Here is a 71,871-nt window from a genome sequence, read left to right as displayed (position 1 = left end):
TTCCTGAGGGGCACTGGGTGGGTTGGGGGAGCGGCAGACTCGTAGGCGACCATAGCTGATCCTTTTGGCTAGCTTAGAGCCCCGCGGAGCTCAGGGAATTTTAGCAGGCGCAAGTGCATTTTGAACGGTGCCTGGAAAGGCTCGCAGATTCTAGGGCCCGGAAGATGGGGTGACACCATATGGGTTGGAAGTAGTTGTAGATGCCCCCTCTTGGAATTTCTGTAGTCCTTCAGACAATTCTGCCTTGAGGTTCTCTTGGAATTTGAGTTCCACCCTACTCAATGGAACTGAAACTGGGCGGCATTGACAGTGACGACAAGCGGAACATCATGAACAAATTAGGCTTCTGATGGGGGAAGACCAGGATGAGGGATGGGAAAAATAGAAACCCGTGAGAACTTTTGAGATTCGGGATGGGGAGTACTGGCCCACTCCGTAGGTTATAGCCTTCCATTTTGAATGCAAGTGAAAAGCAATCCCAGAAAAAGTGGTTTAGGATTATTACTTTAAGAACTTCAAGATACCTGTATGGCAGGAGGATGGATGAATCCACATCCATGTAGACGTGTTGTCTGAGTGTGTATCAGATTTTCTAGAAAGGCTGAAGGAAAGAATGGGAGAAGGGAAGAGATAAACACAATGGGAATGCCCAGGGCATCTGCTATCCCCAACAACAAGATACTTTGATATTAATAACTTAAGATTCAGATAATTTAGAGGTGGGAACTTCAGGAAACCCTTCTATAGGTGTAGTGTTCTTAGAGATATTGTGTGTTTATGTGTGCATGTGTGTCTGTGCACACTGGGGTGGATTTTATTGTTGCTCAATGACACAGGTTATGTAAGAGTGACATTCCCTGCTGGGGGAGACCTAGGTGGTAGTACAAGTTATGCTTCTATCTTTTTGTATGACCCTGAGCAAGTTCTCTTACCTTCCTGCTCTCTGTATGGCACTTTCTATCTTTGGGCAAATGGTGTGCCCAAAGTGATGAAATGCCCAAAGAAATGCTGAATACTCATGCATTACTTGCATGGCAGTAAAATTCAAATGCTACCAAATTAAAAGCTACCAAGAAATGCAGGAGGCACTCCTGTCGACCGCTAAGAATGTGTTTACCTCCTTTGTCCCAATACACATCCACTCTAGCCATAGTGGTTCCTAGTGGGGATAAGCAAGGCTGCTTGTCTTAATGTTGTTGTTATATCAAGTTGTTTCTCTGAGGCATTTTCAGTAATTTTCTTACTTATTTCACATTAGGCATCACATTCTTTCATGGTCTAAAATAAAGCCAAGCTATAGACAGAATAGATTTCAAGAAAATCTTCATTTCTCATGAAATACTACTACAAGTGTATTTAGCCCACAGACACTGAAATCCTGTAGAGCACAATGCTTAACTGGCTCGTCATGGTGGTAATGATCTGCTTGCTGGTATAGCTCAGTTAGAGAGTTGGGGAGAAACCTGGAGACAGCACTTGCATTTGCTTTGACTGGCAAAGCAAGGGCTCTTCTAGGTCTTTGGTGAAGTGAGAGGGTGATTTCTGTTTAGAAAAAAAAAGAGGCCTTAGGAGGGTCTGACCTGGGTGAGTGAAGTGTGAGGCTGACATTTGCAGAGATTTGCTGAGATTTGCAGAGTTTTTGTGTCACACCTCTGTAGTGTCCCGATTCCCTGGGTTTCTTGAAAGACCTCCTTTGTCACCCACTAACAACAGTTTTTGGTACTTAGTTCTTGGCAAAACCTGAAAATGCTACTGAAGAGGAATATTAAAGGCACTGTATAAGAGAAAAGAACAAAGTAGGGGGATATGCACCTGACCACAATGCCTTCTGGCACCAGAGCAACTCAGTCAGTGTTCTATGCTGCTATCTCAGAAAAAGCCAGAAGGCTACCAGGCTTTTTTGAAGCTCAGTAGTGAGTGACAGAATCCTTTGGTAAGAACCTAATAATTATGACAGGATAAATCACTCTCTTTCCTTAATGACTGGTATTGGAGATCCAGATCCTAGATTCAGTCGAGGCTTTGCACAGAATGGCATGTTCTTTGCAAACTAGAAGAACATTGTTGCTGGTTATGGGTCTTCTCCAATGTCTAGGCTGAACAGTCTTCTATATGAATATTTCCTTTCTTGATTTATTTGATTCCCTGGGTTTCTACCTGTATAATCCAGCCACAATTTTTACTCCTGTTCCAGTTCACAATAAGACATTTCAGATCTCTGTTTGAGTGTGTTTTCTACTATCATTTTTCAAGGCAACAACTCCTACCGGAGATTCTGCCTCTTACCTTGTAGCCTCTTCTGCTATTTCAAGGCCTCCAACATTCTTCGGAAGAAGACTTGGCACATTCTTGATTTATATCTGGTTCATTGGTATTGGTCTGTCCTAGTTCCCAGTTTAGGACTGGATTTTCTTGGAACAAAGAGTGTAAGCAATTTGAGGGTAGGGCTGCGTTTTACTTGCTTGGTTTCTCCTTATGCAGCCAGTATTCATTAAAGGTGTTTTTGTTTTGTTCTGTTCTGGTGATTATGAATAACTACTTAATTGTTGGTGTACTCTGAGGTAAAGATTTCACAACTTTAACCTTTTTAAAAGAAGGTTTTTAAAATTTTTATTGATGATGTGTTTGTGTGTGTGTGCAGGTACCCATGGAAGCCAAAAGAGAGTATCAGAACCCCTGAAGCTGGAGTTACAGGTGGTTGTGAACTATCTGATGTGTGTGTTAGGAACCAAACTCATTTCCTCTGCAAGAGCACCAAGCACTCTGAACCATCTCTCCAGCCCCAAAACTAATCTTGTGCTAGAAAATCCTTATTAGTGTTTAAATGTGGATTTTTCTTTTTTAGTTTTAATCACATGTGGCAGCTAATAGTTTGGTAGAAGTTCTGATGGAGTATTTGTACTTACAGAAATCAGTTAGGATGTGTATGCAGCCTTTTAGTATATAAATGGTACCTCTAGACTATTAGGGAAAAGAAATGTATTTTAAACACCACCCCTTAAATCTTTTGTAATATAATTAATAACTAGAAAGGATTAATAGCTAACAATTATTGTTCATTTATAATACATACCAAGAATAACATCTGCATAATCTCATTTAGTATTTATACCAACCCAACAAAACTGATATTATTAGCACCGATTTTCACTTTTATAAGAAGGAAACTGATGCTTGGAAATTTTAAGTTGCCCTGTCTCACAGTGAAGAGCAATACCAAAACTCCAACTGATATCATGGATTCTGGAGTCTACTGAATGTCTAAAAAACCTAACTAACTAGCTAACTAACACTAAAGAGGTGCTTACAACACTTAAATTGTTTCTATGAAGCAAAGAAAAAATGTTATTCCAGAAATTTTCTAAGTGATCAAAATGTCCAACTATTCTACCCCTACATGGGACACAGGACTCTGATGATCAAACTTGGACAGCCTCAGGGAAAGTGTGATGGTTGGTCACTATTATTAGACTTCATTTTATCGTTTGTCTATGCTTCTGAATACTAGAAAGTTTAGGAGAAAAACAGTGTACACTGGACAACTAGCTGAATTTCAGTTTATATGCAATATTTAAAACAAACAGACAGACAGACATAAACCTTCTTAAATGAAAATTTTGAATGAATTTAATTACCAAGCTTGCAAGGTGTAGCTAATCACATGGTAACTGGGAATATTCTGCTCTATGGTTGCTGTTTTTATAACCACAGATTTATTTCTAAAATTTTTTTTTTTGGTTTTTTGAGACAGGGTTTCTCTGTAGCTTTGGTGCCTGTCCCGGAACTAGCTCTCATAGACCAGGCTGGCCTTGAACTCACAGAGATCCGCCTGCCTCTGCCTCCCGAGTGCTGGGATTAAAGGCGTGTGCCACTACCGCCCGGCTAAGATTTTTTTTTTTTTTGACATAGAGTCTCACACTACAGCCCAAGATGGCTTGGAACTCATAATGATCTTGGCTGTCCTGGAACTCAGCATAGCCCAGGTTTGTCTTGAACTCAATACAGTCCTTCTGACTATGCCTCTCAAGTGCTGGGATTATAGGTATGAGCCACCACACCCGTCCAAAATCAACCATATATTGCCTTTGGTCCCAGAGCATACCTGCTCAGTGTCATCCCAAATACCTAAATCTTAATTCCCTTCAGCTCCAAAATTTTTAGAATTCTATCTAAATAATATATATATTATATAGAATATCTTATATTCTATAAGCTGACCTGCTACCAACGGGTTCTAATACACAAATCTCAGGAAATAATATTAAATATTTCTGATTGCTTGATGTGTGCTAATTCATTTAATATTCTTTGTTGAGCTGTTTGTTAGGTACTAGCATGGAGGAAGAGTTAGATATAGACATCAGTTTTTTTTCAAGAAATATTTCATACTATTTAAGATTCAAGTCTGTCTTTGAATCTGAACCATCTGTAACTCCTCTCCTATAGCATCAGTGGTATTTAGACCACACCGTGAGAAACCCTGAACTAGAGATTGCAACCCTTTGTCAATTAATTTACCATTTGATTTCAAGGACGGGATTCTTTGTCACAGAGAGGTTTTGAGTTTCTATGTGGTTAAGCCTGTCATTCTTTGCTTTTGTGATTTTTGCTTTTGGTATCAGGCTTCAAAAGTCCTTCCTTGGCCTAAAGTAATTTAACATAACTATTTCCCAAGTGTCTAGTAGTCTGACACAAAATAGGCACTCTAGGATTAAGGGACATCCTCCATTAAAAACACAAATGCATTTGCAAACTTAACATTAAGGGTTTGGATACCTTATGAGAACCCTACCATATAAGAAATTGTCATTTTGCCAAGACACAGATGTGAATTGCATGTACTGGCAGGCTGGTACATGGAAGCCAGTCCATATGCTAATGAGAAAGCTCAGTGCCCTACTACCACCATTACATGAGTATCTCTGTGCCATATATATTGTGTTCATACACATATATTTTATGTGTTTAGTGCTCCAATATTTGCAATGTAAATTTTGCCATTTTCACCACTTTACTCACTAAGTAGTAACATACTCAGTCTCTCCTCTCCCCCATCCCTAATAACCTGCCACTTTCTGTTTCTATAGATTTGCTTGTTTTTGTTATTCCATATAAGTGGAAGTGTGCAGTTTATGATCCTTTGTGTATGGCTTCTTTCACTCTCATGATGTTTTCAAGATTTATCCACATTGTAACATGTAACAGTACTTCACTTCCTTTCATGACTGAATAATATTCCATTTTATTGCTATAACACATTTTGTTTATGCATTCATCTGTCAACAGACATGGATTGTTTCTACTTTGTGTGACCATTATGAGGAATTCTGCTATTAATACTATACAAGTACATGCTACAGTAGCTGGTATTTGGGGTATTTGCAGTTGTTTGGGATATATACCTGAGAATGTCATTGTTCACTGATTTTCATCAAAAATTTTGACCATGTATTCATAGTCATTACCTGTCATTTACTTCTTTGCATCATCTCTGAGAAAAGGGTGACAGCTCATAAGAAGTAGATTTTAATGTGAATGAGATGTAGAAAAGTCAAGTTTAGAAAATAGAAGTGAATAGGGGGTACAGGATTCATGGAAGGCCAGGCTGGGTGGGCTGTTAGTGTGGGGCACTGAGAAACAAGAGAGCACAAGAAGTCTGCCTACAAGGTTAAGCTCTTAAAGAGGGTCAGAATGAGGCATTAATTTTATCTTCTTGTCAGTTTAGCCCAGAGAGCACCTATGTGAGTCCATACCTTAGGAAATAACTCTTTCCAGGGTGACCTTATTTTCCCTCTCTAAGTGATGTTAACACCCTTGCTTATATTTGTACTTCCAGATAAACTGACAGGCTCTCAATTCCAGGTAGTGTTGGATTCTTTCCAGACTCACTCCTGAAGGCCAAGACATCTAGATAAATGGAGAGAGATTTGTCTGGCCAAGGTTTCCGGGGTCTCTGGGCCCCCTTAATGATGAAGCACCACAGAATACTAGCCCCCAACCATTTCTTGAGAGGAATGATGTTGGCTGTGTCTGTACATGATGGTAGCCACTGCACTGTGTTTGCTCATCATTAGCCTGCTCCTACCTGAACTTTCTCCTCTTATGTAAGGCATCCCTCAAGATAACTGCAAAGCTGTAATCTGCCATGGCTGACTGAGTTTACATAACAAATTGGTTGGTGTCATGCAATAGTCTTTTGAGCCCTTGAGAAACCAGTGTGCTGAAAGAGGCCAAAGCTTGGGCTCATTTGTAGGGGTACTTTGTGTGCTCAGTGTACTCAAGGGAGAGCATTCCATGACCACAAGGGTCAGAAAGATGAAATTTCCTTTTCAGATGAAGAGAGTAATGATGACTCAGGACATACTGTGCTGTCCCAATGCCTGCAATAATGGGGCAAGGGTAAGGGATTCATTTTATGCCAGAACTTTGGCAGACAAGGCCATCCATGGAATTGCCTAGGTTAGTGGGGGCCCTCTGTAGGACTAAAGGAGAAACCCCACTTTTAGCAAACTTCACCCAATGAGGGGTCAGCCAGGGAAAAATGGCTTCTGGAAGTTACTGTCTTCCATGCTGAAATCCAGCTTAATCGAGGAGTTGGGATAGAGATAAACTAGGAGCAGAAAGCAAGCTTTTTCAAATGCTGTGCTAGGAAGAAGATGATTTTATCAGCAAGCAAGGTAAGTTTATTTGTACCTTCTGGCTAGGAATCTTCCCCAAAGTAGCTACTGAACTTTTAGAAACATTGTAAGAGGTGTAAGGTCCCAATCAATGCAAGAGACGGAATGAGAAGGTTCCCAATGTGCAGACACTAGTCCAAGAGAAAACAAAGACTGCAGGCTGGTTCAGTCAGTGATGACCAAAGCATGTTATTGCCTTCCTTTCTTGAGAGTAACATTTCTTAGATAGACCAAGCCTGAAATCAGTCCCCTGCCTATGGACGTATCACAGTGACCTTCTCAAAGGAAGAATTTACTCACAAAATAGCCTTGAGTATTCAACCTACTTTCTTGTAAGCAGCTGCTTACAATGCAGGGGTCTGATAAGGATTCCTACTTCTCTGAGCTGTGTACTTCTCTGAGTTGTGTCCACCAAAAACTGGCTCCAACTATCCCCAAGGAAAACAGTGAGAAGTGAGAGGAGAGAAGTGGATCCAGTGGCTGCATTCTAGCTAGCCCCTTTACACCTCTCCTACACTACTGTTTAGCCTCACTTTCCAAACTAGGCTGGGCCTGTGCCAGCCTCAGGGCCCTGACTCATATCTCATGCAGTGCCTTATGTAATAGTGCCAGGTTACTGAGCCATCAAGCTTCTGCTTGCTCAGTGGTGGGCTTCCCTCAAGGCCAGGCACTCAGAAGCCTGCTTCAGGTTTAAATGAAGCTCATACTTTCCAAGGAAAAGCTTGCTATTCCCTATGTGAGGCAAACAGTTGTCTCAGAAGTAAATGCCAGACTTCAAGGTGTGAGTCGCTTTAGTCCTACACTTAGAAGTAGATGTAAGCAGACAGGCAAGCTGGAAGGATTTAGTGTGACTGAAGTCATTTGCAGGGGTACCGCTACTTTTTCCCAATAGTGCACTACTAAAGGAATGATGTGTGAAGGGGCTTCAGAACAGGTCTCAGAAATTCCCTTTCCTTTTTATCTGATTATCAGGTCAGGAACATTTCTGGATCCCTAATTTGATAGACATTTGGCAGAAATGTGTACCTGAAGCTAGAAGAACCATGTAAAGAAATGCACTTCACGTGCCAGTTCCCAGTCCATTTCCCATGAAGTCTCATAGTTCTCAGGTCTCCCTAAATTCACCATGATTTTTAACTTGGTTCATCTTGTTTTGTTTGGGGGGGGTTTCTTTTTTGCCTATTTAGAAAATTACATTACCAGCTTAGTACAACTGAGCTCTAGTAAAATTAGGGTTGCTAGATTCTGACATTCTTCTCTAATAAACAACTCAATATACAATACACATATCCCTATCAATCTAATATTCTGTTGACTCCAAGTTTGTGACTAAGTCAGTAGCTCTTCTCCTCCCTTGTGTTTGCCCCAGCCTGTTCCACTATGTTGCCACCAGGTAAGTGGCTTGCAGGCTGAGGTTAACTGAGGAGACTGACTGCTCTCTAGTCCAAGAAAAAGAGAGAAAAGCAGGGAAACAAGTTTTTAAAAAGTGACTTGAAAATTACTAACAGGCATAATCTGCATCCAGAGATCGTACTCATGAGTTCTTGAACAAGTGAACAAGTCCATGGCCATTATCTCAGGACTCAAGAGATCTGGGCATTCCAAGTTATGAAGACACATTACAGCTAGAATCAAGGAAAACTGTAAACCCTTACCACGATATTTGCACTTGTCACTCCTCCCTTTCCCCTGCTTCGTAGTAGTAGAGGAAAAAGGAAAGGGATGAAAAAGAAAAAGGGTAGCATAAGAACTACTCAGTTTTAAGAGTACTTAATCTGCCTACTCTGGTGCACAGAGAAATGAATGATGGCAGCATCTCATTCAACCTTATAGTGAGCCACCAAACACTTCAATTAATCAATCCATCATTTATTGACCAAAGGTCTGATACTTACTGAGCTCTGACTGTGGATTTATTGAATGCCTACCTTTCCTGCAAGGCCCTGTAAAGGACACAGGGCTATCAGACACCAAGGCCAGTGTCTGAAAAGTTGAAGGTGTGGCCCTGGGGAGTAGAGCAGTTGCCACCAAGGACTGGGGACAAAGAAGTGTTGCAGGCTGCGAGCTTTTTAAAAACTGAGTTGAGGTTATGCTCCTTGAGAGAAAGGTCTTACGCTTAGTGGAGCTTGGCTTGTGCCAAAGCAAACTAGGAAGGGAGAGTCTCTTTATGGCGGCAGCTTCCAGCAGAGCCTTAACGAATGGGTTGGCTTTGGCAGGTGTTTAGTAGCTGGCTGGCTGGCTGCAAGACTTTCTGGTTGGGAGAGGAGAGGAGAAGCTTGCCAGCCCCACAGGGATCCTGGTAGGAAGGGGATGGCCTGGAGTGAGAACACTTTTTATTCTTCCTGGGCTGGAACCCAGAGTTACCAAGCTTTAGGAGCAGGAGAGAAAGGCTTACTTTAGCACTGTCCCTCACTGTTCCTTTTTGACTCAGAACAAGCTGGACTCTGATATCCTTTACTCGGGACTTTGGACTATCCCTCCATAGAGGGAGGCATCTAGAGAATGGGAGCAGGAAGATAGCTCTGTCTTATGACTGACTACTGGAACCAAGAAGGTTGAACGTAGGTATACAGTACAGGGTAAGCCCCTGAAGAACCTGAGGTGTAGCTTCATATCTAGATCTTAGCTTCTATCTCTACAAGGACCCTTTAGAAGAAATAAAAGCAGAAGCAGAGTAGTATCAGGGTGCTACAGTGTGTGTGTGTGTGTGTGTGTGTGTGTGTGTGTGTGTGTGTGTAAAATTTGCTCATATCTTTCTTGGAAATGACGCCCTCTAGGGTGTCATTTTAGGCTTGTTTACACCACAGAAAACTCTTTCTTAGCCGGGTGGTGGTGGTGGCACACGCCTTTAATACCAGTACTCAGGAGGCAGAGGCAGGTGGATCTCTGTGAGTTCGAGGCCAGCCTGGTCTACAAGAGCTAGTTCCAGGACAGGCTCCAAAGCTACAGAGAAACCCTGTCTCGAAAAACCAAAAGAAAAAAAAAACAAAACCTCTTTCTTAGATGCTCTCTAAATGAAGGCCTTTAGGTAGGATTGAGAAAGGTGGGAAGCCTCAAGTTGGCAGGAAGGGAAAGGAAGCTAGAGTAGCAAAAGAACCAGCCTCAGGTCAACTGATCAAGGAAGGTTTTGCTCAAGGTCAGTATTCCATCTTTATTTTCTAGTGCTCTCTACCCCAGTCAATGTCCTGGACACCTGTGCCCACCATCCTTTCTTACAAGTGGTCTGAAGAATTCACACTTAAGTTCATGAACTGATTCACTCAACAAGAAGCGTTGAGTACACATTTTTCATATTCTAGGTTCAATGTCACTGAGGGTACAATGAGAAATGCACAAAAGGCATGCATAATCTTATCTCAGAGAGTCAGGCAGAAACCAGATGGTGATGGTAATGAATATATGAATTCTGAACTACCAAGAGAGAATATAGCAAAGAGACTTCCTAAGGAATGGCAAGTGTGCTAAAGAAATGAATATTCGGTATTGAAATTCTAATTATCAGCTGGGCGGTGGTGAGACACACCTTTAATCCCAACAGTCTGGAGGCAGAGGCAGGCAGATCTCTGTGAGTTCAAGGCCAGCCTGGTCTACAGAGCAAGTTCCCAGAACAGGCTTCAAAACTACACAGAGAAACCCTGTCTCAAAAAAGCAAAAACAAAAAACAAAAAAAAATTCTAATTATCAGACACAGGTCAAAGGAAGACATGTCCAGAAAAAAAAAAGGATTTCTGGGAACCCTTCAAGTAATACCATGAAGATAGTTTTCACACCCCTAGACATATGTCTAGGCCATGAGTAGAGAGCAGGTCCAAAGCAGAAGGAATAACAACATTCTGACAAGTGGAAGAGATAAGTTTGAAGCCTGTGAGGCAACTAGCATTTAATGTCATCCTTTGCTAGAAATAGTCCCTGACAGTATGGAAATGTGTAAAGGCTAGTCCTGGGGACCATGATAAAGTGGGAATAGCCTGTTGGGAGGAAAATTTGGTTTTGTAAATTATTTACTGAACGGCAGCAACAGAAACAAACCAAAAAAAAAGACAAAAACACAATTGAGGGGATGCTTTTTGTTTTTCTCCTTTGAGATCCTTCTTCTGAACTATGTATGAATGATTCTTATTTTAAGACACAACTGGGCACAGCACTGCAGGTCTAAACTCCTTTCTAGGGCCCATGGTAATGTCAGATATTTGTCTAGTCTGAAAAAGATAACCTGGATATAGAAGAGAAGAGTACTACACCACTGAGGTGGGCACGGAAATTGGTCAAAGGTCCCCTCGTAGCTTTCCTTTGAGAGACATGACTTCATCACAAGGAAAAAGCAGGTGACAGTTGAAAGCTAAATGGGATCAAAGTAAAATTGAATTGTGAAGGGTCAGGATTGGGCTATAAGACTTTCAGAGCCAACAAGAGGTAAACCTAGGACTGGAGGTACCTGATTATCAAAACTAAGGAACTAAGATTGCTGGTTTAAAGAGGAATTTAAGTGTGAGAAAGTGGTAATCAAGAGACAGAAGGTTTTCAAATAAAAGTGACAGCTTAGCTATATTGACTAGCTGTTTCCCAACCACATTAGGGACAGAATAAGAGAAAACATGCCTACATTATAGCATGAATAACTGAGATTAGATAGCAAAGATAACTTCCTGACTATAGGCATCCAAAGAAGCTAGACAGAATTACCAAAAAATATTATTTATAACTTTAAGGTATGGGACAGGTGTAATACTATCAATAGCTGGATAAAAGAGCGAGAATGTTGATTTAATAAAGGCCATGGCAGAAGGGGATAGACAGTTGGGGAAAGCAAATAGGTAAGGAACAAGAACATATAAAAAAATGAAAGCACGTGATGCAAGATAAAAATGTGTGACAATTTTATAATAAGAATGCTATTGTGGGGCTGGAGTGATGGTTTGGCCATTAAACACTTGTACTACTGCCTGGGGTGGTGCCGCACTCACTCAGCAGGCAGAGGCAGGTGATCTCTGTGAGTTCGAGGCCAGCCTGGTCTACAAGAGCTAGTTCCAGGACAGACTCCAAAGCTACAGAGAAACCCTGTCTCAAAACAACAACAACAAAACGTTTGTCCTGCTTTTGTTCTCACTCAATTCAGTTCCCAGAACCATGTCCCATGTTGGACAGCTTACAATGTCCTGTATCTCCAGTTTCAGGGGGATATGACACCTCAGCACTCACACACATAATTAAAAGTAGTAAAAATAAATCTTTGAAAGAGTATCAATTAAATTTCCATTAGAGGCGAATCATTACAGCTAGCATATGTTCTTGTATGACAGAGTGGTGTGTGGAAATGAACTGTATGAGGAACTGTTAAGACTCCTTCCAGAATCCTCCAACTTTCTTGTCTCTTAGCTAAATTAGTATCAGTGGGGTGCTCTCATCCCTTACACTTAATGGTTTGGGAGTTCACTCTATTCTGGAGACAGTGGAATAAGATTGCCTATCCCAGGTGCTTATGGAAAGAACGACTTTGTCCTCATGCACATGACAAAGATTAGATGCAGAAGACAGAGCAAACCATGACAGATTTCCTGCCCCAGGAAGCTTACAATTTAGTAGTATTGACAGATATGTAATAATAATTACACAAATGAAAATATTGATTCATTTATCACAGAAAAGGACCAGGAAAGCTGGTGAGCATAGCATAAGAGGGGCTTCACTTGGGATTAGAGAGTCTGCAAAAGAAAATCCCTTCTTAAGACCTTAGGAATTGCCAGTGACCCACAGTGAATATATCTTGCCCACAATCAGTACCAAGAAAATTTAAAAAATGAACCTAATCACCATTAATGCCCTCAAAAGTGGATGTTGAATCTCTTGCAACTCACTGAAGTCTTGTCAAACAAAAGCAAACCACCCCAAGTAAATTTTCTCACTCCCGAGATCACATAGCCTTGATTAAGAGAGAGTGATTCTCTATGTGTCACAGTGGCCTATCAATTAAAAAAATCTGTGTCTTGAAGACTTTGAAGAGTTCATTGCCTGCCAGATGAACAGGATGGAGGTCAATGAAGTGAATAAAGGACTAATATGAGAAAGTTTTACCAAAGAGCTGCTCATGGTGGCACATGCCTATAATCCCAACACTTGGGAGGTGGAGACCTGAAGATCAGGAGTTCAAGGTCATGCTCCTCTACCTGTGTAGCAAATTCAAGGCCTGCTTGGATTATGTGACTGTCTCAAAAAAAAAAAAAAGGAAAGGAAATTTATTTGAAACTACCCTCCAGTACACACACTAGAAATAGTCACATCTCCAAAAATGCCCTCATTTTACTCTTTAAATGTGAAAAGTTTTGCTAAGATTACCTTGTTTGGGCTACAGGTTAGGTTCAGTGCTGAAGAACAAGTAGCTTGGTTCTGGGAATCTAAGGTTACAGAGAGATAGTACCCCATTTCACTGTTCCTTTATCTCCTTTCTTGGGAAACTAATTGGTTCTGGCCCTTCTGAGAAATTGGTAGACTACTCAACCTTCAAAAGTGGACTACCAAGTGGCTCAGAGGTCATCAGGCATTGTGTATTCATAAGACAGGGGCTTCCCATTCAATGGACAATCATCTAACATACTGTGAGTTTGTCAGTTTTTCCAGCAAACCTTGGTGTCATCATTTAGATTAGTGACAATACGATTAGAAAAATTGAGAGGGCACTCCTAGAAGGCATCTGTATTCCAGTATTCTTTATTAGTATTAGAGACATTTTATGTGGTACAAAAACAAAACATCTGTCTATCCTTGCCTCCTGTTCTCCCTAAACCCCTCTCTGCCCGAATCCTCCCCATCTGCTGTCAGTCACAAACCTTCTCCTGCCCAAAACCACAACTGAAATCCAATCCAGTAAGCTTTCCCTGTAACAAGGCTAGCTCTCTGTGCCTTCATTCACCTTTAGGTATAAAGAACTAAGAATACTTCTGGTTTCCCTCCTGCTGGTGGTAGTGTGGGGTTGGGGGTGGGTGAGCCATGGCTTTGACATTTAAAGCAGAAATTTAAACATACATAAGCACAGGGCTGCCTTCCTACCATTACTTAGCCAATTCGTCAAGTTCAGAGCACTGTGGGGCTTGGAATGGCATCTTTGAGACCCATATTTCCTTCCCAAGATTGACTATTATCTGCTGTACCTTGAACAGAACATAGAGGCTTAGAATTGTAAATACTTTCTCAATAATCTGGTCTGAACCTTCCCAACACCAAGGAGAAAACTGAGGCCCCAAGTGGGGTGGGGTGGGTACCCGCCCTGGGTACCCGCCCCAAACTGAACAGCCAATTAGTGAACAGCTGGATAAAGAAATCATGTCTCCTGATTCTCTGATCCAATGATCTTCCAACTTTTCATCTCTAGATGGCTGTACACACACCATCCCAGTAGGTACACAACATCTCCATGCCAGGAGACCAGCTTTAGGACCGCCAAATGCCAAAAACATGTTTTTAAAATTTGATTTTATTTAATGGAATTGACCAGTGGTTTGGGTGTTAGGGAGCCCCAGCCCTAGAATCCTACTTCTCTTCAGACTGGGGCTGCATGCCACAGCCACAGTCATGCAAAGGAGACAGAAAAGCTTGCTGTTCGGGTTGGAAAAGAAATCAGTTGCTGAAACATTGGTCTTTTTGAAAGTTCCAACCACAGGGGCTGGCTGGCAGAACCTCTGTCTGGGTTTGCCGGGAGGATCCGGCCCTCCCCTTTAGTCTGGGAGTTAGTTTAGGAAGCTGGCCCGTCCTCCGCAGAAGATCCTGAGGGCAGCACTTGCCTCAGGAGCTCCAATCTTCCCTCAGAGCCCAAGAGCCCCCAGAGGCATTCAGGACTCAGGGCAGGGAGCATCTTTCAGCTGGTCTCCGCTGCAGAACCAGCCTAGGCTGGCCCTGAGGCTCCTTGGGCACTTTTACTTTGGAGTCTGTGAAAGAGTTTCCAATTGCTCCCGCCCTAGCCAGGAAACTACAGGGAAAGAGAGAGAGGGGAGAAAGAACAAGAGGAGACACAGAAAAAACAACTCTAACCAGGCAACCAAAGTTTCCCTGTGCAACTGGGAAATGAAGGTGGAAAGGCTGGAGGAACCCCAGCTCATGGAGGAGCCCCAGCTCGGGGAGGACCCAGAGCCTGGGGAGGAGGCACAGTTCCTGGATGAGTTACAGCTCGATGTGGTAGAGAGTGGGTCAGATTTGGATCCAGAAGATCTGGGTTCGAGTCCAGACTTTGCCACCAATCTGATGCTTGAGCTTGAGTAAGTAACTCCCTGCCCTTATATGGGCTGCTTTCCCTCATTATACAGTGGGGGAGGGAGAGATAAGATGGTCTCTAGGGTCTCTTCCAGTCCAGACATTTGGGAAGAATATGTGTGTAAATTTGTCTATGTGTAGGTTGGATTGCAAAAAAAGTTGAATCAGTTGTTGCATACCTTAATGTCAGAATGATGTTTAAGGGGCACAAGAGATTCACATGAGTAAGATGAATAAAAAAGGTGGTGAATGAGGGAGTTATGACCCCCAAAATAAGGCTTACCATAATGTCAGCTTTGATTTAAAAAAAAAAAACAATAAAGAGATTAGGCTTGGAGCAAACGTATAAGTAATGGGAAAAAGGGCATTTGGGGTCTTGTTGATGTATAGTTGCTAATACATCCCTCAACCAAATGTCTCCCCATGGCATCATCCATCCTATAATGCAGATATTGAACCCAAATTATGTTTATTATGTTTTTCATATGTAGCTTTGGAGGAATTCTCAATTGAACAGAAGGGAGGTAACATCAGTTATCTGTTCACATCCAGAATTCCTAGCAAACCATAACTCCCACTAGACTTACTGCTGCATGACTTAAAACAGACCCTTTAGCAAATCTGAAGATATAGATACATAGATAGATAAATAGATAGATAGATAGATAGATAGATAGATAGATAGATAGTTCCCCCATTCATAATATGTAGATGAGCTGCCAAACCCTTATCTACTTTATGTGTGCTAGTGTTTGGGACATGGTACTATGTTCAGATTCATTCAATACTGACCATCCTTTCATGGGTTATATGGTAAGTGTCTACAGACCATAGGAGGAGACATTCATCTAGCAACCAAAGAGCTCCTCATCATGACAGGCATGATACCTTGAAGTTTCTCATGTGGCAAATTATTTACATTGTCATCTGCTGTCCTATGCCTATCACCGTCTGTACTGCCGGGGGAAACTGCAGTGGAGACAATGAGTAGAAAGGGAGCCTCCCTCAACTTGCACAGATACTTGCCCACATCCCTAGAACCATTAATCACGCATTCTTTGCCCTCACCTTCACCTTTACACTTGCCCATAATTCTGTCTGTCTCAACTGAATTCATTTCTTCAATTATCTCTTGGCTGATTTCTGGCAACTTGAATTAATCTTAATAGATTTCTAAGATTGAAAAGATCTTCTTATTTTCACAGAACAAAGTTTTTTTAAAAAAATAATTGAAAAAAATAATTGAAAAATGTAAAATCCTTTCTGACAATTTAGGGACTGTAAGAAGGAGTGGAAAAGAAAGGGAAGAGATTTTTTTGTTTGTTTGTTTGTTGTTTTTCGAGACAGGGTTTCTCTGTGGCTTTGGAGCCTGTCCTGGAACTAGCTCTTATAGACCAGGCTGGTCTCGAACTCACAGAGATCTGCCTGCCTCTGCCTCCCGAGTACTGGGATTAAAGGCGTGCGCCACCATCGCCTGGCCAAGGGAAGAGATTTTACTGAGGAGAGGAGAAATGACTGTAAGGGAGAGAAAGGGGGTAAAGAAAATTGGAACCAAATAGAGGAGGTAAATTATATTATCACTTTCCCTAAGGAAAGATTATACTTATAAAGTCACAAATAAGAATCTACATGTGTCTTTAATGTTTGTAGGATTTTGGTCGTCAATTTGACTGTTTTTCTTTGCCAAAAGAATTTCACACGCCTTCCATGGTTGGAGAAACCACAAGGGTGGTACATTTAGGCAGCTCTGGGAGGTAGGGAACCAGGTGGCCAGAGCTCCCAGCCTCCCATGGAGCAGCTCTTCTTCTCTAAGGACCTTGCATCTAGAGACCTTGAAAGATTTGAGCTTAGAGTAGGGAGTAGGCAAGGGATGGAGGGTGATTATTGTTTAGCAACCACAAAGAGGTTTGTAAACCACTGAAGGACCTTAACTCTGCAACCAAACAAGAATTTCTTACAAATAAATTATCCATAAGAGGTGGAGACACTGCCTGGACTTAGGCAACTATCACAAGCACAAGCCATTTCTCTTGTTGATCAAACCTGCTTGTTAGACTGCCTATCTGTTTAATACAAATCAAATCAGCAGAAACAGAACAGTTTGACCTTCCAGTAGCATTCCTGCTGCAGGCCTCCTTTGTTTCTTTACCACCCGGGTAGCAGGCTAGTGGCCAGAGGTGTTTTTGGCTGCAGTGTTCAACTAGGGGCATCTTGTGCTTCATGGGATCTCTATAAGCCCAAGATATGGCTCATGGGTGGGCAGGCTAGCCACTGATGTGGGCTTGGGGCACTCCAGCCCACACAGCCCCTGGGGCCAAGGTGGAGGAAGTCCACTCCACAGAGTGTACTGGTTTAGTTAAGTGAAGTCTAGTGTGGCATTCTGTGCAGGGGAAATAGCTCGAGGGAAGGAACACTTGACCAGGAATAAGGGCCCTGTGTTCTGTAGCAAACTCCAGCTTTGGCCGAGGCTGTCACCTGAAAGGAGAAAAATAATAACTGGCTCTGAGAGGAAGGAGGGAGGGAGCCAGGCTCAGGATGGTATCCTGGCCATTTGGGGCAGTCGAAAGCCCCACCAGCTTTACATTTGGAGAAAGAAATAAAGCAGTGCTTGTTGGCTATGGGAACCATCTGTGAGCATGATACAGAAAGCACTGTTTCTCCACGTGTGGCAAACATACACTGGTGGTGTGCAAGATGATTTTAGGTGGTATAAGGACTAACTTTGTTTTTTTATATTTTTATAGCTATTTATTGATTTAACATGTATTAGGGGTAAATCGGCTAGCACATACACTCTGATTTCAGAACTATTTCTAAGGGTGAGACATTTTTAAAAGGCTAATCTGCTTAAAGTTAATTTTGAGAAAATTTCTTGACAGTAGACAATTAAGTCAAGGACATGGAACTACCACACTATGTCTTTAACAGACACATGGCAAGAAAATCCAGGGGAAAACAGGATTCATACAGTAAGGCCTGAGGTTTTCTTTTTCATGTGAACCTGGCTGGAAATCATCCTCTGAAAACCTTATTCCAAACACAAGATCAACCTGCTATTTTTATGTCTTTGGTGTCCTTCTCTGCCCCATGACACTCAGCACTCCTGATTAGCAGTAGGTCTTTCACTCCTAGTGAGCACTGTCTTGACCACACTTTGGTAAACATCGACTAATAAGTGTTAGAGAACTTGTGGGGCTGTCCCCATCTGCCTCCACTGGTTTCCTCTCAGCACTGTCCATTGCTTCATTGCTTCATTCAAATCTAAGGTAGGTATCTCCCAGGAAACAAGGCGAGAGATTAGTCTTTCTTTGAATGTTCAAAACGAGAGGAGGGCAGGAACTGTCACTGAGATAATTTTGCATGGATTTGTACTGATCTTTAGACAGATTAGAAAAAGATTTTGTGAGAAATGTGTATAAAATCAAACTGAACAAGAGACTTCTCACTTCTGCTGGGATGCTATAATGGACTGTGTACATAAGTTTAGTTCTCTTCCTCCTTCCATTAACCTGAGACAGATAGCATGATGCTTACAGAACCTGATGTTTAATCCTGCTTTCTCCCAGAGTCCTACCTGGCAGATTATGAGGGTGAGCCCTGAGCAGAAGCAATGAAAGTTGTGAGCTTGGTATATATTTCCTTATGGCTAGGTTGTATTCAGGAGAATTGTATGTCTTTCCCATGTGTCTGATCTCTTGAACTAGCTCAAGAATAGTTGACTGATCTTCAACTCAAAGAATTTTCTTTGGTCATACATTCTAGTGGTTAACTAGCCCTGCTCTGAAATTATTACCCCCGCCCCCATGCTCCCAAATTTTGTCAGGCGATCTTGTCTGCTTCCAATTTCCAGGTAGATATATATATATATATATATATATATATATATATATATATATATTTCCTTTGAGTTCACTTTACTACTTAGCTTCTCTAGGATCATGAACTATAGGCTCAATGTCCTTTGTTTATGGCTAGTATCCACTAATGAGTGAGTACATACTATATTCATCTTTTTGAGTCTGGGTTATCTCACTCAGGATAGTGTTTTATAACTCCATCCATTTGCATGCAAAATTCAAGATATCATTGTTTTTTACCGCTGATGTGTAGATGTGCCACACTTTCTTTATCCATTCTTCCATTGATGGGCATCTCTAGTCAGACTGATGATTATCTTTTTTTTTTTTTTCGAGACAGGGTTTCTCCGTAGCTTTTTTTTGGTTCCTGCCCTGGAACTAGCTCTTGTAGACCAGGCTGGCCTCGAACTCACAGAGATCCGCCTGCCTCTGCCTCCCGAGTGCTGGGATTAAAGGCATGCGCCGCCACCACCACCCGGCTGATGATTATCTTAAATATCACCATACAACCTTCATCTAACAACAGATGGAAACAGAGACAGAGACCCACATCAGAGCACTGGACTGAGTTCCCAAGATCCAGTTGAAGAGTGGAAGGAGGGAGAATATGAGCAAGGAAGTCAAGACCATGAGGGTTCACCCACTGAGACAATGTGCCTGAGCTAATGGGAGCTCACCAACTCCAACTGGACTGGGAGTGAACAAGCATGGGATCAAACTAGTCCCTCTGAATGTGGTTGACAGTTTGGGCAGACTGGGGAGCCAATGACAATGGCACTGGGATTTGTCTCTACTGCATGTACTAGCTTTTTGGGATCCTATTCTCTTTGAATGTATATCTTGCTCAGCATGAATGTAGTGGGGAGGGCCTTTGACTTCTCACAGGGCATGGTGCCTTGCCCTCTCTTATGATTGGAAGGGGATGGGGGGAGGGTATGTGGAGGGAGTGGGAGGGAAGTAGGAGGAGGGGAGGAAGTGGGAATTTGGATTGGTATTTTTTAAGTAATAAAATAATAATTAATAATAATAATAATAATCCAAACTTATCCACTCTAGTTTGTGCTGCTACCCATATATACTCCCGGGTTGGGGTCACCTAATGGAGTGTGGTCCACCTACCAGGAGCCACTAACTTAAAAAAGACTAACCCTTCTAATCCCAGAAAACATCAACTGTTGGTGGATACTCAATTAGGAGTAGGAAGTAATGAACCCCTCCCACTCTATGCTAAAATGTTGACTGACTTGATCTTGTGCAGGCAACCACAGCTGCTGTGTGTGGTGATATTTTGTTTGTGCCATAACAAATAAAGCTTCCCTGAGGATCAGAGAAGCAGAGCAGCCAACCACTAGTTCTTACCTCTGCAAAATCCTCAGACCGAATGGGGTATCCTGTCTCTATAAGTCCTCAGACTGAATGCTTTTTGAGCTCTTGTCTCCTCCCACCTTATATTCCTTCCTCCATCCAACCATATATATCTTCCTGTCTCTACCTCCCTAGTGTTGGGATTAGAGGTGTTCGGATCCCTAGGGCTGGAATTAAAAGTGTGAGCCACCACTGCCTGGCTCTGTTTTTCTTTGAGACTAGATCAATCTAGTGTAGCCCAGGCTGGCCTTAAACTCAGAGTCCGCCTCTGCCTCCTAAGTGCTGGGATTAAAGGTGTGTGCCATCACTGCCTGGCCTCTATAGCTAACTACTGGCTTTCTCTACACTCTGATCTTCAGGCAAGCTTTCTTTCTTAAAGGACAAACAAAATATCACCACAGCTGTGAATTCTTCAATGCAGTAGTCTTGTCATGTTCAGATGACACAGTTTGAGTCTAGTCATCTCTGACCTCTGGCTCTTGCTCCCCTCTTCCAACTATGATCCCTAAACCTTATAGAGGGAGTGTCATATGCATGTCCTATTTGTGGCTGAACACTCCACTGAATCTTATTTTCTGCACTTTGACCAGTTATGAGTTTCTGTGTTTGCCACCATCCATTGCACAAAGAAACACTGATGAAGTCTGAGAGCTGCACTAATCTACAGGTAGAGAAAGATTAATTTAGATGGCAATTTGATATGTCCACTTAGCCATATAATAGTAATGGGTTCTCCCCTGGAGCCTATGAGCTCCCAAACATGAGTTCTTGGCCAGATTTATGGTATGAAATCTATTTTTAATAAAAAATTTATCTGGGTGATGGTGGCACATGCCTTTAATCTTGGCACTCTGGAGGCAGAGACAGGTATAGAGTTCAAGGCCTGCCTAGTCTACAAAGTGGATTCCAGGACAGCCAGGGTTGTTGTATAGATAAACCCTGTCTTGAAAATCCTAAGAGAGAGAGAGAGAGAGAGAGAGAGAGAGAGAGAGAGATTTGAACGAGCTCATTTTTCTCCACCTTTCATATGGTTTCCAAATTATCCAATAGAATATCATTCTATCTTTTAAAAGGGCTTAAGGTTATAGCATGAATAACTTTACTTTTAGCTAGTCACCCCAATCCAACTTTGATCAATGACTTACATTTATAGGATGCAGATTTGGAAAGAATCAAAAGTAACTGGACTGTGGAAGGCCAAGTTACCTTCCCTAAGCCCTTTAGCTCGCTGTCCTTCTGGAAACTGGGGTTTTGTCGGATTTTATTGGTTGCTTAATAGTCACAGAATAGAGAAGGAAAATGACCTCAAAAAGTCTACATATTGCTTTCACGTTCAGATCATCCACAATCATGTTATTTCCTTTAATAATGCTAAATTATGTAATAGCAAACTGCCTTTAGCTACTCACTGGTATGGTCCCATTTTGTATATGGGTAGAGCCACATCTGTAATATTCCTGTTTTTTCATTTTGTGAATTATTCATAGCAATTCCAAAATCTCAGGTGGCCCACTTGCATACTGTCTTGCTAGTTTCTGGGAACTTAGGAGTGCTTTGACACCAGTCCATACAGAGTATAAATTAAGGAGAATTTTGGAAAAACATATTACCTACTCACATTTGGATTCCATACTGAAGCATGGTTGAATTTCCCATGGCAGGATCACTAAGGTAGGATGTGTGGCAAAGGATTAATATGGAAGAAAAGCATGTATAGCAAACTTTAAAGGTGCACTATAAGTCACATATATTTTAGTAGCTGTGCCATTCTACTTATTTGAACTGATGTGAAAATGAGTTTGCATCCTTGGAGTGCATAAAAACCAGAAGAACCTGGATGTAAGGAAAAACTAAGCTGAGACCACTATTTGCCACAAAGTAGATAGACCACCCAGAAACACTTGAGAGTTGATTTTCTGGCACACAGAAATAATATCTGTTTGTCTTTGGAATGTGTTATATGTCCGTTTACCCCATAGATTTTTCCAGAAAGATCTAAGGGAGCTACCCATTGGGACTTAATTTGCCTTGGGGAGATAGGACCAAGCAGTTCTCAGGAAATTGATAGCCCTCTTTACCATCCTCTTCATAGCCCAGTGGCTATATCTCAGTGCCTGACCTGTTCATTTGACCTGTGTGAGTTTGCAAAAGGTAGTGTAATCCATCTGAGGAAAATCACTTCAGAGACAGGAAGGGGCATGGCAGCCTCTTTGGCCAGGGATTTATGTATCTGTCATGGGAGGGAAGTGTAAGCTGAGAAATGACTCCCAGAAGTGCAAAAATTGGCGAGGGAAGTACTGTTACCTTTAGCAGTCAGTGGTGCATTCATTGGGAATTAGTGGTATTTCAGATAGCCAGCATTATTGACTCTTTCTCTCTTTCTCTCTTCCTTCCTGGAGTCCATTCTCCCTGCTCTCCCCTTTACTTCCTGCTTTCTTCCCCTCTTGCTCAGCACACACTGAAGAAAGCAACTGAACTGGCTGAGTGAACCCTGCCAGTGGCCAGGCAGTGGGTGAAGAAAGGGTAGTAAGGTCTTGGACTGCTTTTTGTGAGGCAATTAGAGGATGTGAGGACAGACATAAGATGCTTGGGTCAGTCACAGCAGGCTTGCAGCTGGTGCCATGTCACCATGGCTGGCACTAATGGCAACTAATGGGGTCCTGACAATCCCCACAGCCTACAGAAACAAGCCAGTCGCTCAGTTGGACTCTATCTAGTCTTAATTCTTGCTGTCTTTGTGAATTGGTTTCTGCATTTTCACCAGCCATGCATATCATTGCTTTGGGGTCTCTGCTGAGCCTGGGACTAAGTCTTTGCTTTACATATCTTCCCCTGCTGTGAGCCTGCCAGACTGGCTCCCTTGGCAACCTCATTAGGCATTAGTGGTGTCCATGGGAATCTAAGCTGGGCAGCAGAACTCATCTTTAGTGCTCTTATCCTCCCTGATGGCTTGTAACATCCCCAATGCAAAGGAGTCCCAGCTGAAAAGTTGTATTCAGCTATCTTGGGAAACATCTACTCTGCCCACAGCTCAGCCCAGCACTTGCTAAGACAGACCCAGACCTCTAGGTGCAGCTATTTGTTTAACTCTGCCTTATTCTTTCTTTCCTAATGACTGTTGGCATTTCCTGCTCTCAAGAAGCATGAGGTGAGCCTTGACAAGCCTTGAATCTCAGTAAGGAAAATAGGTACCACTCAGACTCCGGACCTACTTCCTTCTCTGCAGCACATGTTCCCTATACTATGTGGGAAGAGATGAAGGAACATGATATGGGAGAAAATTCCTCAGCGTTAAAGGAGATTTCGCCTCTTTGATGCTATATAGAAAACATTTTCACTCTCTTGTAGACCAGACTGGCCTAGAACTTACAGAGATCTGCCTGCCTCTGCCTCCTGAGTGCTGGGATTAAAAGTGTGAGCCACCACTGCCTGGCAGAAAACATTTTCACTCTCAAAAATCAACAAATGATGTGGGATCACCCCCCCCCCATTTTTCCTTCTAGCAAATTATTCATCACACAATCAGCAGCTGCTCAGAGTTGTCAACAATAGGATTATGTCTTATGTTATAGAACTTCTCTGATCTCCTGGCCTCTTAACCATCCATGGCTTTCAACCTCTTGCTGTCTGCCAAAATTCATGTGATATATTGATGCCAGGTAAACTGTAAAGAGCAAACATGCTGTCCTATGCAGGTCCCAGTTCTATTAAGCCTAGCTCTTCAAAGGGAATAAGTCAAGTAAGCAATGCAGGCTCAGTGGGGGGCAGGTAAACTGAGCTTTTGGTGACATTGTCCAATCTATATCCTCTCAAACTATGTAGGAAGTCACCCTCCCCATTTGTGTGTGAGGTCATCCCTGACCATGGTCTTACATAGCCATAGTGGTTTGCTATAGCAGAAGAAGCTGGAAAATCTTGACTAGATAAACTCACTTAAGCCTGCAAAATTCTGCTTCAGTCTCTAGTCCATCTTCCCACCAGTCAGGCAGGCACTTATAAGAGATGCAGACAAGAAACTGCAACTCTTCTTCCCAGCATACCTGTCTTAGTTGACTTTTTAAATATCTGAGAATTCAAGTGTGAGGCAGTTACTTAAAATGACAAACCCATCTTTGTTTGAGGGAGGAGCTCTTACCACTTACTTATAATAAGGGTTATAGTCCTTCAGAAGGGTCTGCTACAAAGCTATTTTTGGCTCATTTGCTCTTCTTTTCTCTTTGAGTTCTATTCCCTTTTAGGCCCCTCAGGAGAGCCTCTCTCTCTCCACCTCCTTCTCAATGTCTGTGCTCACAGAGCTTACGCAGGGGAAGTAACCCCTAGCCAAGTGAGTCTCTCATCCAACTCATTTTCCGAGATAGTCCCACTGGTTCTTCTAGAAGATCAGGGACAAAGACTGTCTGGGTCAACATAATGACCTCTTCCCCTCCGCCCAAGCACACCGGAATTCCAAATGTTCTTATTTCCTTCAAGCTCAAATGGTTTTTGCTGCTGATCCTTTGCTCTGGGTTACCCATTTCCTGCTCAACCCTGGCACAGCAAATGTGTCTCTGTAGCAGCTACCTCAGGGTAATTTGAGAAGCAGCTCTAGGCCACCACATGTGGAAAAGGAATCAGGGGAAGTCACATGTGGAATAAGAATCTCCTAGAGAAAGATGTTGGGCCTTTGCAAACAGCTTTAATAATGTAGAAATGCCAGCACCGGATGTTTCTAGAATGCCAGCATAATTTACTCTAAGGTGATTTTTAAATGATTATTATATCCTTCCCTAGGTTTAGTGATTTCACCAAAATCTCTGACACTCTTCCATCTATCTGCCTTGGGGAATCAGCCACTACCAGTCTTCTAACTGTGTGAACATCTTGGGCACACACACATACCCCTATCCTTCTTAGAGCCTCTAACTTGTTCCTGCAGTATCTGATCAGTTTCTGCCTAGTCAGTCAGATATGCCCTGTTGCTGAGCCTGTTTGGGTGGGGAGGGTGGGAAAATGGAGCAAGCATTCTAGGAGGAAGCTGTTCTCGGTTTCCCCACCCCCACTTTCCAGGTCTCTAAATTTGTTCTGTGTCTCCTGTTTCTGGGCCCCCATCCTGTTTTGACCCAATTTCCTTGCCTATAACACTGGGTTTGTAGTTTTGTTCAATATATTACTTTGGTGCTTCTACCACTCTTCTTTGGCTCAGTTCCTAGGGCTGGTTGCACATATCTGCCTGCCTGACCACTGAGCCCACCTAAAGATATTCTCTTGGTCTTTTCGTCCTCACCAAGGCAGGCTTGTTCATTTGTGGTTCCACAAGTTGGAAGCTGCTTCTTCAATAAATTTATCCTAGAAAACAGATATGCAACTCTTACTCACCTGGGCTCTCGCTTTTTTAAAAAAAATCCATTTGGAGGTCTACATTGTTAATAGACTTTTTGCATGGATTTCCAAAGCAGTAGTTCTGTTCTCTAGAATGATTGAAAATTTATGATTGGGATGTAGAAAAAGCTGCTGACTAAACTCAGCTCTACCTTTCTGTAGGATTCTCTCACCCATCTTCCCCATGTCCTGTCCTCCAACTCCTACAATACTCAGCCTGAAGGCCTGGAAGAACCACGTGTTAATCAACGGTTCCTGCTCTACACTGTCAATTGGCAGGAATACTCTTGGAACCTGAGGCATAGGGATCCACTGGAGGGATTTCAGGGACAAGTTGGTCTAACCATTGAGGCCACTTACCCCTCCCCCTAGCTCCAATCCAAGTAGTCCTGCTTTTGTCTATTTTATAAATAGGGCTTTGCATATGAGTCTATGTTTGAAAAAAGAGGTTTACTTTTTTAAATTGCTGCTCTAGGCCTTTCTTCATGTCAAACTTAACCTATGCCTTGCCTTCCCTCTGAGTCTGAACTCTGCTAGCAGACGGTGAAAGGGATATAGTACTAATCAAATAATGGTCCCTAAGATGTGATCAGTGGCTCAGGCTTGCTAGAAATGCCAGTTCCTTCACCCAGTTAAAGTGCTTCTCACTTCATGTAACTGCCTCCCCACCCATGATTAATAATAATCTCTCATATTTGCATAGTACTTGACAATTTCCAAAGTACTTTCACAGGCTTTATCTTATTTGCTCCTCTAGAAGGCCTGTGAGTGCTGCCAGGGTAGGAGCTATTATTTATATTTTACATACTGGGAGGCTTGAGATATTTAATCGACTGACCTTATTGAAGAGCTTGCTGAAGAACTAGTCAGGATGAGATGAAGGGCTAGATAAAGGGAACAAGAGTTGGAACAAGGGTTATGAAAGGAATGGCAAAGAAGAGAGATGAGGCAGAAGGGATGAAAAATCAACAGTACTCCAGATCCACCATCCCTGCTTGGGAATCAAAAGCAGTGTAGAACTTTGGGATTGGCCCACGTTAAGAGGCAGAGACATCCCTTCTTCGTGATGGGAGCTAGTGAGCCATTGTCTCACCTTGTCTCAATTCTGCTCCAAAAAAAAGCTGATTTTTGTCACATGACTTTCTTGAAACTCCTGGAGCCATAGTCAAGTACTGGAAAGGTCCATCCACTCATTTTTCCAAGAGAGGAAACAGAAATCCCAGAGACAAACAAATTTACTCAAAGTCACACAAAGAAGGTGAGCAAAATATGTTGAAGTGTGTGTTTGTGTGTGTAGGAGTATGAAGAAAGACTGTGAACTGTGTTGGGAATACTTGTCTGGGGAATTGTTGTAGCCTGGACCTTGTACACATATGCACTAACTGGGGTTAAAGCCATTTATAGGGCCTGGGGTATGGCAGGGTGTGAGAAAGACAGGGTTCAGGGTTTCTCTCCCAAGGGGATTCACCCATATAAACTGCTCCAGGTAATTAAGATCCCAGAAGAATTGGCAGCTGCTTGCTGAACAAATTAGGCTCTGCCTTTATGGACATGTTCTGTGCTGGAGATCAGAGGGCCCTCCCTGATGTTTGGTTCATTAGTCATTGTTCCCTGTCAGAGCAAGCACTCAGAAAATTGGATGTCTGGCAACAGTCTGTATTCAGAAATTCAATAGCAGGAGCGGCAACAGCAACAGCCGAGTGTCTGGGACAGTGATCCATGCACAGTAGGTGCTTGAAAACTGCTTGTTAGCTAACTAATGAACTAAGTAAGGAAAGCCTTTAGTCTTCTGTGCTATTCAGAATGAAACAGTGTCAATAACAGATCTGATTGCTTTTCAGCAGAAGCACAGTTGAACTTTTTAACAGACAGACTGATGGAACTTGGGGAGGGGGGACTCACTGGAGTCTTGATTTCCTATGCTGACTACACTTTATGGATCACAGTGCCTACCACTTAGATGTTGTACTACATTATCTGGGTTGCATAAACTCACTGATCCCTCTAGACTAGCTTGTAATTTTCTTGTATTTGAATCCAAACGCATTTTTCCTAGTTCTAGGCTTCTTTGGCCAGATCAGACTATGCTTGGCAGAGAACAAAATAAGGCCTGAGTGCATGTATGAGGAGAGAGAAGTGAGCAATCTCCAAATGACATATAGGGCCAGAGAGATTTAAAATCAGTTCTTCCTTCATCACTGGCTTGCCATAGGCCAGGCCTGCCAGGCTAGTTTTGTCAGGCAGTTTGATATTGTTCTTAAATGTCAGGGAAAGATTTCTGTTTTTGTTTTGTTTTGTTTTATACTAAATGTTCCTAGTTCAAAATACCCAGGATTCCTTGCAAAGGTCAGCTAGCATAGCAGGACCAAGAGAATCTTAGAAGCTTTTGGCAGTCTCTAAAGGTTACCACTGATGTCTTGTCTATAGGCCAAGGGAGTGAACTCTATGAGGGATTTCAAATGTCCTTGATGGACTTTTCCACCATGCTAACAAACTATCAGGAAAAATACTTCTTCATTTCACCTAGCATCGAGTCATTGTTTTAAATATTATTCATCAAAGATGAAAGCACTAAGAATTTAACACAGACTCTTTTAGGCTTCGTCGGAAGAGGATTTTGTGTGTGTGCATGCGTGTGTGTGCTTGTGTGTGTATGTGTGATTGTGAGAATTTGAGTTTGTGGGAGTGGCTTTGGTAGTAATTTAGATGTATATAAAGAGTCTGTTTATACTATATGCATAAAAGGTGCAGAATAACAGGTGGTAAGTTTATTTAAGTGTTCAGAGTACTTATGTTTGATAAAAGACAGCTGGAAGGTTAGCACCTAGTAAGATTGATGTTCCTATGTGTGTGACTTCTGTAACTCTACCTGAGTCTCTTTTTTTAATATGGAACTCAAGAGTCATGGTGACAAGGGCATATGTGAAGAAGGTATGTGTGTCTTCCTATGTGGGTATATGCATAAGCCGTGTGTGTGTGTGTGTGTGTGTGTGTGTGTGTGTGTGTGCGCGCGCGCGCGCACTCAGTGAGGTTGTGTATGTCTGCTGAACAATCATCAAGTCTTCTACTTTGAGGAGAACTACCTTGGCTCCTCTTCCTTTTTCTATAACACAGCCCTAGGCCTCCTTTCTCTACTTCTTTTTTCTTATGGAAATGTTTCCTGTCATGAAGTTTCACCCTTCCACATTTCTGTTTTTACCCCTAGTCTTCTAACTAAGTGGGGGTGAGTCAACCAGTAAGAAAGACAGCATTCAATGATTGAGAAACAAGCTCCAAGCCAATGAAATGTCTGCCTAAAGATTGTTCTTGGATCAATTGAAATCCTGTGGGTCACCCTTGGACCGACTAACATTGTCAAGAAATGTAATATAGATATTCAATCCTTGAGTTTTGGTGAATTAGTTAAAACCTTGTTTTTAGTTCTATTGAGAAGGAAAATCATTTATTATCTTTAGTCTGACCCGTACTTTCAAGAGAACTCTCCATTCCATGAAAATAAAAGCTGAGGTAGGCAATTCACACATACTTGTGAAATCTAAGCACATTATCTCACCAGTGGCTATAACTGTAATAAACTAGAGTGACCTGGGTTTAGATAAATAAATGTTTGGACGTGGCAATTGAAGTGCAAACATGACCCTAATTAACGGTTTGGTTAATAGAGAGTAGTTCTGTCTTTAGAGATAGTAAAATAAACCTGTCTTTAGTTATAACATGGGTCTTTAGACTACTCTTAGATTTTTCCTGTTTGAAACTAAAAATGTCTATCCATTTAATCTGTTTTACTCTCCTGCTTTTGAAGCAGGCTATAAGTAAAACTCAGCTCTCCTTTGAAGACTGTTTTAGGAAAAGCATTCCTAAATACTCAGCTTTTATATGTAGGGTCATCAAAACCAATCTCATATGTTAATTCAAAAAAGAGTATATCTGTAACTCACTCTACAGCCAATACAGTTACATGGGTAGATTCAAAGGAACTACAACTTCTAGAAAGTAAACCTAAAACTCTGTTGTCCAAGAGATAGATGCAATAGAGTAGAATATGGTAGGGAGTGGAATGGATCCACCAGCTCCTGCGCTTAAAGGCTGCCTGGTGTGAGGTGCTTTACCCTTGTCCCAATTGCTTGTTATTTCATGAAGATGACATGGGGAGGGGCTGGTTAAGTCAACTGAAATGCTGGCTTGCCATGTCAAGAATAGCTCATTCTTTGCTACAAGGGATACATCCAGCTTCAGATTTCTGTCATCACTGGACACACTTACAGATGAATTCAGAAATTATACTGGCCTCCCCAGTTGTTGACGAGCTGAACAATCACTATTGAGACCATCCTCGAATCCACGTCACTGTACTGGGTGCCACAAGAGGTGGGGGAGGGGAGAAAACTACAGAAGGTTTGCCTCCCACCTTTCAGGAGCTTTAGATTAGGTTGGGAAGATAAGATCCACAGAGAAACCTCTCAGGAACAATAACAAGAATATATTTGTCCGTGGATACAAAATAGTGCAAACCAAAATGATGTCTCTGGCACCAGGTGAAATTAGGTGACAGTTACTGTCTACAGTCTTGATGAAGATCATCATGTGTGTAAGACTGTCTGGTGCATGTGTACCACTGAACCTCCTATAGGGTATGTTCTATGTATGTGTTTAAGTGTTCAGAGTTGTAGGCATGATTATCTTCCATGCTGAGTTCTTTATTTTTACAGAACTTCTAGGAGATATCTAGATTGCCTTACCTCAGAATGCAATGTGTACTATTTTCCACTGGTCACAATGAAGGAATGGCTACTTAAAAGAGTAGAAAGTTGGTCATAACATAGAGGACAGGGCAGGGAATGAGCTCTGCTTCAGTCCCTGCTCATAGCTTGTGCACAGACCTGTTTGATTATAATGTTGGTCTAGGCACACTGGAGTCAACATTATGAACCTTTCTGTCTGCCTATAATCTGACCACAGAACTTGCTCAAAGTTTAGAAAATTCCCAACAGCTCATCACCCTGGAGCTAGGAGGTAGTTCCACCTACCTTTTTCCTCTTCTAGGCTCCATTTCAGATAGACACACAGGCTTCAACTAGAGTATATGGAAGGTAGGAATGCACAAATTGGGTCTGAATACCCAAAAAAACACTTAAATGTTACATAACTTTATTTGTTCCACATTGCCCCTACCCAACCAATGAAAAAAAAAAAAAAACAGGTCTGGCCACCTACCTCCTTCCAGAGCATGAGCCCTGGATAGAACGAATAGTCTAAAAAGGATGAAAAAAAAAAGGAAGTTTGTTACCATTCAGGTTTGATTTTTGAGTCCCAAATATGCTTCTCATCTGACCCAACAGTGTTACCAAGCATGGAATTGACAAACAAAGGGGTCTAGAATACTCCAGCCTCACAATACCATTCTGGCTAGCTTCAGTTCACACTAAGTTGCACTGTCCACTTAAAATTTATAGATGGGTCTAGTGCTTCTGGGTCCTAGATTCCTACATATTCTTGACTTGGTATATCTTCTTGTGGCTTTTCTGATAACTAGCAGAAATCTCGTTGCCACTGTGGGCCTCAGTCTCCCCATATGGAAGATGCAAATGCTGAATCACATTATCCCTAAGGTGGCCTTCTGGCTCTGACGTCTGTCCAGTTTGTTTACATGTCCTTTTGGTTTTCATGAGGTAAACATTTCGGGGAGGAGCAAGGGATATTTGAGAACTTCCAGTTTGGAAGCTGGAACTAAGTTCCCAGGCTGGGTTTATTTTATGTCATGTTTGCTTCTTCCTAACAGGTTTTCCCCATTTCTAAGGACCAAGGGCCACTCTGGATGCAAGTGGGTGAGGTAGGGCAGCAGGTCCACCAGGTCAGTGGTTCAGGGCTACTCTGGGAGCATGGGCTGGTAAAAAAAAAATACTATTACCTGTGCTATGAGCAGCTGCCAGAGCAGAGCCTCTTATCTCAGAATCATTGCCACTGACCTGTGAGGTGACCTGAAATCCCTGATGGCCAGGCAGACAGCATTGTGGAGTCAGCTACATTTGGGAACAGGAGCAGTTTTCAGGGTTCCTGAGAAGTGAGGATTTCTCTAGAAGATATGAAGATCCCAGAATGATCCCAGGATGGGATCAGATTCATGACAAGAATCTGGGAAAGTTGCATGGAGGCCCTGAGGGAACCAAACTATGGGCCTGGGGAAGAGTGCTGCCAGTAGGCTATAAATGAGAGTGGGCAGGGGCTGTGCAACATTATACACTTTGTTTTCTCCAAGGGACCTTGAATTCAGGCCTTCCAGCCTGGGTTTTCATTTTGGGGAGCTGAGGAGAAGAAAAAGAAAGGCCTTCATAAAGCTGGACTGGGAGTTGAAGGAAGGGAAGATCATGTAGTGATACTAGGATTGCCCCCTATTTCATAGTCCTTTTGAGGGAAGCATTAGTAAACTGGGAAGAAACTAGGCAGGGAGAACCGTGATAATGTGCCACACAGAAAGCAGTGTCCTCTACAACAAATAAGCACAACCTCCCAGACAAATACAGTCTTATTTACAAACACTTTCCTACTATATGTACACATGCACACACTTAAATACATATGCCAATAAATATATACAGAGGCCTCACTGCATACTCATCCCAGACCCTGAACCATCACACCATTTTTCTGTGAAGATGCCAATGACCCAGGCAACATCAACTGCAGGTAGAGTTTCACTTTGGACAGGTGTGAGGGAAGGACAAGTTCCTTGGGAGGGAAGGAACATTTTCTAATACTTGGGGGCAAAGTAAGGAAGAAAGAAAAGAAAACAAAGAAAGGCTGAAGTCCTCCCACAGGCAGGCTCGTGCTCCGGGTGTGCTTTCGCAGGCCAGAAACTACAGAACTAGGAGTACTGCCAAGTGCTTTATCAAAGGAAACAGCCTGCCCAACAGCTGGAGATGGGCTTCTGCCAGCTGTGTATGCCTCTTGGTCTCCTTCTTTCCAGTCTTTTCCTATCTCCATCTATCCATCTTTTACAGCCTTGCACTTTGCATTGGGAAAGGCCATATACAAACATCCTTGGACCATAGAGAAATCTTCATGCTAAGTAACTAAGCAGATCACAACCACAGCTGTCTGGAAGAGGCTGTCTTGAGAGGGAACGCGTTACTCAAAAGCTGGTCTCCAGTAATTGAGCAATAGGTGTGCACCATAGGAGCTCTTTACTACACCTAGAGTCTTGGGGAGATACAATCCAGTGCCTCCCTGTCAACTCACAGTGGGAGGTAGGTGCCTAGCCAGATGGTGTGCTGGCAGCAACAGGGTGTTTTCCAGCAACCTCAGCAACTTTATCGTCTATATTAATTAATTAGTTAATTACTGGGATTCACTTCTCTGAACTTTAGGCTTCCAATTGAGAAAAGAAACAACAATGTTGGGCAGAGGGAGAGCTCAGAAGAAAGGTGTTCTTTTTCTGGAAGTGGCAGAACACCTGTGGCTTTGCTTCTTTTCCCAACCTGCATCCTCTTCAGATTTCTGATTTTTCAGCTGAAGTGGTTAGCACCAAAAGTTATACATTACATGCATATGTGGAAACAACTTCATGAAAATGAAATCTACTGGGGCTGCTAAGTTCAAAGTTAGTACTGATCTCTGCACTCAAGGCAACAGCCACATCTTCAGGGAGGCCTTGAGTATTCATTCGATTCTCTGATCACACAACAGGCACCTCTTGCCTCAATTGACCCTGGAAATGGCTCAAGAAAAACCTGATACCCACCCTAGAAACTTGGAAACACCTCAAGAGCAAGATCCCTGTTATGTATCTCTAGTGTCCCCAGTGGTTGCCTACTTAAGCAACTGATGACCTAAATGCTGAAGAAATTCACTTTAAACTTGGATCTAATTCAGTGGGAATCGATAACTTGTTCTATGTGTATTGCCTGAAGTTACCATGTTGGGCTTCTTTGTTCTTTAGATGAATTTTACTGAGTACTAATGAACAAAAAATGTAGATGATCTTACCTCTGGCATCTCATAGGTGTTCTGCTGCCCATCATCCCTGTCTTTCACTTAACATTGTGGTTCTTCTACCTGGGCCAAGATCTTGACTCTTGCTTCTCAGTCTTCCCTTCCTCCTTCCATGAAGCTTCTTCTACAAATGAGAGCACTCTTATGCTCAATCACAAATGGCTCTAAAGCATGAGCATGCACTTTAGGGCTAGACCTGAATCCTTAGTCTCTTCTTTGAGTTAGTTCTTCACTAGCTCGCTTCTCTGAGCCTCAGCTTTTCTCTGTGTGAAAATGGTACTGATAATACTAACCCCATGACTTTGGGGAAGTCTGATTGTGCTTACATGTATATTGTGTGTGAAGTGCTTTGCACATTATTCAGCAGAAAGTAAGCACTCAATGATAATTAGCTGATGATTTTTTAATACTGCTCCTCAATATTTCTGTGATGGTAAAGGGTGTTTGTCCCACACAGATGGGCTGATAGAACTGACTTTATGAAAATCCAGAGACCCTGGCAAGAGACACTCTGAAGAACTTTCAGCAATTCTGTTTGTTCGGCCTTACAATCTTGAATGGAGCAAGGAGTAAACAAGGGTCTAAAGCACAGTTCAACACCTGCCTGATTATGTATATCCCAAGTAATTTCCCCTTGGGTCACATAGACTAGTTCCTGAGTTAGGGGCAAGATATCTTCTGGGAAGTTATGCCTTCCATGCAACATCTCTAATCTGACTTCCTTTCTTCCCTCATTTGGGGTCACATCTGTTTCATCTTTCCATCCTGCCCTGTGTGCTAATAATACACGCCCCTTGCCACATATTTCCCAGCATATTCTCAAGCTTAAATACATCTAAAAGTACCAGACTAGGACTCTAAAGGACTACTACCGCTATCACAGCCTGGTTATTACTATCTACTTGAGGGTGTGTAGTGAATGTGTGTACACAACCTTGGAGTGCCAATTCCTCTGCATGGTAAACTTTATGACAGCAAGATTTCTTGTCCAAACCCAACTATAAATTGTTCAACATGCTATTAGCAGTGGTTTCTATAGTGCTGGACAGTCAGAAGGAGGCCGACAGCACGGACATGATTTGTCATCCAGTTCTTCACAAATGGATGTTTGAGGGGCTTGACTCCTTCAATTACCTCTAAGAGTACTTCCAATGGTTGGCACCAGAAGTGTCTCAGCTGTGGGGAGCAAGTGGCAAGAGGCGAGAGAGTTTAGGTCTGCCTTGGCTACCACTGATTTCTTGTTTCCTTTTCTTTCCTAGTTTGAGAGCATTTGTTGCTGTCTGAAGGGCTGGACAGTGCCAACACCACAATAAGCAGCTTGTCCAGTACACACAAGCTCTTTGGACCCTGAAATGTCAGCTGGCCAACTGGCTCACAGCTAGACCCTGCTGCGTGCTGTTTGCATCCGGCCCCAACAATGCCACTCAGCACTTGTAGAGCCATGTGTCATAGCAACAAGGCTGGGAGTAGGGTACCCACAGGGACCTGGCCCTGGCTCTGGGAAGCTAAGCTCAGGGACCACACTTAGGGCCCCAGATACAAATAACTTCCTTAAATATCCAGATCTGCCTGTCTTAGACTAGCAATGTGGCTGGTCCTTCTGCATCCTATCCCAGGCATGACTCCATGGCATGGTAGCAGCCAGACAAACTCCCTATGCCCCATAGGGCTGGACTGCTGACTGGTGTTGGGGCAGAAATATCTCACCCAGTGAAAGCTTATGGGATGTGGGATATGTGCCTCCAGGGGGTGCAGACTGGGCATAAAGGGCAAGAGAGAAAAGAGAGCAACAGTGGGGTCTGGTGGCAACAGTGCTAGGCCAGGATCCAGAAAGCCTGGGCTGTGCTCCCAGCCTTTGCCATCAACTCCCTTGGTGTCCTTGAGCAAGATCACCCAGGGCAGGGTTAGGGGAATAGGCACAGGGCCAAGGCCTTGCCTAAGAGAAAATGAGCTACAAAATCTTGTTCATACATCTGAGAGGTAGAGATTGGGTATTTAATCAGGAAGTTTTATCCAGCTACCTAATTACCTTTAAGTATCTTGGATGAATTTTGACCACTAACACAGCCAGGCTCAAGTGCCAGAGGCTATATCAGAAAAGATAGAGTAATTTCTTTCCAATTGCTTGTTCTTAGGTTTTCTTTGGAAGTCAGCAGAGATCCATGCTGTCAGAACTTAGGGCAGAGGGGACAGTTGTTCTTTAGCTTTGCAAATCTTTGATATTGTACTAACTTCTGTACCTCACAACCACACACAACAGCTTCTCTGGGACAAGAGTTTATATAAAAGGAGTATCTCCGGCCTCACCACTTCAGCTGCCTCTGTCCCAAAACTCAGGGATCCATCCATAGCAAGGCACATACTTAGTCTCAGGGACCATTTTGCATCTCATCTCGAGTTTCCTCTTATGTAACATACGCTATTTGTCAAGTCCTGTGGGTGTTCGGCAGTGATGAACTCATTGGGTGCTCTAGTATTCAATTGCACAAAACATAGTTGACAGAAGCTACCAGTGTCTGACACTCAGACAGTGCTCAACACATATTTGTCAAGTGAATACAGTCTAAAATAAATGCATAATACTCTCATATAGAAAGGTTTCATCTAGTCAGGCGGTGGTGGCGCATGCCTTTAATCCCAGCACTTGGGAGGCAGAGGCAGGCGGATCTCTGTGAGTTCGAGGCCAGCCTGGTCTACAAGAGCTAGTTCCAGGACAGGAACCAAAAGCTACAGAGAAACCCTGTCTCGAAAAATCCAAAAAAAAAAAAAAGAAAAAGAAAAAGAAAAGGAAAGAAAGAAAAGAAAAAAAAGAAAGGTTTCATCTATTGCTACACATACCAGGCAGACAGGCTTCTTTCCATGGCAGGAGCAGTTCAGGGGGAAAGTCAGGAAGAAGAATCCTGCCAGAAAATAATATGTAGGTACCCACCCTCTGTATATATAGAGAAAAAAAGTAGAATATGCCTATGGTATGGTGGGGAGAATGTCTGGGCAAAGGACTCACTGCAGTTTGAGAGACTGTAACAATTTGCATCACAGGAAGGCTACCATGGTGGTGTCTAACTGGGTTTGGGACTCTGTTAGTGATTCGAAGTCCCAGTGTGACAAAGCTACATCAAAGCTGAGATTTTAGCATCTCTTCTAGTGCTTTTGGGAAACTCATTATTACTATTTCCAACCAGATGCAGTGGCCAGGAAGTGCCTTAGAGTTAGGAACCACTTCTTGGGGGGGGGAGGGAATAAGGAACATTTAGATTAAGATCTTAACAGTTCCTAATAACTCATTGTAGCCCTGGTCTTCATGCTGAAAGAACTCTGAGAGCTGTATTTTGGAATTTTCAGCTTCTTATGCCAGATTTCTGTGCTGTCCATACATCCACACATGATCAGTGAGAAAGATTGACCCAAAAGGAAGAAAAAAAGAAAAAACAAAACAGAAGAAAGGTCTCCAGGTCCTTTGATGTTAAGTGCTATTGATTTTGCAAGATTTTTCCATTGGGAGGACAGTGAACTGATCTCATTTTGCAGTCAGGTTAGGCCTTGACACCACTGTCTAGGCCATAAACTGAGAATCACAGAGGCTGTGCCTTTATTTCAACACAGTTGATAGTCACCACTCTCTGCAAGGCCAAGCTGGGCCTCCCTTGGTGGGATATAGTATGTGTGTGATTCTGGGCATTCCCTACTCCTTCCTGTTTCCCCAGAGATGTCATATGAACCTAGACCCACATGCTCTAAGCTCTTATCAGTGAAAGGAGGCTTTTCTAGGGTGAAGGAACAGGAAAAATGATGTTGAGGCAGCAGAAGGATGTCTGAAAGAGCACAGGGCTTGTTGAATTGGTGACTGGGATTTGTGTCCCAACTGTGCCACACAATTAACCATCTGAATTTAGGCAGATAGCTTCTCCTCTTTTTGTCTGTTTTTTGTTCATTTGTTTGTTTTGTTTGGTTGGTTTTGCTTTTTTGTTTTTTTAATCTGTTAATGAATAGGTAAAGAGATTATTCTTATCTCTAAAATCCTGTAGGCTTGTGAAAAGAAAATACAGCATCAGGAAAGGAAAAAAGAATGAAAAAGAAAGAAAGGGATTCAGATTGAACAATTCTAGGACAATACAAAAAGGGGAAACTGGGGAAGAAAGAGAGGTGTTGTGATGGAGTGGGAGTGGTCCTGAATGGAAATTCCATGGATTCTGTTCTCAATTATATCACTAATGAGCTATATGACAATAGGCAAGTCATGTCACAGTTTTGTATTTTGTATCTCATGCCTGTGGTCCTCTACTACCAAGCCATTTTGTTATTAAGGCAAAAAAATAGATATATTCATACAAACATTTAAGATATAAAATCAGTGCTCAGTGGTGTGCATTTAGAGATGGGAGGCACTGTTGATGATGGATGGCAGGCTAACATCTGACACATAGGGCAAGGGAAACAGAAAAGAACTGTGGCTCTAGAATCAGGGAGGCCTGGATAGAGGCTTTTTTTGTATCTAGCTGTGAGACCCTGAGCAAGTCATTTTCTCTACCTAATTTAAATTACTTTACCATTAATGGAGAAAATTGATCTAGTTGATCTTGAAGGCTCCTTTAATCTCTCTGAATATGTAAAAAAAAAAGCATAATAAAGAGAAGCCAGAATATGCCAAGTAAGTCAAAGGCAAGCATTGTGCATTTAAGAAAGCAGCCAGCCACTGTGGATCATCATTTATGTCAGGAGTTTTTTTTTTTAAATGGCATTTTCAATGCTAAAGTTGGAGGAGGGGGACGACAAGGCAAGGTTATGTCAAAAGAATTGTTGGAAAAGATATTATTACTACATGTTTAGTGAGAGAAGACCTGGTTGAAAGACATTCTGGTAAGGAGCCACCACCTGGCATAGAGATCTGAAATGAGTTCCAGAATAAAATGTTGAAGAGGGTGGTGAGTGCTACAGCAGACTCACCAAAAAAAATGAACCTCAAATGGAAAGCAAGAGAGGTGGAACACTTTCAAATTGTCAGGCTTTCTTCCATGGCAGGGTGAGGGAGTGCAGAACTTAATTAAGGACTCTTCATCAAGTATTTTACACTCTTGGATTTTATTCTCCTTATTCATTTATTTATTTATTTGGTTGGTTGTTTGGTTTTGGTTTTGGTTTTTTGAGACAGGATCTCATGTAGCCCATGTTGGCCTTGAAATTAACTATGTAGCTAAAGATGATCCTAAATTTCTTTCTGATTCTTCCACTTCCTCATCTCATTTATGTAGTGCTAGTGGTTGAAGCCAGGGCTTCATGCTTGGTAGGCAAGCACTCCACAAGTGAGCTATATCATCAGTCCACTCTTAGATTTTATCCCAATAGAGACAAAGTCTATGTGGATATTGATTCAACCTACCAAGAACCCTGTAACAATTTCATGGCAGAACCAGGAGTAAAAGTTGTTAAGTATTCTTGTTATTCCTATTCCATTACCTGGGTTTTCTTAAACAAACCCCAAGCTGAAATGTTAGCCTATTAGAGGAAAAAAAAAACAGTAAAGAAAAACCAATTCCAGGTAACTGTTCTCTTAAGGCCTTAAAAGGCCAACCTACAAAGGCTGGAACTTGATGGAGTTTTTTGTTTGTTAGTTTGCAAAACCTGAGCCTAGCACAGGAAATAAGGGCTAGATGAGGGGGAAGAATATGAGTCTACAGTTAACTGGATCTTCAAACCTAAGCTGTCTGTGTAATCTTCTGCTTCCTTATCTATCATCTATAATGTTTTTTCATTGGGTTATTATAAATAAATGAAATAATGCATGAAAATCACTTAGCATAATGGTACATTATAAGCTTTCAATAGTAGTAGCTATAATCATCATCATCATCATCCTTTTATGACTACCACTACTACCATTACTGGCAGTAAATATGACAGTCTAGTACCTACCTCACCAATATCCCACTTACCTCATCCCTTGCTTTCTTTAGAGTTCTGTTCTGTCATACAGGTCCAACAGTCAAGCCCTGTTTTCTCAGGACCACCTTCTTAATTACCTTATGACACCAGCATTCCCAGGCAGCTTCTCCAGAGTGCTCTACCTCCTCCCAACCTGCCTGTCATGTAAGCACCAGAAGAAGTTTGAAGTTGGGAGACAGGTGTTAGGGGACAATCAAATGAGGCCATGCATTGCCATTCTGTCATCAGTTTTCTGGCAAGGCCTAGCAAGGTGACCTTTTGCTTCAAATTTCCTCCTTTTGGGGAGAGGAAAGTTGAAATGCAGCCCAAAGAGAGCACAGATAAAAGCAAGGGCTTTGTCCTCACAGGGAGGAAAAGAGTGGGGGCAACCCTCTCCATTATTTTCCAATCCAATTATTTTCCATTGCAAACCCATCACCTTGAATAGGTGCAGAACTGTCATATCTCTGTTCTGCTGTGATGAGACTCATTCCCCTACCAACCCCTAGGCCAAAATCCAGGATCTCTTAATGCTAGGTGAGAGGTCCAGGTTGCTTCAGATGAGAAAGATTTGTGAGTATGATCATACAGAGGTAGCTGATTGCTTGTGCTGAGGAAACTGGAGTGTGCTCATACTTTATCAGCCTCTCAGATCCCTGGAGGAAAGGTAAGGTCACCAGAGAAACTCAGCTACACTAGACTAGAGAACTGAAATCACATTGTATCATGCAGGTCCTGGAAATTAAGTAAACTGTTGCATTCTCTGGGCTGAGAAGTGAAGGGGGAGATAGATGGGAAGAACAGACAGGCAGGAATGTAATGGTGAAGAAGGTCCATGGCTGGCAAGATTTCAGGGGAACCAAAGCACACTCCCAAAATGTCTCCCCCAGCCTATGTAACCAAACAATGATGTGTTTCTTGAGCACATGCTGGGTGTTCCCCATTGTGCTAAGCCTTTGTAGCTAATTTTCCAGACTAGTCTAGTCATTACCCCCTAGAGTCCCTTCCTCTTTAATGCTTTGAAGGAGAGAGCCTTAGATCAGTGCTAGAAAAGCAGGGCCACAGACAAAGTGGAGAGGTAGAGAGCATGGGAAGAAGCTCTTGCTTGGTGGAGAAAGGCTTGAAGGAATATAGGTGGTAAAGTGGATGAGGGTTGGGCAGATGATCTTAAATAGGGTCCAGGCCCTGGAAGAGAGAGAAAAGTTAGGAGAGAGGGAAGGAAACAGGCCTAGGATGTGTGGGTATGTTTTTGGTGTTTTGTTTATTTGGTTGTTTGTTTGAGATACTATCTTTTTTTAATTTATTTATTTATTAAAGATTTCTGCCTCCTCCCCGCCACCGCCTCCCATTTCCCTCCCTCTCCCCCGATCAAGTCCCCCTCCCTCATCAGCTCGAAGAGCAGTCAGGGTTCCCTGACCTGTGGGAAGTCCAAGGACCACCCACCTCCATCCAGGTCTAGTAAGGTGAGCATCCAAACTGCCTAGGCTCCCACAAAGCCAGTACGTGCAGTAGGATCAAAAACCCATTGCCATGTTCTTGAGATACCAGTAGTCCTCATTGTCCGCTATGTTCAGCGAGTCCGGTTTTATCCCATGCTTTTTCAGACCCAGGCCAGCTGGCCTTGGTGAGTTCCTGATAGAACATCCCCATTGTCTCAGTGTGTGGGTGCACCCCTCACGGTCCTGAGTTCCTTGTTCGTGCTCTCTCTCCATCTGCTCCTGATTTGGACCTTGAGATTTCAGTCCGGTGTTCCAATGTGGGTCTCTGTCTCTGTCTCTGTCTCCTTTCACCTCCTGATGAAGGTTAATATTCAGGAGGATACCTATATGTTTTTCTTTGACTTCACCTTCTTATTTAGCTTCTCTAGGATCACGAATTATAGGCTCAATGTCCTTTATTTATGGCTAGAAACCAAATATGAGTGAGTACATCCCATGTTCCTCTTTTTGGGTCTGGCTTACCTCACTCAGCATAGTGTTTTCTATTTCTGTCCATTTGTATGCAAAATTCAAGAAGTCATTGTTTTTTACTGCTGAGTAGCACTCTAATATATATATATATTCCACACTTTCTTCATCCATTCTTCCATTGAAGGGCATCTCGGTTGTTTCCAGGTTCTGGCTATTACAAACAGTGCTGCTATGAACATAGTTGAGCATATACTTTTGTTGTATGATAGGGCATCTCTTGGATATATTCCCAAGAGTAGTATTGCTGCGTCCAGGGGTAGATTGATCCCGAATTTCCTGAGAAACCGCCACACTGCTTTCCAAAGTGGTTGCACAAGTTTGCATTCCCACCAGCAATGGATGAGTGTACCCCTTTCTCCACATCCTCTCTAGCAAAGGCTGTCATTGGTGTTTTTTATTTTAGCCATTCTGACAGGTGTAACATGGTATCTTAAAGTTGTCTTGATTTGCATTTCCCTGATCGCTAAGGAAGTTGAGCATGATCTTAAGTGTCTTTTGGCCATTTGAACTTCTTCTGTTGAGAATTCTCTGTTCAGCTCAGTGCCCCATTTTATAATTGGGTTGATTAGCCTTTTACGGTCCAGTTTCTTGAGTTCTTTATATATTTTGGAGATCAGAACTTTGTCAGTTGCGGGGTTGGTGAAGATCTTCTCCCAGTCAGTGGGTTGCCTTTTTGTCTTAGTGAGACAGTGTCCTTTGCTTTACAGAAGCTTCTCAGTCTCAGGAGGTCCCATTTATTCAATGAGGCCCTTAATGTTTGTGCTGCTGGGGTTATACGTAGGAAGTGGTCTCCTGTGCCCATGTGTTGTAGAGTGCTTCCCACTTTCTCTTCTATCAGGTTCAGTGTGTTTGGACTGATATTGAGGTCTTTAATCCATTTGGACTTTAGTTTTGTGCATGGTGATAGATATGGGTCTATTTTCATTCTTCTACAGATTGACATCCAGTTTTGCCAGCACAATTTGTTGAAGATGCTCTCTTTTTTCCATTGTATACTTTTAGCTCCTTTATCGAAAATCAGGTGTTCATAGGTTTGTGGGTTAAAGTCAGGGTCTTCTATTCAATTCCATAGGTCGACTTCTCTGTTTTTATGCCAATACCAAGCTGTTTTCAATACTGTAGCTCTGTAATAGAGTTTGAAGTCAGGGATGGTAATGCCTTCCGAAGTTCCTTTATTGTATAAGATTGTTTTGGTTATCCTGGGTTTTTTGTTTTTCCATATAAAGTTAATTATTGTCTTCTCCAGATCTGTAAAGAATTTTGATGGGATTTTGATGGGGATTGCATTGAATCTATAGATTGCTTTTGGTAGAATTGTCATTTTTACTATGTTGATCCTCCCAATCCAAGAGCAAGGGAGATCCTTCCATTTTCTGGTGTCCTCTTCAATTTCTTTCTTCAAAGACTTAAAGTTTTTGTCAAATAGATCTTTCACTTCCTTGGTCAGAGTTACCCCAAGATATTTTATGCTATTTGTGGCTATCGTGAAAGATGATGCTTCTCTGATTTCCCTCTCTGCTTCCTTATAGGAAGACAATTGATTTTTTGGAGTTGATCTTGTATCCTGCCACATTACTAAAGGTGTTTATCAGCTGTAGGAGTTCTTTGGTAGAGTTTTTGGGGTCGCTTATGTATACTATCATATCATCTGCAAATAACGAAAGCTTAACTTCTTCCTTTCCAATACGAATCCCTTGATCCCCTTATGGTGTCTTATTGCTGTTGCTAGAACTTCAAGCACTATATTGAAGAGGTATGGAGAGAGTGGACATCCTTGTCGTGTTCCTGATTTTAGTGAGATGGCTTTGAGTTTTTCTCCGTTTAATTTAATGTTAGCTGTTGGCTTGCTGTAAATAGCTTTTATTATATTTATGTATGACCCTTGTATCCTGTTTAAGATACTATCTATCATGGCTCATGAGCAAGAGGAAGCAGCAGCAGAATATCTGATACTCATCCAAAGCCTTGCCCTTTACAGAAAGTCTCTGTGTCACTTGTTTGTTGGCTGATTGGCTGGTATTCTCTTTGTGTGTCTCTGTCTCTGTCTCTCTCTTGCTTGAAGATACTTTACTTTCAATCCTCTAGATGCTACTTCTTCTTGGATTTAAACTGTAGCCCATTAGAAATGAAAGAGGCTACTGAAGGCTAGAGTAGGGAAGCCCAGGAGAATGTCTCAGCACCTCAGGATCTGGGAAAGTTCCTAAGAATGGGCTTGAGCCATGGTTCCTGTGGAGTAGGGCAGGGGGTGTATTGGGAGGGAAGAAACCCAGTGGTGGCTGGCAAGCCTCCACTCATTTGCATAAGCAGTAGAGGAGGGATTGTGTCTGAGTAAATGCAGGCAATAAGGGAGGGAGCAAACCTGTCCAAAAGTAAGGCTGGTCTCAAATAGCTCTAAAGGGGGACTGCACCAACCAGCTATGTCCTTGGAAAGAGGTTTGGGGAAGATGTTCATGTAGCCTTTGTGTGGGGAAGGTAAAAAAAAAAAAAACCTTGGCAGTCGCTAGAGAAGGAAGCAGATTGGCCTAAGAAGCTGGAATTATGGAGGGGCCAGTAGGGGAGCTATTCAGGGAGCTGGCCTGGAGCCACAGGCCAGTCCCAAGGGGGTGAGCAGAGGCTTGAGAGCTCTGGGACCCAGTCCAACTCCTGACCTTGAGTCACCATGCTACTCTGCACTTTTCCTACCTCTGCCCAGACACCCAACAGGTCTCTGTTATTTTGGCTTCCCGTTTTACAGAAAACTATAAAGAAGTTACTTCCCTGGCTTCTCCTCCTGACTGACCCCAACCTTCCTATAACCCTCACACCACCCCTTCCACCTAGTCCAGCATCCTGTGAACTTCTTGGTCTTCTAGAAGTGCATTCTTGCTCCTTTGATTTCCAGAAACTTTCCCGGCACAGTACAGACTATTCGTGAACCAAACGGTACAGACATAACCTAGTTCTGTAAGCAAGGGCCTGACCATCTCACCTGGTTTGGGGCCTCTTGATTCAAAAGTTTATGCAGAAAAATCACTGCATCTAAGAACATGGCAGAAAGTGTTGAGCTGGTGTCAAATGTAAAAGTCACTTTTGTTGTTTATTCAATCACTCTGTTTGTTGAGCATATACTGTGTGCCAGGTGCTGTTATGGGTACTGAGATATATGAATCTCAGTCTACATAGGCGTGTCATTTATGAAAGAAGCACGAAAACTTTATAAAACTGCAGCCCTGGCCCGCTCATCATATAGTTTAAGGAAATTTGGACCTGAAATTGTTATAGGACTTTTTTCAGAGTTGTTTTGGTAGCAAGAGACAACCAGGCCCAAATTCAGCTTTTCCTCACTACTATTCTAGCACTACTTGTACTATGTTCTGGAAAGAATATAATGCAACTGTAGGGGAATAGTTGTATTTATCCCTTTACATATACTCATATTTACCTGCTGTGATAGTATAGCATGGCCCTCTTGGCAATATTGAAAAATAGTTGATTTGCGATCTCCTTCACCATTGCCACCCTCACCTAAAATTATACTATGGACTTACCTCTCTTGATTAAAGCGCCTGTGATCTGACCAGGGAAAACACAAACAAATTTCTTTAATTTGTTCTTTAGGGCTAAATGCTAGGTATACTTGGTTTATGGAAGGTAGATCTGGAGTTTTCCTGAAAGCAGCAGTGCTGTGGAGAGGCCGTGCCCAGCCACCTCTGAAACTCCCAGGCAGTAGGAGGACAAGGACACAGGTTGTCTGAGGATAAAAGGAAGAGGAAGGTACCCAAAAAGGAAACAGGAAGGTTCTAAAACACAGGCTCCTACTTGAGTTTAGCCCAGGGCGGGGGACACCAGTCCTGCAAAGACACTGTGATGGGTGACAGTTTGTTTCAAAGTACATGTTTACCTTTGCTCTTTCCTTATACTGCCTTATACTCAGTCTTTTGTTCCTTCTACCTGGCCTCCTGGGTGGTTTGCACCTGTTTGTCACTGAAATGCAATTATTCCATCCTAGCATCCTAGAGGGCCCACTTGTCCTGGGATTCCCTCCTGATCTTGATAAGGACCCCTTCCCAATTCCCAGGCTGCTGTGATGAGAGGAATTACCCAAGAAGAGACATTGGATGTAAGTTACAGTCACTGTCAAGTATACAACTGTACCTGGAACACTCCTCAAAGGAAAAAATAAAGAAGATACAAAGGTCTGGAGACATAATAACTCAGTGATATAGTGCTTTACTGCAAACAAGCAATGCACAGTTAGAGACAAGCCAGTACTTTGGAATAGAATACCAAAGATTCTTATCTGGCCTATGCCACTAGTGTGCTGCAGTTCCGGCAATGATTCTCATCCATACAATAGGCCTCATATCATATAGTAATCGAGCTACTAAGATTATTGACAAGATTCAAAATGCTGAGGGGATAAACCAAAACCAAAAGTAGATACTGCTCTTAGGATAGGTAATCAGGACTTGAAAGCTGTTACTTTTATAGTTTAGACCAGATGATGCTTTGGAGGTCTCTCATTAGGTCAAGGCCTCACAGATCTTTCTCCCACAGTTTCCTTATATCCATTTTGCTTTAAACAAGGCCCACCTACAGAGCATCCCTTTGCTGGTGATTCAGGAGGAGAAATATTCCACTCACCTATTTTAAGCTGTTCTACATTTTCTACCACTGAGGTAGATGTGTTTATACAGGGAAGGACAGTCCTAGTCAAAACAAGATGAAAATACACTGCTGGCTGGGAGCCCCAGGCTAACTGGTTTCAGGTCCTCTCCCAGCTGTCAGCACCTCACAGCAGGGCCCTAGGGGCGGGAGGACACCCAAACTACCTCCTTGCCTCCTTCATGAGTGCCATCTGAGTCTGGTGTCTTCTGAGTTATCTCCAAGTTGGCCTCAAAGACCATAAAGTTTATTGCCTTCACAGGTGCCCATCACACATATTTGATTTCTTGACAGCTAGTCTTGAATATCTTGGCTCACTTTGCATGTCCTAGGCTACCAAGTAAGCAGTATTCTTTCCAATTCAGACCAAGCTAAGATCATCACGTTCCTTGAAAAAATAAAAAACCTAAAGGGTATTCTCTGAAAGGCTTTTCATTTTTAAGAGAATGCATGGAGATTTCAAAAGCAAGGGTGACATTGACAGAGAATTGCCTTTATCTTAGTGGATGTTAGGATATTTTTATCTAGATGGGTTTTGTCTCTTCCTCCCATGCCATCATTCAAGTTATACCACTGTCACTCAGGCCTGCTAGCCCTAAATCCCTCTTTGATATTAGTGCCAGTTGAGATTTGGCTGCCCTGCTCCTGGACTTTTATCACCCTCTACTGCTCCCTGTGGATGACCTGTTCCCAAACGACTCAGCCCCTTTAGCTAAAGATGGAAACTGACCAGAGAACCAAGAGTACATACTCAGGCAAACTGTCCCTTTTTATTTAAGTGGTTGGACTTTGCTTACAAGTTATCAGTGGCCACTTGCTCAGTTAAACTGTATTTCGGTTTGTAAGGAATGTTTGATCTTCAAGGGCCTTTCATGTATTAACTGTAAAGTTACTCTCAGACAATGAGTATTCCAAAGCTTAAGTGTTAACAAAAGGCCAATACATTAATTTGCCTATAGTTCTTTCTTGCTGAAACTATTAGCAAAATTCTAATTTTGAATTTCTATGCAATTAGAATAGGCATTTGGAACTGAAGCTGTGGGCTTTGCATTACATTTTATACTTTCATTACTAAATATATTTTATGCACTTATACATCAACAGAAACAAACAAATCCATGACAGAATTAGAACTTGGAAAACAGCTTTATATCCTCTTTCATGACTTGGATATTGTTAGGTTGGGAGCATAGCTCCTAGTTCCTCGAATCTATCCCAGCCCCCAGGCCTGGTCTGGACTTCAAATTCCAGCAGGCCAGGTTCTGACCCCTCCCTGGGGGTGGGCTCAGGACCACTCCCCAGGGGACTTAAGTGACTCCCCAAAAGAGAAACACATGGTCTCCCTTTCTTCCTCCTGGGGTCGCGTTCCTGCGGCTTCCCGGTTTCCCCCTCGGGGCTACCCGAGAACACAGATCTCCCATTAAACCTGGATATTTCTTAATTTGGCTTGTTTTGATTTGGCTTGATTGGGAATTTTTGCGTCGTCAGGGAGCTCACATTAGGAAATTTTCCTAACAGATATCTTTCATAATAAACATTGCCTACATTCAGTCATTCCTCACCTCCTTCTTTTTAGTTTTTCTTGTTCTCTTTTCTTCATGTTACATTGTTCTCACTTATACATTTGTTTACATATATACATATATTATTGTCTAGGTTCTGCATGTGAGAGAGAACGTGATTTTTTTCTTTCTGAGATTGTATGACTTGGTTAATATTGTGCATTCTAATTTATGTATTGATGCCATTTTCATATCAATTCCTCAACTACCCTCCTCCACATAATTGGTGTAAATAACTTCTGAAGCCATTAGAACAAAATTATAAACTGGACAGAAATTTTGAAACAGTACTGGAAGGTTTTCATAATTAGAAAGCCATTTTTTCTAACCATTCTTTAGGATCATGTAGTATATCACATTCACATGTTCCCTTTTCATTCTCCAACAAATTAAGGAATGTGAGCGCCTAAAGCTTGTCAATAAACTCTAGAAATACAATACATACACACATATTATATATGCTTAGCATTTTTGTTCTGCTAAAAATAAAGTGAAATTATTCATTTCCAGACCTTAAGGTATCCATAATATATACACTTTGTGAGGCATTATATGAGAGGAAGAACATAGTTCCATTTTTATGGATGAGGATCTAACAACATAGGGTGTTTAAAAGTCATCTATGGCGTCTTCCAGCTGACCAGTAGGCAACGTGGGAAAAATACTCTGGTCTCCTGACATAATTTTCTTCTTGCTTGACAAGGTTTATTTAGGATGGATGTTAGAGTATCTCTCAAGAAAAGTACATTAGGAAATACCTCTTCACTCTTCTGTCATTACCATCTGTCTGAGGGACCTGTATCTGCATGTGGGCCAAATCCTTATTATAACTGCCTAGAGAGGACTCACTGGTCACATAACAGAAGTCAAAGGAGTATCTTTAAAAATCCCTTCTTGGCAGGACAGGCTCCAAAGCTACAGAGAAACCCTGTCTCGAAAAAACAAAAAAACAAAAAACAAAAAAAAATCCCTTCTTGGGGGCTGGAGAGATGGCTCAGTGGTTAAGAGCAGTGACTGCTCTTCCAGAGGACCTGGGTTCGATTCCCAACACCCACATGGCAGCTCACAACTATCTGAAAATGCAGTTCCACAAGATCTGACACCTTCACACCAATGAACATAAAGTTAAATAAATCATTAAAAAATAATAAATAAAAATTTAAAAAAATAAAAATAAAAATCCCTTCTTAGCCATAGAGGTAATAACTGCCTATACTTAGCTATTCCTCAGGTTTTTTTCCCATATTTACTTTAGTTCTCTTGCAACTCTGTCAACAAACCTCACAGTATTATTAGTTTCAACAAATATCAGGATTACAGAGCTATTGACCAGGATTCATTAGGTTGCTGTTAGAGCTCTATCCCAGGATAGTGGAGCTAGTGTTCATCTTATTTTCAAGGTGTATGAACTTTGGCAGGAAGCTTTTCCTGGTCAGGCCCACAAACTCTCTTGTCTCTAGGTCTTAAAGGCTTCTTATGCTCATAAAACCTTCACCTATCATGATCCAGGCACTTCTGTCTTTGATTATTGACACAAAGGTAGCTATAAGTTGTTGTTTTTTTTTTTAAATCTATACTGGCACTTTGAACTTTTCATTTCTGTGCTTTATCTTTACAGTATTCTTGTGGCCTTTAAAAGAAGTCTGTACTTGTTAAGGTGACTTCACTATTTCACATGCCTGCTTTCAGGAAGGACTGAGAGCTGTGTACCTCAGAGAACAGCTACAAGTTCATTGTCTTTGGTTTAATTGATTCTGTACCTATGGTTAGTCAGAACAGCATGGTGGCAGGAGCATGTGGCAAAGGCTACTCCCCTAATGGTGGACAGAGAACAGTGAAAGAAAGGGATGGGGAATGGGTATAATCTTCCAAGAATAGTCTAACATTAAACTTCTTTCCAAGTAGACTCCAACTCCTGAAATAGTGCCACCAGTTTGGGACCAAACATTCAACACATGACTCTGTTGGGGGTAATTTCATATTCAAACCATAATAACTGGTGTTTTAGGCTGGCACTAAAATTTTCCAGGTTTTTGACCCAAAGTATCTCTCTTTTAAAGTCTCACCTATAACACTGTATCAAGGAACAACAGAAACGAAAAAGATTAAAAAGATCATTCTGTTCCTGACGGAAATCAGGAAATCCAGGTCTTGGGGAAAAGCATAGCCTTTGCTTATTTCTAAGCCCCAGAATATAGCAGTATAAAATAAAGATGAAAATGAAATACAATGCCCAACTACAGTTCACAGATCAGATGCTTATCACAGAGAGCAGTGAATTCCCCTCCTGTTATCCCTTGAGAGAGGGGAATTGGTAAGCAGTAGAGGCAGCCTCTTGACCAAGGACATAATCATAGCATAGAGTGATAGAGATGGTAGAAGTAGTTAAGTTTCAGCCGTGGATCAGGGTAGGCATGTGTGCAGCAAATAGTCCCCAATTAGGCATTTGTAGTCAGCCCTAGCAAGTTACTGATGGGGAATGAGTTACATCCCTCTGGCAAACCTAGGAAACAACCCAACCCACATTTGACTAGTTAGATGACAAGTGTGGACCTTCAGTAAAGCTAACTTCTGTAAATGGAGGTAAAGTCTGTTCATTGACTACGATGTTCAGAAAAGTCAGACCCTTCCTATTCTCTGGCCTGAGTTCTCTCTTCCCTGTTGTGATATCCCATTTCCAAACCTCCTGAGCTTCACAGACAGAATTCTCAAAACAGCTGTGAAGTGCCTTAGAAATAATCTATTTCTCATAGCAGGGGCAAAGTTTTCCAATGTTTATATATAAATCAAAGTATTTCAGAAAGGCTGACCGTGGAGGCACACGCCTGTAATCCCAACACTGAGGAGGCTGAAGCAGGACTATTTCTGCAAGTTCAAGGTTAACATGGACTACAAAACAGGATCCAGGCCAGTCAAGACTGTATAGCAAGAAGCTGACTCCACACCTCTCCTCCCCTCCCCCCAAAAAGACATAAAACAAAAACAGAGTAGGTTTGACATTATCCCCCTAATAATAGCTCTCTTGTGGTCTTATCAAGTTTCTAAGAGTGAGAAACATGGAAAATTAAGTAATTGGCCTAGAATATGTTGAACTACATCATACAAAGTAGAACTCAGTATCTATCTATGGTACCACAGGAGCTATTTAGATAGGCCTTTTCTTGGCTCACACCTTTAAGCCATGATTCAAGCTCTGACTTGATTTAAAGTGCCCTGTCTTTCTATATTGCCATATACTATGGCCCTATTACCTTACTGAGAGTGATAGGGAAGCTGGCAACCAAGGAGAAAGGGAGATGAGGAAATCCTTGGCATCTTCCCAGCGTGCAGTTAAATGTTTAAAGCTGGTTTCTCTAGTGACCATTTGAATGTCACTCCAAGTTTCTTCTAAGATCCTGTCACCTGTGACTTCTATACAACACATAGCCAGCTCAGAATGACAGAATAGAGGCCCTGCCTTTTGACACTAACATAAACTCTAGAGTTTGCATTGTCTTGTCATATCTTATTATCTTACTATCCCTTTGAGGACGTAAGGAAGCTGGAAAAAGCAAAGGAAGAGCAGAGGGATGGAGGGAGAAGGAATGAACTTCTTTCCCTGACTATCTCCAGGAATTGGACTGTATTAATGGTTGAGGAAGGTGTTTGCATTGGGAGGGATTATGTGTGTGTGTGTGTTTTCTCTTTCTTCCTGAGAAGGTGTGTGTATCCCTTGTCAGCATTTCTTAAACCTGTTGAAAGGCCTTCCTTAACCACTCCCATCACTCCTTTAAGTGTTCTCTGGCACTATTCCCATGGTTGGGGGGCCCTGCCCAAGGAATAATTCCACCTATTTTTCTGCTTTCTGTTTTGAGAGAAGTATTTCTCAGCCAATTTCTGTATCCCCACTGTGGCCTCCCACTCTATCTAAACTGCCTTCTCACCATCCAGGAAACCCCAGGGTAGGGTGTGGACAGACCAGACCCTTTGAAATCTGTAGCGCCTCTCTCTACAAGTTATAGAGTTCCACAAAAGAGACCCAAGGATCCACCTCAAGTGACTGTTTGGTGAATAGCTCTGCTGTGATGTAAAGCTGGCATTATTAGTATTATCCATTCCTTTTTTTTTTTTTTGGTTTTTCGAGACAGGGTTTCTCTGTGGTTTTGGAGCCTGTCCTGGGACTAGCTCTTGTAGACCAGGCTGGTCTCGAACTCACAGAAATCCGCCTGCCTCTGCCTCCCAAGTGCTGGGATTAAATATTAGCCATTCTTATATTCCTTAGAGAACTTATATCACTTCAAAGGTCACCTATTTTATTGTGGGTCACCCAGTGAAGCCAGGTGTTCCACCTTAGAGCCTGTGCCTTCTTCACAAACCCCTTGACTGCTAACTCTGCCTCCCTGACAAGTTCCTCTGCCTTATTAGCAAGCCCCTTGTCTGTTGTCTCTGCCACCCTAACAGAGTTCTCTTGGTTTTTGTCTCCTAAGCATTTCTAGTAGCCTTAAGTCCTTGATGTAACAATCAAAGTAACCTTGGCAACTGCCAGAAAAAAAAAAGATTTGGAATTTTGGCTCTCAAGATGGCTTCACAGAGCAAAGTGGGTAAGAAGACCCTGCCAGTGTGTCCTTGGTCATATTATACTCTTATTTTCCCAGCCTCTGTAAGGCTATAGTGCACCAAGATTTTCAGAGAGAAGTTATTTGCCTTTATTAATATGTCTCTTGGCTTGGGGATGGGTGTGCAAACAACCCCAGTATCTGCTTCATAAAGGATATGGAATGAGATTAAGATTGAGTTGGCCAAGGGAGAAAGGTCAAGAACATGACAGGGAGAAGTGAACCCCCCATGGTGGCCTTGCATTACAAACCCTTCTTGGCACTGTCAGTCACTGTGTTAGAGAAAACAGATCCTACAAAAACACCATATTCTGTGGCGGCTATATTATCAGCTTCAGGTAGGCAGTAGCCAAAGAGAGGAGAGGATGGGAATAAGAAAACTTTACTCTTCACTTTGAAATTATGCCCAGAGGTAGAAATGGTATGGTCCCCATGAACTCCAAGCTACACTCCTGTGCCAAACCCTAGTTTTTTGTTTTGTTTTGTTTTGTTTTTGTTTTTTTCGAGACAGGGTTTCTCTGTGGCTTTGGAGCCTATCCTGGAACTAGCTCTGTAGACCAGGCTGGCCTCGAACTCACAGAGATCCACCTGCCTCTGCCTCCCGAGTGCTGGGATTAAAGGCGTGCGCCACCACCGCCCGGCTTGTTTTGTTTTCTTTTTTTTTTTTTTTTTTTTAAATATTTATTTATTTATTATGTATACAATATTCTGTCTGTGTGTATGTCTGCAGGCCAGAAGAGGGCACCAGACCTCATTACAGATGGTTGTGAGCCACCATGTGGTTGCCGGGAATTGAACTCAGGACCTTTGGAAGAGCAGGCTATGCTCTTAACCACTGAGCCATCTCTCCAGCCCCCTTGTTTTGTTTTCTTTACATAAACTTTTCACCAAGGTCTAACAGTAGGGAGAAATTCTAAACTTGCCAAAAACTTAAGATATTCTAGAAGGAATCATATGCCCAAAACTTAAGATATTCTAGAAGGAATCATAATTGATATCTTATATTACCAGTTTGCTTTTTAATTATGTTAATTTTACAAACCTCTTTTTCATGAAATTTATAGTTATTGGTAAGGGTGAAAATGTGAAGAAGGCTTGGAAAAATTAAGGAGATTGATTGTGACAGCCACAAGGTATAAAGGGAAAGGAGACAGGCATAAATACTGACACAAGGTTCATGAAATTCGAGATCCACTGAGGTTAAACTACATTCCTGAAAAGTCATCAATAGTTCCATTCCTGTTGAGACTCCAATATAAGACCTCCCCACAGCTAGCCACCAAAGTCGGGGTAATGAAGGTGGTTTGAGGAGAGCAATGTTTACTCATGTTAATGAGGGCGGGGGTAGGGGAGGTGAGGGCAGAATGCCTATTGAAATTCTGCCTCCTATCCCTAGTGTCACTCAGATATTGTTTGTGAAGCTCACACGGGACCCTGTCCAGGAGGGAGCTGAAAGGCACAATTCATTGTTCTTGCCATCATCCAGTGCCAGGGTGTGCCCCAAATCATTTGCTAGAGCTGCTTCTCCAAGAGAGTACCCATCTTTCTACCAGGATTCTACTTGTCCCCCACACCCGCAATACCATTGCCTTCTGCATTTGCATCTACATCCTCCCCACTTTCCTGCCCAACACAATTAAGGCTCTGGGTCCTGGCTATGCAAGGCAATTCACATGATCTACAGAGAACAAGACACTTTCACTGTCACCGTCTTTTCTTCTTGCTTCTCTCCTTCTGAACATTGGGGATTTTCCATGAAGTCAAAATAACTATGTAAGTGGCAGTGGCCTTCGTGTCTATAGTCTCCCACATTGGAGTGGAACCAGAGGGGAAGAGAGAAGATAAGAAAGAAACAAGGACAGATTATACCATGGCATTTCAGCCTCCGTATTCCCCCAGCCTCTTCAGAAAATGGGACAAGTAAGTAACCAGAACTAGACAGACCCTAGATAGAAGGGGGCTATATCTGGAGGAGTAACTGGGGAGGGATTTTTTTGACCTATCCCATTAGCACTGTACTAATGCTCAGGCGTTCAATATCCTTTTTGTATTTCCCTTTCTAGCTCCTAACCCAATATTTGTTTTGTGGCTGGTCCCACACCTCTCGCATCATGTCCTTTTCCGCTTCTCCTGACATAGGACCCTGTGTTTTGCTGGCAATATTGCTGAATCCTTGGGTGGAACATTCCCTGTAGAAAATACGGAAGACTTGCCTATAAATAGTTTCCTTCTGGCTGTGTGGTACACAATGCTTCAAGTGTGACAAAAAGGGAAGTAAGATGTTCCCCCTTGCTGCCTCCTCCAACCTACCACACCCACCCAAGCCTGATCTCCACCCTTTCACACCATGCTGAGATCCCATGTGAGGTTTATGCTGCTAGGATTTTTCCCAGTAACCTATCTACTGGTAGTAGGAGCTCTTGTCCGGATGACTTTGACATTTAAAGTAGAACAGACCAATGGGAATGTGAACATATTCTTCCAGCTCAAACAATAAACTACCTCCCATGGCCTCCTGAAATGAGGAAAATTGATCCATCCTCATTACCTTTAGGAGGTCACCCCTGAGGGAGGTAGGGCCAGCTATGTCTGCTTCCTTGCAAAAAGTACTGTGGTGTTAGGGCTAAAAGTGAAGCCAGTGAAGGGCCTAGCTCATCAGCAGGTACTGCTGGCGTGCTGGCTTCAGATCTAGGCTATATTTATAAGTTGTGGGGTAGAAGAAGAGGCTTAGAAATATTTCTGAATGTTGATGTTGTTGGGCTGTTGAAGCCTTGAGTTGCTCGTTCCTGTGTGGAGTCCACTTGTGCAGGAAAGAAGGATAAGATCAGTACTTTACTCAGAAGTATTAGACTAGATAATGGATATAATGTACTGTGCAATCTTTCACCCACTCCAAGGGTTGGTGCAAATGTTTTAAACAGAAGAGTTTTCTGGTATGCTGAGGGTTAACCATAAAACTAACCATTTAGGTTCAACCCCCTTCCCCAATCTCCCTTGTCCTTATTAGAAAATCTTTGTATAGAGACATTTACAGAAGTTCTTTTTTTTTCTTTATATAACCCTGGGATCCAGTAATTCTCTGGAAACTGAGATAAAGCTTACTTTTCACATACAGAACTATGGACGTATAGCAGAAGAGAGAGATTGGTCTAAGTGTGGGCTGAATCCACAGGATAGTGGGTCAGTCAGAAAAACAAAACCACTAAGTTCATGGTATAAATTTGCCCCTCCCCTCCCCTCCCCTCCCCTCTCCTCTCCTCTCCTTTCCTTTCCTTTCCTTTCCTTCCTAAGGGTTCACTCACTCCATAGCCCTGACTAACCTACACACACCAGACTGGCCTTGAACTCACAGAAATCTGCCTGCCTCTGTCTCTGCCTCTTGGTATTAAAAGCATGCCACAATGCCCAACTAAGCTTGTTTACTTACTGACCTCATTCTAAAGACAGTACAGCAAGAATAAGAAAAAATGGAGAGATTTAACTAAGGATATCGGTAAGTGGGAGGGGGCAAAATTTTGAGGTTTAAATAGATTGTGATTGTTATTCTAAAACCACACACTTTATTTGGAATAGTGTGTGCTCTGGAACTATATATTCATTCCTTTATGGAATCACCAGTAGCTTCTATTTCTTAGACTGGCATGACTTTGAAGACTTCTCAATTGTGTTTTGAACTGATCTAAATGAACATGGCCCTTTTCTTTTTTTTTTCAGTTTAATCAGTTTTATTTTATTTTTTTTATTTGCAATACTTTTGGCCAATAACTTAAATGTATTTTTGCCTAACGCTTATATCCTAAACTAACCCATCTCCATTAATCTGTGTATCGCCATGTGGCTGTGGCTTACTGGGTAAAGTTCCATCCGGCGGGTGTCTGTCTCTGGAGGGGCTCCACGGCTTCTCCCTGACTCTGCCTGCGCTCTTTAAATCTCTTTCAACCTGGCTTTACTCTGTTAAGCCATTGGCCGAAAGCAGTTTCTTTATTCATTAACCAGTAAAAGCAACATGGCCCTTTTCTAAAGCTCTTAAGGACAGTCTGATTATTTTTCCCATCTCCAAGTGTCAGAAAAGCTGACTATGCTTAAAACTCAAAGTTGGCCTTAGAGCCTCTTGTCTGTCACCAAAGTTGCTAGCATCCTACAGGCATTTTCTCTCCACCCTTTCTTTCCTCCTTACCCTTCTCTGACTCCTCCAATTCATCCCTCCAACTTCAGTAATCTCTGCTCTTTCAGTAAACCTATTTCCTGACCAACAATTATCCATTAGCTGGTATAGTCAAACAAACAAACTTAGTTTCTTGGTCAGTAGATTTGTGCTAGAGTCCTAGCTCTGCAATGTATTCACCATGTTGGGCAAGGTACCAGACCCTCAGGGTTTTTTTTATTTGTAAATGGTAGTGATATTGCCTAAAATGCAGGGTTTATGGTATAGCCAGCACAGTGTCAGCTCATAGCTAGTGCTATGGTAGCTATTATAGTCAGTGAATCTCAAACTCAGGTTGTTTTTTATTTGAAGTATAATTAGTGAGCAATTCAATTCAACCTTGTGAGCAACCCCTGTTTCCTCTTTTCTTTCCTCAAAGTACCTGAAATTCTCTGTCACTGTTTCCAAATGAAGAAACCTTCATCAAAATGGTTGTTTTACTTCTCTTGTACATCATTTTCCTGGTGGTATTTTGCCCCTGCCAACCTGTCTTATCCCTACCTCCCACTGTCTTGGGGTGGGTGAGTAGCAGTAGTTTAGGAAAAATTTACAAAGCAATAAAAAAATCAACTCAGAAGTTTTTTTTAGACCAAGAAAGCTCTAGGTGGCAGAGGGAAGATTAATAAATCAGGAAACTCCAAGAGCAGCTAAGCTGCTAATTTAAAAGGTTTTTTTCTCCTCGGTTAATTTTTTTTTTTTTTGGTTTTTCGAGACAGGGTTTCTCTGCGGCTTTGGTTCCTGTCCTGGAACTAGCTCTGTAGACCAGGCTGGTCTCGAACTCAAAGAGATCCGCCTGCCTCTGCCTCCCGAGTGCTGGGATTAAAGGCATGTGCCACCATTGCCCGGCTGCGGATAATGTTCTTAATGACCTATAAATACTACCTATACTTTGTTCTGTCTGCTGCACACCACTTAGTGCAAACACCACATTCAGGGAGTCCGAAGTTAACAATGTCTTGAGGTTGGCATTTTCTCCCACCTAAATGGTATGGAATGGGCTATGCAAAAGATTTGCTTGGAGAGTTTATTGGTCATCTCTTTGCTTTTTGTTGTTGTTTTGGTTTTTGTTTTGTTTTGTTTTTCAAGACAGGGTCTCAGTAGCTTTTGAGCCTGTCCTGGAACTAGCTCTTGTAGACCAGACCAGGCTGGCCTCAAAATCACAGAGATCCACCCGCCTCTGCCTCCCGAGTGCTGGGATTAAAGGCGGGCACCACCACTGCCGGGCGCTTGGTCAGCTCTTTGCAACTGCAGTGGACATTGAATATTTTACCATTGAAATCTACCAGTGGAGCCCCATTTCATAGTTGAAAACAGTGCCTGTTCAGTGACATAAATGCACTAAAAGCCAGGAGGAAATCAAGGTCTTCAGATTGGGCTTGGCTGGGGCCTTAGCCAGGGTGTCAGTACCAGGTACCTGTCTAAGAAATATCCTGAAGCAAATAATTACCTCCTTTGCTGATAAGAGGTCCCGGTACTTTTCCAATAGAACGATTGCCCTGGGTTGTTTCATTGGACCATAGCTTGTGGAGCACTGATTTATGTGTACTTGCCTTAACATCATGCAAACTATTGTATATGTTGGTGGAACCTAATGTTCCTCTAGTCCTAGGTTGGTGTAAACAGTATTGGTGATTGCATCACTTATCCCTGTCTCTGCCCACGCTGTTTCTTATCCTTGCAGTTCTAATTTTATCCACCAGGTGGCCTCTCTTAGGCAGGAGTAGGAAGAACCTCAAGGCTTTAGAAGCCACCTCCTTTTTCAGTCTCTTTCTTTCCTTCCTTCCTTCCTTCCTTCCTTCCTTCCTTCCTTTCTTTTTAATGCCCAAAAGAATGAAAATACATTTTGATGCAAACATGTGTAATTTTATTAAACAACAGAAACCTCTTTCCTTATGGTATCATTAAGTACTCTTCAATGGTGTATATATATAGTTGGATCCATTACTACTAGACACTTAGGTCCACAATGTACCAGCTTAGTTTCCTGTATTCTGAAGTAAACAGAAGTGGGCAAATAAAAGTGAATTTATTTATAGTTTGGCCAAATTTTTCCCAGGGGTGGAGTTTCTCTTTGGATTCCCTGTATCATTCATTATTTCATATTTTATAGGAATGATAAAACAAAAGTTAAGAAAGCAGGAAATATGCACAAGTAAATGGAACTGTTATCAGGACTTTGAGATTTCTGGAGGAGGCAAGTTCCCCTTGATGTCAGTGCTTCAGGGTTCTCAGCTTGGGAGCACCTGGAGAAATTCTAAATCTTCCTTTCCTCCGGGCTCTGTTGACACTGGAGCTATTTTTCCTGAGGCAATTTATGTGTAGCTTTGGTTTGTAGTTTTCTTCTTCAGCTTGCTGTTTATAAGAAAGATTTAGAAATATTTTTGGTTGTGAGCCTAGCCTTTAATGGATGAGCCATCCCTCCATCCCTTAAAAATCTTTTAAAAAATAGTTAGCCAAGTCATGTTGGTGTAGTCTACAATCACAGCATGTAAGAGAATTATGATTGGAGGTCAGCTTGAGCTGCATAGATAGACCCTGCCTGTAAGTAAGTAAAAAAAAATAAAAATAGGGCTGGAGAGATGACTCAGCAGCAAGAGCGCTGGCTACTCTTCCAGAGGACCCAGTTGATTGCCAGCACCACATGATTGTTCACAATCTTCTGTAACTCCAGTCCCAGAGGATCCATTGCCCTCTTCTGGCCTCCTCAGACAGACAGACACCAGGCACTCATGTGGTGCACAGACATACATACCAGCAAAACACTCATACACATAAAATAAAATAAATAGGGACATGAGCTCTCAGGTAATAGTGGTGAATGTATTTTCTTTGCAGAGTAGGGTGTAGAGACCAAAGAGAAAAGGACTGGCATCTGTGGTCACTCCATTGCCAACTCCACTGCTCTGTCTTCTTTCCACATCTTCTGTCACCCACCTACTGCTCCCTAGTGTGTGTCTGTCTCATCAGCTCTTGAACCCTCTTTCCCCCATACACATGCACTCACAGATCCGTGCACACCTGTGAGTGTATTACATGCAAACCACCCATTATTCCCATACTTGTACTTCTCAAGGAAGAGATGAGTTGAGTGGGTCCTGAAGTTTAGACCAGGCTGGGTAGGCATCTGGCTGATGCTTTGCTAGACAGCTGCATTGCTGAGTGAGTGAACATACAGATGGAAAGTCTGTGTCCAAGGAAAGATGCAGTCAGCTGGAGAAAGTGAGACTCCTAATGGTGGGGGTAGGCATTCAGAGAGTGACAGGAGAGCATTGCAAAGTCAGTTAGAGCACATGGATTGGCACCCGGAAAGCTTTTAAATGCAGTACCGCCCTCTACTGAATGCTTTCTACCTGCTGTTCATTTCTCTAGAAAAGAGCTCCAGTTTGGTTTTTACCAGCCTCCAAAGTCCTCTTTGGAGATGCCAATTGGCACAAGAAAGTGCTGAACTGTTTACACTCCCTGACTAAGGTTCACCGAGGGGGATGTGGTTTAAATGGGCCACAAAGCCCAGTACAGGACTCATTTGCATGGCCCTGACGCCATGTGACGCAGCGGGCTCCTCCTATATAAAGAAGCAGGAGCCGAAATTATCTCTGAGTCTGGGTTGGGCTGGCAGCTGTGGAGTTGTGACACACTTGGTGACTTCCCTCGAGCTTGAAGTGCCTGACTTGCTCAGGTTCTGCCAGGCAGACTTCCTTCTAAGCTCCAGGGCCGAATTGCGGCGCCAGAGCCTATCCCGTAGCAGCGCGCCAGCAGCCACCCAAACCAGCCACAGCTCCCCCCGGCAACTCGAATCATGAACACCGAAATGTATCAGACCCCCATGGAGGTGGCGGTCTATCAGCTGCACAATTTCTCCATCTCCTTCTTCTCTTCTCTGCTCGGAGGGGATGTGGTTTCCGTTAAGCTGGATAACAGGTAACCACTTGCCCTAGCTCGCGCGCTGAATCGAGCCGCGGAGCCCATGGGGCTGGGCTCCGAGGTGGATCACATAGCTAGCTAGCCTTGCTCTGGTCCCTGTTTCTCCGCGGTGTAGCATCCTGGGAAGGGGCGGGGGTAGGGGACGCAGGAGGGGGGGTCACCTCTACGCTGGGATCTGCCGGCGGAGCGTCCCTGCGGCTGCCGCGCCGCGGTGAGAACTAGCAGCTGCCGCTGCTAAGGCAGAGGGGCGGCGAGCTAGGCAGGGCCGGGGCAGGCTGTGCACCGTCTGGGGAAAGGTCCGAAGCTTCTAAATCGAGAAGGAATTCCTAGCTAGGTCCGGAGATTGGTAGGTTTGCCCGGGACCTTTGGGGCCCCGCAGCGGGGGGCTTTACTTGGGCGCGCGCTCTATTGTTTGCAAATAGCCTGAAAGCAGGCCGCTCAGGCCCGGGCGCCTCAGAACCGCGCAGAGCTCCAATCCTTTGGAACTCAGGGCGGCGCCCAAGCAAGGTTAGCGGGGTTAGAGAAGTGCAGTTTCCTGCAGGGGTGGAGAGAGACCTTAAGTGCCTGGAATTAAGGCCAAGGAGGCAGGAGAGAAGAAGACCCTAGGCAGGTGGAGGACTTCAGCCACAACTGCCTTGGGCTTAGAGTGAGTAATGGGTGGCTTTGCTTTTTGTCTTGGCAGTGCCTCTGGAGCCAGCGTGGTGGCCCTAGACAACAAGATTGAGCAGGCCATGGTGAGTGCATCACTGTGTCATTACCGTCCCCTGACTTATTTGTAGCTTATGTAACTCTGGACAGTTTGAGGGGGTGGATGCAAAAACGTTTAGCCAGGACCCTAAAGAAAATAACTGCCAGCTTCCTATTCTCACTGGAGACCATTAGCGGGATGTCTTTTAGGACATTCCTAGTCTGCCCTTGGTACACTACCTCCTTTTTGACTCCTCCTCTATCCCAGGGCTTTGCAGCAGCCTATGGCTCCCTCCTGAATGGTGCAAGGTGAGAATTGCAACTCTTGGATTTGTCTGTTTCCTGCAGTTGGCAGGGGCCAGAGCTCATTGGATGCAGTTGCACTGCAGTGCCTCTGCAGATCCTGGGCTGGGCTGGGGTCAGGAGTTGGGAGGAAAGCAAAGCACCCCACCCTTTTGCTGGCCTGCTTCTTAATAGGTAGAGGTCACACTCCACCAAACAGCCAAAATGCTGCAGAGACTTGGGACGTCTTCCAGTGATAAGCTCCTCAACTGTGCTGTGGGGCTTAATGGCACAGTTCCCTATCCCTCAATAAATTCAAAGGGTACGGAAAGCTCTGCCTCTCCCCAGAGTAAGGTTCATGTGTCCTATTTGAGTTTTCAAGACAAGGGTGACTCGATGTGCGTTTTTAGGAGATAACAATTTCATATTATTGGCAATTGTTTATAAAACAGACCAAGAATATGGGGTGCACTGTAGGCTTCCTCCAGATTTGTGCCATAAAATTATCTCAGGATAAACTGAGAGGTCTTAACCTAGTCAGACTTGAAAATCATTAGTAATTTGAAGAGTCTGGAACAAAGTTGGGCTCCCAACCCTGACATGGCCCAAATTCTGCAACTGTCCTAAGCAAGAGTCTTAAGTGTGTAAGAATAGGGCAAAGAAGTGAGCTCTAGGAACGATGTGCTGGGTGAGAGTTGCATGATGGTGGCATGAAGACCAGTGCAGCAGATTGATAGCAGAGTGACAGTGCTGCGGAGGGGCCATGGTGGCTAACAAATAGTTTTGTTCCATGACAGGATCTAGTGAAGAATCATCTGATGTATGCTGTGAGAGAGGAGGTGGAGCTCCTAAAGGAGCAGATCCGTGAGCTGGTGGAGAAGAACTCCCAGCTGGAGCGTGAGAACACCCTCCTGAAGACCCTGGCAAGCTCAGAGCAGCTGGAAAAGTTCCAGTCCAGGCTGAGCCCTGAAGAGCCAGCACCCGAAGCCCCAGAAACCCCAGAAGCCCCTGGTGGTTCTGCGGTGTAAGTGGCTCTGTCCTCAGGGTGGGCAGAGCCACAACTTGTTCTACCTAGTTCTTTCCAGTTTGTTTTTTGGCTCCCCAAGCGTCATCTCATGTGGAGAACTTTACAACTAACATAGCTGGTGCCAAGAGATGTTTCAAGGACATGGCCATCTGGGTCCACTCCAGTGACAGACCCCTGACAAAGAGCAGGTCCCTGGAGACTGAGTTGCATGGGGCCTAGTAACCCCAAGCCAGTGAGCCTCTCATGCTACCGGGCCCAGGGGCTTCCAGGGCCTGGGCAACTTAGTTACAGCTGGCAAAGGAGAAAGTAGTTTGAGATGTAATGCCAGTGTGCTCCAGAAAGTATAAGGGGTCTGTTTTTCATTTCCATGGACATCTTCCACAACTTCATCTGACAATAACTGTTCCTATGAAGAAGCCACTTGTGTTTTAAGCAGAGGCAACCTCTCTCTTCTCCTCTGTCTTGCCCAGGCAGGGGCAGAGATGGGAGAGATTGAGCCAAGTCAGCCTTCTGTTGGTTAATATGGTATATTGCATGGCTTTGTGCACAGCCCAGTGTGGGATTACAGCTTTGGGATGACCGCTTACAAAGTTCTGTTTGGTTAGTGTTGGCATAGTTTTTCTATATAGCCATAAATGCATATATATATATATATATATATATATATATATACCCATAGGGCTAGATCTATATCTTAGTGTAGTGATGTATACATATACACATACACCTACATGTTGAAGGGCCTAATCAGCTTTGGGAGTACTGACTGGTCCCTTGTCTCTTAAAGCTAATTTTTTGACTGTGCTAATTTACCAAATTGATCCACTTTGTCCTTTAGATTAATTAAGACTCAAGATACAAGGGAGGGAGAGGGGGACCAGCCTCACAATGCGGCCACAGATGCCTTGCTGCTGCATCCCTCCCCCATCTGTCCACTGAAGACACTGAAGTCCTCATTTGAATGCCAAACCCACCATTCATTGGTGCTGACTACATAGAATGGGGTTGAGAGAAGATCAGTTTGGACTTCACTTTTTTGTTTGAGGTTTTTTTTTAATTGTTTTTGTTTGTGTTGTTGGTTTTGTGTTGTTGTTGTTGTTTTGGGGGGTTGTGTTTTTTGTTTTTTTTTTGTTTTTTTTCTTGTAAGAAACTTTGGGATGAATTAAAGGATGGAGTCCTGTGTTGGATAAGAGAAGTAAATGGTTTTGATTCCTTGGGGGCCTGGGAGATGTACCCAGGAAGTTTGTGTAAGGAGGTTCTGTGACAGTGGACACTTTCCACTTTCTGACACCTTATCCTGCTGTATGTCTTCAGGATTTGGATTTTTCAGATGTAGCTTGAAATTTCAATAAACTTTGCTCTTTTTTTTTCTAAAAATAAACTTGGTGTCTGACTGTATACATAGACTGGGTGGGCATTTGATAGAGGGAAAATGTTTTACTAGTCTGTCCAATATTTGCTGAACACCCGGGAAGGGCTGCTGCCTCCCTGATGGTGTGTCATTTACATAGTCTGTACATGCTTTTGCTCTTACACCTCTCTGTCCACATAGGGAAGCTGAGACTCAGCAAGTTTAAGTAACTTATCCAAAATCACACAGCCCTTATGAAAATTTGGACACATCTTAGCCTTCCTACTTGGTCTAAATGACTATTAACACCCAACTTTTAGTTTGAGGGGAAATTTGGAAAAATACCCCCTAAGAATCCCCCCAAAGAAACAAGAAAGGTATGCTTCTGAAGGATCCAGAGAGGAGCCTAGTTAACTTAGGTGAGCCTTCCTCTTCCTGCTTCTAATAATCCACTCAGACTCCTTGACCTTGACAAAGTAGAAGCATTGTGGTGAAAAAAAGGAGACTTGTGAGGGGGCAAAACTACATTCTTTTAGTCTGCTTTCCCCACCCCACCCAAAGAAAGATGTGTTCAATTCCTGCTTCTCCACTAGTCCTGAGAGTTCTCTCGCAGCATCAACCAGTGGAGCGGGCCAAGTCTATTTCAGCTTCCCTCTGCACCTCTTAGGGGCTACTTACTTAGGGCCCTTCTGTCCACATTTCTCTGCAGTTTGTCTGACTAACGAAGGACATTTAGTTTCTCTTCTGCTGCACCCTCAAATGGACTTAATTCTGGATCAATTCTGAGCCTACCGGGTTCTTAAGAGAGTCACCCTTATGTCAGTTATTTAATCTGTGCTTCCTGTAGAACACACAGTTATTTTTTGGACACATGCATTTAAACAGAATTTCACTTTTCTTAAGTCAGAATAAGCCTCAAGGTGACCAAAATGACTTGGCCCAATTGCTACCCAAATTAACTCAAAATGACATGCTTCCTTCTCAGATTCATACATATTCGCCTGTTCTTTTCCAATTGTCAAAACTTTCCTAACACCACACATCTCTGCTTGCTGGCTTCTTGAGCCCCAATTTCCATATCTAATCTCAATCTTGCTATTCAGGATGCCAAATTCATTGTGTGCACCTGTCAGTTTGGTCATGCTGTGCAGAATGCACAGCTAATGGCATAGATACAAACTTAGGGCCACAGCCACATCCGCTCTCAAGCAGCCATCCCTCCTCTGACCTAACTTTCTTAATCCTCATTCCCAAATCCTTTCACCCTTTCCCTGTAAAACAAACTGAAGGGCTCTGGGGACATTCAGTTCACCTACAGACTCTACACCCCTGTTTTCTAGCTGAAAAGTAACAGATGATGAAAGGAAAGTTTGACCCATGGTGGTAATAAAGATTTGGGGGGGGGGCAGGTGGGTGAAGTGACTGTTATAATCTCAGCACCTGAGATTTGGAGGCAGGCAGATAAGAAGTTCAAGGACATTTTGGGCTGCTGGAGACTGTCTCAAAAGGGGGAGGGGGAATGAAGAGGAGCAGAAAGTAACCCATCAAACTCTCTGGTCAACAGGTACTTTCTATATAAGAAAGGGGAAAAAATCTTGTCCCATATCACTTAGTGGTAAAGAGAACAACTTTGTTCCCTAGGCAACCCTGCCTAAACAGAGACAAACAACTGCAACCTCTGAGGCCACAGCAGTTAGCAGACCAGATAAGAGGAACTTAGGTGTTTGTTCTTCACACAATGCAGCAACTCTGTTATTGTTGCTCCACAGAAAACCACCTAGGCTGGAGAAAGGCAGGGAAAAAAACAGTGCTCGTGGCCTTTCACAGCTTTTGAAGTTCTAGGTTCAACTGGTTGCATCAGACCCAGAACAAGAAAAAAGAAAAAGAAAAAAAAGCAAGGAGAGCTGAAGCAGTAAACCTTGGGTTCTGGGCATGCCAACTTGTGGGTGACCTCTGATCTACTGTCGCATTGATCCTCCTGACATCATCACAAGAGCACTGCTCTGCCACGATCCTGAAGGCAAAACTGTTTACTGCCCTTCTAACGAGGCAGTTATGGTTTACTTCCATTAAACAGACCAGAAAACTGACAGGCAGAGGTCTCTGTGTGGCTCCCAGAGTTCCCATGGGCCTCAGGAGACAGCAGCTTCCCCTAGACATGTCAAAAAATACTCTCAGACCACCCTCAAATCCATAGTGGTTGAACCGTGCATCTTTACTGAGAGAAAGAGGGGAAGGAGATGATGAGGGAGAAAGCAAAGAACAAAATGATTGAGTTCAATGTGACTTTTTTGATTTTTTTTTTCCGAGACGTTTTTCTCTGTGTATCTTTGTCTGTCCTGGAACTTGCTCTGTGGACCAGGCTGGTCTTGAACTCACAGAGATCCGTCTGTCTCTGCCTCCCCAGTGCTGAGATTAAAGGTGTGCCACCATGTCCAGCATCTCAATGTGGCTTTTAAAAGAACTGCTTATATTTATCCATGAAAGCAGAGACATTCATTTGAACACTAGAACAGTAGTAATGCATTGCTATCTAGCTAAGTTTAACTACCCACGAACACCCGTACCCACAGTGGGACTAGATTAACAGAAAGAGGCTGCCTTGGCTACAAAGAGCAAGGTTCCCAGGTTCAGGAAAAGCACAGAGGAAACTACTTGGGAGGGAGGCCTCCTGGAGAGCCAGTGAGGACTGAGTAGGGGAAGAGGCAGGGCTGTTTGCTCCTGGTGTATAGAAAGAAAAATAGGAGAAAGCACCAGGAAAGAAAGTGTAGGGTCTCCTGGCTCTGGAAACGTTTTGAAGTTGTACTAACATCATCGTGTTTATTCTGGAAACCCTTGCTTTTAAATCTTACCTTTTCTCCTCCTAGCAGGCCAATTACAGCTTGAGAGACAACCCCGTCCCTGGGAGAGGGCTGCAGAGAAAGCCAGCCAGATCCAAACACTGAGCATTTAAATTTCTCCACCCCTGGATCAGTCAAGGCCTTACCAGGGACTCATATCAGTTCAATATTCCAAGAAGAAATGGTTTCTAGAAAAGAGCAGGCTGGAAGAGGCAAAGATCACAATCATATCATCAGTTACATGACAGTTTATGTCACATACCATTATAATCCATTTTATTGACTTTTTAAGTCGTCTCCACAAGCCTATGAAATATGTCCTATTAAGATCCCTGTTTAGACAAAGTATAGCCCAGTGGTAGAGAGCACACCTAGTACAAGTAAGGCCCCGGACTTAATCTCCAGCCAAAAGCCACCAATAATAAACATTCTCATTTTACCAATGAGAAAATGAGAATGCTAAGTAAGATACAGAGAACTTAGGCCCTTTGGCCAAAGTCATAGAACTAGTGCAAGGCAAACCATGCATATGGAGAAGGTGAGATGGATGCCTGAACAAATGGGATGAACAACCGCAATTGTTTTCTTGATTTCTCCCGTGTTTCCCAATCCAGCGATGGATACAAGTGAGCTGGGGACGGATGGGAGTGAATGGAGAAGGAAAGGGGAGGGTGGGAAGCCGGCTAGGCTGGCCAAGAGCCCATGCCTTTAGATAGCATCTAAGAGCCCTCAGGGAAGCCTCTGAGCAGGGAAAGGATGTGAGGCAAGAATTATTTGTACAGGATGGGTTGTGGCCGCTGGGGAGGCTGGAACAGGCAGGGGCTAATGGGGGGGGGGCAGGCAGCTGCTGTTCTAATCCAGCTGTGCAGTGATGAGGGCCAGCCCAGGGAAGGGTGAGAACAGAGGTCACCAAAAGGAAAGGACAAAGCCAGTACAAGGCCGTTCTTTTTTCTCAAGTGTGGTCTGCAATCCACTCCATCAATTTGACCCAGAAGTGCAAATTGCAGACTCCAGCTCCACACAGGCTGTAGAGCCTGCATATTTCCCAAGTCCATGTTACTAGGGAGCCTCCACTATGGGAAACCTTGAGGATCTTCTACCAGGTGAAAAGTCACTATGACCTACTAGCAAAACGAGTTAGGTAGAGAGGCAATAACAAAGTAGTCTAAGTCAAAGATGACTTGGATATTGGGATGATTTTATATATAGGGTTTTTCTGTGTAGCCTTGGCTATCGTAGAACTTGCTCTGTAGACCTGGTTGACCTCCAACTCACAACGATCCACCTGCCTCTACTTCCACAGTATGGGGATTAAAGGCTTGTGCCACCACCGCCATGGGACTTCAATCATTTTTTTTTTTTTACTATATAACTCAAGATAACCAAGAAATCAAAATGTGCTGCCTCCACTTTCTGAATGCTAAGATCACAGATAGGCAACACCAAATTCAAAGTTAACCAATTAAAAATTATTTATTCATTTTATGTGTATGGATATTGTGCCTGCATGTATGTCTGTGTACCACATGCATCCCTCATCCCCAGGGAGCCAAAAAGAGGGCGTTGGATTCCATGAAACTGGAGTTACAGACAGCTGTGAATTGAACCTGTGTCCTCTGGAAGAGCAGCCAGTATTCTTGCTCCTGGGTCATCTCTCCGGCCTAGTAACCACTTTTCTTTTTAGATGAGGATTTTCCTGATACTCCTGGGCTCAAGTATACTCCTGCCTCAGATTCTAAAGTAGCTGAGACTACAGGTTTGAACCACCAAGCCTTATTTCATTTTAACCAATTTGGAGGATACCGGCCATTAAGATTGGCATGCAACCATGACCAACCCATCCCCAGAATGTAGACAATATCCTGAGTTGATACTGTGTCCCAAGCAAGCACTCGCTATGCCTTACTCCCAGCCCCACGGTGAAAGGGTGGCGTCTGGTAGATCTGAAAGGCTTTTCAGAAAGAAGGTGCATTTTAATTTACATTTCCTAATGAGCTATGAATATTTGCATATGGAAAGATTCTCTGTTAACTGTGTGGAGAGAGAACTGTGAAGGCCAGGGCTGGAGCACGTGACTTGTCCATGTCTGCGTGTCATCAGAAATGAAATGCTGAAGTCATGTGAATAGACACAAGCCACCACCCCGGGAGAAATGGCTGCGGAGGAAGACAAACAGAAAGCGGAAAGCCCAGGAGGGAGCCAGACTGCCTGGCACACAAGAGCTGGGGAAAACAGTTTGCTGACCCGCTCTCATTTTTCCTCTTTGGTCCATTCTTTCTGACGTTTCTTCTTCAGATGCCACCTCGTAAAATTGAACACAACCCTAAAAGTCACTTTGAGGAAGCCTGAAGCAACTGAGGTGTTCTGGGAAGAGGCACCCAGGAGTTCCGAACTGCTGTCCTTCCTTGTCTTTCCATAGCCAACTATATCACGGGTGGCCTGGCACAGGCTTCTCTAGACCTCGGTTTCACAAGGTGAAAACCAAGTGCCTCCGTGGGATCTTTTCTAAACCATTGCCCAGGAAGCCCAAAGACAGAGGAGCTCTCTGACTGTAAGAATCGTACAGATTACCTCTTCCTCAAGGGGACTCGGTTTCCCCTCCAGCCTCTACTTTCTAATTTTCATCATATAAAGCTCTTATCAAGTTACTCAGTTAAAATATCTTTAGAGCTCTATGCAACCCCCGTGTCATCCTTTCTTTTGTCTCCCCTCCTCTTGTTTTTTTTTTTAACCTAAGGTTATATAACAGAGGACAGTCCTGAAATCCTGATCCTCCTGTCTCTACTTTGAGAATGCTGGAATTATAGGTGTGGTTCATCATGCCTGGGTTTTGTTGTACTGGGGATCAAACCCAAGGTTCCATGAGTGCTAGGGCTACTTCCCTAGCTCCTCACTATATTTTTCTAACAGCAGACACGACAACCCTCTGAGCAATTGTTAATGCCCAGAGATGCCTCGGCACAGTGGTTAGATTAACTTTGTACTCGAATTGACTAAGTCCTAAACTACAAGGATCAATAAAGACAATTTTGGGGAAAGTTCAGGATTAAATATATTTTAAAGAGCTACACATTACCAAACAGGGTGGTGCACACGGGTAATCCTAGGGCTTGGGGGACTAAGAGGGGAGGACAGTCTATGAAAATCAGGCAAGGGTTACAAAGGACGCTCTAAACTAGTCTGGGTTATACGACCCAACTCTGTCTCAAACCCAAACAACCAGTAACAAAAAGACTCCGTTACTTTGGCTCAGCCTCTGCCTCCTGAATGCTAGGATTAAAGGCGTGTGCCACCACACCCAGCTATTCTCAGGGTCTTAAGTACCATTACCTTGTCTTTTGGCTCCAAAAATCTCTCTGTCTAGCTTCAAGATTTGCCCTGAGCTGTTGGGCACAGGTTCTCAAAGTTTTCCTTCTCAGTGGCTTTCCTGTGTTTCATACAGACATTGTTATCTCTAAGATCAAAATCAAGTCTTGACTCTCACCTCCACCGCTGTGGATCCCCAACTACACAGCTGTCTAAGTCTCCATCCTATCTCCAATACTCATGCAAATGCATATATGGGGGGGGGGAGAAGGGAGGCGGGAGAGGCATTCCTTTTTTCTAGCACCATAGCCTAAGCTACCCTCACACAGCTTCACACAGCCTCACACAGTGGGGCTCCCTACTTCCATGTTCGAACGTCCACAGCTGTACTGAGCAGCTACAGTGAGCAGCCCTTTTTTTTTGAGACAGGGTTTCTCTGTGGTTTTGGAGCCTGTCCTCGAACTAGCTCTGTAGACCAGGCTGGTCTCGAACTCACAGAGATCCGCCTGCCTCTGCCTCCCAAGTGCTGGGATTAAAGGTGTGCGCCACCACTGCCCGGCTAGTGAGCAGCCTTAATGCCAAATCAAACCATGGAGTCCCTTGCCTTAAGCCTATCAAACGGCTTATCATCATACTTAGACTAAAGTCCAAACTCCTTCCCAGGGCACACAGTCGCTGCATGATCTAGCCTCCACTGACCTCTTTAGCCTCTCCACGTGCCACTTGGCTGCTCTGGCCAAACTCCATCTGCACAGAACTCCCTCCTTCCCCTACTTCTCACTCCGCACTTTGGGTATGTGCTTCTCTGTGAAGAACCAGGAGCCACCCAGCTGCCCATCAGCTCACTCTGCTAATCACAAACTTACTTGGTCCTGTCTCTTGGCGCTCCCCCCCCCCCCTCTCTCTCTCTGATGTTTGTTCACTACTCTCTCCAAAGAAATATCCCCCAAGGGCACTTATCCCGATTGCATGATTTACAGTTTTGTTTGTGCCTCATGATTCTGGATGCTTCCCAAGATCAGAGAAACATCTTCAGAGCACAACACAGTATCTGATACATGCCAATCAATACATTTTGGATGTTGTAGCCTGTGATGGAAGGTTGGGCCAGAAGCTTTTTGATGGAGGAATTACATTCCAAAGCCTTTCAAATGGCACAAGCAAACTGGTTTGCTGGTCACGTCAGTTATGAAAACAATGACCTGCTTGTTCTGTCAACAACTTTTTTGTTGATTTCTATTGAGCTCTATATTTTTCTCTGCTCCCCTCCCTGCCTTTACCCTTCCCCAAGGTCCCCATGCTCCCAATTTACTCAGGAGATCTTGTCTTTTTCTACTTCCCATGTAGATTAGATCTATGTAAGTCTCTCTTAGTGTCCTCATTGTTGTCTAAGTTCTCTGGGATTGTGATTTGTGGGATGGATTTCTTTGCTTTAAGTTTAAAAACCACCTATGAGTGAGTACATGTGATAATTGTCTTTCTGGGTCTGGGTTACATCACTCAAAATAATGTTTTCTAGCTCCATCCATTTGTCTGCAAAATTCAAGATGTCATTATTTTTTTCTGCTGTGTAGTACTCCATGGTGTAAATGTACCGCATTTTCCTTATCCATTCTTTGGTTGAGGGGCATTTAGGTTGTTTCCAGGTTCTGGCTATGACAAACAATGCTGCTATGAACATAGTTGAGCACATGACCTTGTGGCACGATTGAGCATCCTTTGGATATATACCCAAAAGTGGTATTACTGGGTCTTGAGGAAGGTTGTTTCTCTGTCAACAACTTTTCATTGAGCTGGTTCTGTGTGTCTGTCAGGCAGCGGACTCAGCACTGGGAATATGATGTTGTAAACCTAGGAGATAAGATGCCGGCTTCTAAATGGGTTACTGCAAAGGGAGACTGTAGAGGTCCCCACTGTTACCCTTTAAGATACTCTAAAGGTCTGCTTCCCCGCCCCCCCCCCCCCCCACCGTCTCCAGGTTTTAACCTAGACAACTTCTGCTAACTGTCTGAAGGTGTTGTTCAAGCCATGTCTCTTTTCAAGAGAGGGCCATAGTTACTAGGGTTGGCTCTGCCT

General features: G+C 43.1%; 1 protein-coding gene across 3 annotated transcripts; it reads left to right on the top strand.

Moving 5' to 3' along the window:
- Nucleotides 1-53,860: 53,860 nt before the first annotated feature.
- On the top strand, nucleotides 53,861-63,668 carry LOC121437278 (TSC22 domain family protein 3-like). 3 transcript variants are annotated; one of them, XM_041637140.1, is made up of 3 exons: nucleotides 53,861-54,097; nucleotides 60,985-61,036; nucleotides 62,069-63,668. In XM_041637140.1, exons 1-3 carry the CDS (start codon nucleotides 54,048-54,050, stop codon nucleotides 62,297-62,299), a joined length of 333 nt encoding a protein of 110 aa, XP_041493074.1. In that variant the 5' UTR covers nucleotides 53,861-54,047; the 3' UTR covers nucleotides 62,300-63,668. The 3 variants fall into 3 exon arrangements, with proteins under 3 accessions (XP_041493074.1, XP_041493073.1, XP_041493075.1); XM_041637139.1 differs by lacking the exon at nucleotides 53,861-54,097 and adding an exon at nucleotides 60,077-60,299; XM_041637141.1 differs by lacking the exon at nucleotides 53,861-54,097 and adding an exon at nucleotides 60,486-60,648.
- The last annotated feature ends 8,203 nt before the right edge of the window (nucleotides 63,669-71,871 follow it).

The sequence above is a fragment of the Microtus oregoni genome, unplaced genomic scaffold, assembly GCF_018167655.1.
Source record: "Microtus oregoni isolate MIOR12 unplaced genomic scaffold, Mior012 000050F_ref0000143, whole genome shotgun sequence".
Lineage (NCBI taxonomy): Eukaryota > Metazoa > Chordata > Mammalia > Rodentia > Cricetidae > Microtus > Microtus oregoni.
The sequence above is the reverse complement of the archived record's forward strand: the minus strand, read 5'-3'. Positions and strand labels throughout refer to the sequence as shown.

What these genes read in the sequence shown, in the direction of transcription:
- LOC121437278 (XM_041637139.1), top strand. Translation starts at nt 60,178, where the DNA reads ATGAACACCGAAATGTATCAGACCCCCATGGAGGTGGCGGTCTATCAG. An exon ending in TCCGTTAAGCTGGATAACAG is followed by an intron (nt 60,300 to 60,984) that starts GTAACCACTTGC and finishes TTGTCTTGGCAG; the next exon opens with TGCCTCTGGAGCCAGCGTGG. An exon ending in ACAAGATTGAGCAGGCCATG is followed by an intron (nt 61,037 to 62,068) that starts GTGAGTGCATCA and finishes GTTCCATGACAG; the next exon opens with GATCTAGTGAAGAATCATCT.